Source organism: Meriones unguiculatus, chromosome 7 (genome assembly GCF_030254825.1).
Source record: "Meriones unguiculatus strain TT.TT164.6M chromosome 7, Bangor_MerUng_6.1, whole genome shotgun sequence".
Lineage (NCBI taxonomy): Eukaryota > Metazoa > Chordata > Mammalia > Rodentia > Muridae > Meriones > Meriones unguiculatus.
The window spans coordinates 24,050,255-24,117,069 of record NC_083355.1 but is presented as its reverse complement, the minus strand read 5'-3'; the positions used below and the strand labels follow the sequence as shown (position 1 = coordinate 24,117,069).

General features: G+C 53.9%; 5 protein-coding genes across 11 annotated transcripts; 4 read left to right on the top strand and 1 right to left on the bottom strand.

Annotated features, from left to right (window-relative positions):
* The first annotated feature begins 11,485 nt into the window (after positions 1-11,485).
* Sp6 (Sp6 transcription factor) lies at positions 11,486-27,312 on the top strand. 2 transcript variants are annotated; one of them, XM_060386861.1, is made up of 2 exons: positions 11,486-11,909; positions 18,929-27,312. In XM_060386861.1, the coding sequence occupies exon 2, from the start codon at positions 18,986-18,988 to the stop codon at positions 20,114-20,116; it is 1,131 nt and encodes a 376-aa protein (XP_060242844.1). In that variant the 5' UTR covers positions 11,486-11,909; positions 18,929-18,985; the 3' UTR covers positions 20,117-27,312. The 2 variants fall into 2 exon arrangements, with proteins under 2 accessions (XP_060242844.1, XP_021497661.1); XM_021641986.2 differs by lacking the exon at positions 11,486-11,909 and adding an exon at positions 16,694-16,802.
* Positions 27,313-27,708: 396 nt separating this feature from the next.
* On the top strand, positions 27,709-31,689 carry Scrn2 (secernin 2). Of its 3 annotated transcripts, none has more exons than XM_021641984.2 (8): positions 27,709-27,864; positions 28,224-28,397; positions 28,700-28,881; positions 29,899-30,098; positions 30,499-30,714; positions 30,811-30,976; positions 31,064-31,244; positions 31,377-31,689. In XM_021641984.2, the coding sequence occupies exons 2-8, from the start codon at positions 28,224-28,226 to the stop codon at positions 31,533-31,535; spliced, it is 1,278 nt and encodes a 425-aa protein (XP_021497659.1). In that variant the 5' UTR covers positions 27,709-27,864; the 3' UTR covers positions 31,536-31,689. The 3 variants fall into 3 exon arrangements, with proteins under 3 accessions (XP_021497659.1, XP_021497660.1, XP_060242842.1); XM_021641985.2 differs by lacking the exon at positions 27,709-27,864 and adding an exon at positions 27,903-28,056; XM_060386859.1 differs by lacking the exon at positions 27,709-27,864 and having other exon boundaries at positions 28,258-28,397; positions 28,673-28,881.
* Positions 31,690-31,784: 95 nt separating this feature from the next.
* Positions 31,785-37,698, bottom strand: Lrrc46 (leucine rich repeat containing 46). Its single transcript, XM_021641987.2, has 8 exons — positions 37,327-37,698; positions 37,129-37,237; positions 35,610-35,718; positions 34,102-34,148; positions 33,743-33,852; positions 33,526-33,595; positions 33,104-33,249; positions 31,785-32,700 (listed from the first exon to the last, which is right to left on the bottom strand). Exons 1-8 carry the CDS (start codon positions 37,346-37,348, stop codon positions 32,303-32,305), a joined length of 1,011 nt encoding a protein of 336 aa, XP_021497662.2. The 5' UTR covers positions 37,349-37,698; the 3' UTR covers positions 31,785-32,302.
* Positions 37,699-37,727: 29 nt separating this feature from the next.
* On the top strand, positions 37,728-45,247 carry Mrpl10 (mitochondrial ribosomal protein L10). Of its 2 annotated transcripts, XM_021641988.2 has the most exons (5): positions 37,728-37,867; positions 40,876-41,045; positions 43,039-43,203; positions 43,423-43,567; positions 44,330-45,247. In XM_021641988.2, the coding sequence occupies exons 1-5, from the start codon at positions 37,819-37,821 to the stop codon at positions 44,584-44,586; spliced, it is 786 nt and encodes a 261-aa protein (XP_021497663.2). In that variant the 5' UTR covers positions 37,728-37,818; the 3' UTR covers positions 44,587-45,247. The 2 variants fall into 2 exon arrangements, with proteins under 2 accessions (XP_021497663.2, XP_060242843.1); XM_060386860.1 differs by lacking the exons at positions 37,728-37,867; positions 40,876-41,045 and adding an exon at positions 42,747-42,885.
* Positions 45,248-46,972: 1,725 nt separating this feature from the next.
* Positions 46,973-62,495, top strand: Osbpl7 (oxysterol binding protein like 7). Of its 3 annotated transcripts, none has more exons than XM_021641977.2 (23): positions 46,973-47,110; positions 48,360-48,518; positions 48,642-48,767; positions 48,912-48,965; positions 49,861-49,974; positions 50,317-50,412; positions 50,532-50,649; positions 51,254-51,357; positions 51,564-51,656; positions 51,739-51,871; positions 51,968-52,062; positions 52,286-52,381; positions 53,442-53,579; positions 54,029-54,122; positions 54,929-55,176; positions 55,340-55,477; positions 59,196-59,259; positions 59,413-59,491; positions 60,576-60,720; positions 60,800-60,944; positions 61,029-61,155; positions 61,273-61,395; positions 61,537-62,495. In XM_021641977.2, exons 2-23 carry the CDS (start codon positions 48,444-48,446, stop codon positions 61,643-61,645), a joined length of 2,514 nt encoding a protein of 837 aa, XP_021497652.2. In that variant the 5' UTR covers positions 46,973-47,110; positions 48,360-48,443; the 3' UTR covers positions 61,646-62,495. The 3 variants fall into 3 exon arrangements, 2 of the variants coding, with proteins under 2 accessions (XP_021497652.2, XP_021497653.2); XM_021641978.2 differs by lacking the exon at positions 46,973-47,110 and adding an exon at positions 47,726-47,837; XR_002476569.2 differs by lacking the exon at positions 61,537-62,495 and having other exon boundaries at positions 61,073-61,155.
* The last annotated feature ends 4,320 nt before the right edge of the window (positions 62,496-66,815 follow it).

The following is a 66,815-nucleotide window of genomic DNA, read 5'->3' as shown; positions in this document are numbered from 1 at the left end:
CTGCCCACAGAGGCAGGGAGTCCAGGGCCGAGATATTGGGGAATGAGGAGTCAGGGGCACACTCCCTTTGGGGTCTGCCCCTCTGCCTCCTGGGCAGTGCCCAGACAGCCCGGCTCTGGTGCCGTGTGTGGTTTCAGGATAAGCTGCCGATGCCACCCAGAGCGCCCTGCTGACAGACAAGGATCTCAACCGCTTTCAAAGACGCCCTTTCATCTGCCAGGGCTAATTACACCTGCAGAGCGGAGGAGAGGGCACTGGAGCCAGCCCCCTCCCTCTTCCCCCCAGCCCAGCTCCCAAGCCCCCTGCCTCAGGAACTGTCCCCCTCCCTCCTCTCTGCCTGATCCAAAACACTGGCGGCACCTGACAATTAGCAGCTTCTTTAGTGACAAGTGGCCCTGAATTCTAGGAAGGGCTCAAGAGCTTGTTTGTGTGTGTGTGTGTGTGTTCGTGTATGTAAACACACGAGAAGGTTACTGAGATGATCTGGAAAGCAGAGGGCTGGGGGTGGGGTCTTCCTGAGTGTAGATAGTCAAATTCAAATGCATCCATGATAGGGGCAGCTATGCCTAGAGCTGTGGAGTTCACGACACCAACTGACCCGTGAGACCAGAGAGTATGTGATGGAGGCTCGGGAATGAGGGGCTCCTGTGTGTGCCTCTGGGGTGATAAGATTATGACTGTAAGCGCCACAGTGAGGGGAGTATGCCGTGCTCCCGTGTTTACTCAGGGTGTGTAAGGAACCAGTCACGTCCAGAACCTGTCTCTATTGGGATCTGGACGGGCCTCTCAAAGGGGGATGATCTGTGGAGTATGTGGCTGAGTGAAGGGCCATGCTAACGTGCCCGAGGGTCTACATGTGTGACAGCACAGGTTTCTCTGCTCCGTCATGCGTGTCTGTGCATGTGAGGTGCCGTTGGTGGGATACACTCGTGAGCTGGGGTCTTCAGGAGGGCATGTAGGGTTCCCAGTCAGGGAGTTCCTCCCCAGGGCCCCTCACTTCAAAGCCGAGGGAGAAAACACCAGCAGAAGCCACCGCCTTCCCAGACAGGGTAACTGGTAGGCAGCGGGGACCACCACCATCCTCCGCTCCCTTCCGGTTCAGGAGAACAGGGTTTCCGTAGGGATGGCAGGACCAGATGGCTGTACTGACAAGCGGCCATCTCTCCATCTGGATTGGAAGCACGATTCTGGATGTTCTGCATCCATTGTGTGTGAAGGCCTTCCTCCAGCCCATCAGTGCTCCTACTTCTCAGTCCCAGGCTGATCCTTGTCCATTGCCACGTGCTTAATTGACAGAAAGGGACTGAATGTCCTCAGTCTGGAGTGGGGGTTCCTCCAATAGCCCTTCCCTTCGCTCTCTCAATCTCTCCTCCCATGGCTCCAGCTAGCTCTAGGAAAGGCCATTGCCCCCGGCTCTGGGCACATCAGTTCTTTCTCAAATGTTTTCAGGTCCCGTTTGGGGGCTGGGGGCTGAGGGGTTGGGCAGTCCACTCTGGGCAGAGTGAGATAGGGTCTGACGGGGGCCAGCTGAGGTCACCGGCCACTGAAGTACGTCAGTGGTGGGTGGGTGTGTTCCAGGCGGCCACACACCTCCCTTTCATCCTTTGTTCCTGCCAACCCGGCCCATTCCCACCGCAGGTTCTGATTTCCAGCGTGGCGTGTCCGATGAGCAGGCATCTTCGCCCGGACAGATCCCTGTCCCGGCCCTGCCCTCTGCTCATCTCCTCCCAGCCACTTTCATTGGGGCAACTGCTTTCAGTTTTACTCTAGCCTTCCTCCCCCCCCCCCTCCAAGCCTCCAATGGCCACCCGAAGAACTATGATTAGACACAAGGAAGAACTTTTAGAGAAGTTGCCATGAGCTCCATTTTCCAAAGTGCTGGTTGGTGGGTTGGGAAGGAAAGGAGGCAAGGTTCTGGGGACTGAAAAGTGGACAGGGTGACTTCTGCTTCCCACCTGCCCCAGATGCCACCCCCCACCCCACAGCCTGTCCTTACAATACTGGCTGACCACTCAGGACCTATATTATAGCATGTCCCCAAGCATTTCTTACTTACGCTGGCTGGAAGTTGGGTTTCTCTAGAGCTGGCAAGGCAAGCTCCTATTTGACTCCCAGCTGTCTACCCCACATCTGGCAGGGACTTGCATCCTGTCTCCTGGTTGGTTACCAGCCTCTTCCAGGCACTCCTATAGCTCTTCGACTTGGGTCCATCTTCCTGCTCGTCTCCGAGAATTCCTGGCTTGAGTTTTCTCCTCCACGAATCTCCTGACCTGTTTGCAGTCGGGCCTGATGCTTTGGGAACTTTTGAGGACAGAGCCCACAGTTGGGTTGGCCTCTTCCCAGCCAGTCTGCCAATCTCTCTTGGAAGATGCCAGAGACCAGTCTTGCTTAGGAGAGCCAGATGTTCTCTAAGAATGGGCCTGTTTCTTCCCCGACCCACCCTCGTCAGGGGTCTCCCCAAGGACAGAAACGCTCTCATTTCCCTCCAATGCCCAGGATGCCCATAGAACCAGCACAGGGCTGGAGTCAGTGGGCTGAGACCCAAGGTACTCCACAGAGCTGGCTGGAGGTGAGGTGAGGTGAGAAATGTGTCTCCTGAGCCCTGCCCCTGGGCTCAGGTATAGAGTAGCCAAGAGATGGGAATATGGAAGTCTCCTGAGCCCTGCCCCTGGGCTCAGGTGTAGAGTAGCCAAGAGATGGGAACATGGGGAGGGAAGGAAAAAGGGGACAATGGGAGACTCCCCCAAAGAGCAGAGCCTAGCCAGCTGAGGCGGGGAGAGGTGACCCTCCTCCTTTGCAAGGGCAGATGGCTAGGAATGGAAGGAGCCTGGACCACTGGGCTTCACTTCTGAACCCCTGCTTGTCCAGCAGTAGGGTTTGGGTTTATTGACACACAAACCACACAGAATCTTAACCACCCCAACCGAAGTCCCCAGGCATCCTTCAGTCTCGGCCTGGAAGAGAACCCATTGGGCCCTAATCCTGCCATTAATGACTTTGCTGAGTGATATCTGGCGCGTCCCTCCTTTTTTTTTTTTTTTTTTTTTGTTCCTGTCCCCATGTCTCCACACCTCAAACAGGTGCCTGAGGTAGGAGGACAGATGAGATCCAATCCCCCTGGAATCCACCTGGTCAGGTCCAGAGGTGTCTTCTTGGACCTTTTCCTTGGTCCAAGGTCCAAAGGGAGAAGGAAATGGAGGAGGAGGAGGGGGACACTGTGACTTCAGTGAAGGCCACACCCTTTTCCTACCTCAGTGTAGGGGGTTCCCAGAATCCCCTCTCGGTACCCAGCCTGCTTCCCAGATTTCTCCACATCCGCCCGCACATCCTCAGCCCTGTGCAGTAGCAGGAGAAACTCTCCGAGGGAAAGAGGATCCCAGTGCTCCTGATGAGCAATAATTTGTTTTATGACAGAAAAGGAAATTGTCTTCAGTTTCACAAGAGCGAAACGAATTCGTTTGAAGTAGTTTGCCCCGAGGCAGGCAGGAGAAGGTTTCTCTCTGGAGCTTGCCTTCCTTCTCCTTCTCTCTCCCTCTCTCCCCTTCTAATTACTGCAGCATGTTGGCATGAATTGATGCCAGGCTGTCAGATGCCAACTGCCCTGGGATCTTGCCTCTTGGGTGTGGATGAGGGGATGGAGCCACTGGAACGAGGTGGGGTGGCTCTTGGTTCAGCCTCTGTCATACCTGAAGCCCTGCCTGGCACCATCAAGGAGGCAGAAGGAGGCAACGTGCCAGGGTCCAGGAGAGCAGCCTGCTCCAGGGCCTTGGGAACCCTGGTGCTTTAACACTTTGAAGATGGCTGCTGTAGCCTGAGCTTTCCTTTGTGGACTGCCCACACCAAGGTTGTGTGGGCAGTTTGGTTGGTCCTCTTTCCTCATTTTCTGAGGCAGAAGCCTCGATGAACTTAAGCCCGTGGGAGCCTCTGGGCGAGAGACTGGGTCATGGCCACTGACTGGTGTCAAGGAGGAGATTTGGGTGAAAGTCGGTAGAGCACCTGCTTGGCAGGCTTGAAGTCTTGGGTTAGATCCCAGCACTGCATAAAACTGAACCTGGTGATAAATGCTTACAGCCCCAGCAACTGGGAAATGGAGGATGGAAGATCAGGAGTTCAAGGCCAGCCTTAGCTATATATCAAATTCAAGGAAGCCTGGGCTACATGAGATCCTGTCTCAGTTTTTGTTTGTTAGTTTGTCTGTTTGATCTTTTTGTTTGTTTGTTTTTAATAAAAAGAGGAGCCAGGCTTGATGGCACAGGCACTCAGCATAATGATAACCTCCACATTCAGGAGGCAAAGACAGGTGGATCTCTGGGAGTTCTTTGGTTTACGTAATGAGTTCCAGGACAACCAGAGCTACATAAATAAACTGTATTGAAACAGGAGGAGAAGGAGGAAGGAAGGAAGGAAGGAAGGAAGAAAGGAAGGAAGGAAGGAAGGAAGGAAGGAAGGAAGGAAGGAAGGAAAATAACTGAAAGATGCATTTGAAGGTCTGGAGATGTAGCTCAGTGCTCAGTGGTCACACACTTGCCTCGTATATACAAGGCCCTGTACAATCCTTAGTACTGAAGAAAAAGTAGTGTGGAGATAGGCAGGATGGTGAGGACTCTCTCATGGCATATTTGTGAACTAATTAAGAAGTCCAGAGCTAGCTGGGCGTGATGTTGTATGCCTTTAATCCCAGCACTCAGTGGGCAGAGGCAGGCAGATCTCTGAGTTTGAGGCCAGCTTGATCTTCAGAGAGAGTTTCAGGACAGCCAGGGCCATACAGAGAAACCTTGTGTTAAATACACACACACACTCACTCACTGTAAATAGAGTCCAGAACTGTCTGGGTATAGTAGCACATGTCTTTAAATCTAGGACTCAGAGGCAGAGGCTGACAGATCTATGAGTTCAAGGTCAGCCTGTTCCTGGCCTACCTAAAGAGATTCAGGCCAGCCAGGGTTGAATTAAAAAAGAAAAAAAAAAAAAAAAAAAAGAAAAGAAAAGAAAAAAGAAACTCAAGGGCTGGAGAGATTACTTAGTGGTTAAGAACACTGGCTGCTCTTCCAAATGACCTGGGTTTCATTCCCAGCGACCACGTGGTGGCTTGCAACCCTCTGGACTCCATTCTAAGGAGTCCTCTCCTGGCCTTCTTGCTCATTGTGCACGCAAACATGTAGGTAAAATACTGGTACAAATGAAATTTAAAAAAAAAAAAAAAAAAAAAGAGGAGAAATCCAGGGCTGGGTACATAGCTCAGTGACAGAGTATTCATCTAGCAGGTACATTATATACCAAGGTTCAATCCTCAGAAACACACACACCATAGTGATGCATCTATCACCTCAGCACTCTAAAGGTCTAGGCGCTGAGTTCCAGGGCAGCCTTGGGGATACATAGATAGAACCTGTCTCAAAAATAAATCAATTAAAAAGTTTTTTTTTAAAAAAAAGGGTTCAATGGCTCAAACATTCCGGAGGACCCTCTTCTACCCATTCTTCCTTCTTTCCTTCCTTCCTTCCATCTGTCCATTCCTCATCCACTCAACAGTCTTAGAGAGTGCAGCCACTGCTCGGAGCCTGTGAGCAAATGCTGCCTGTGTACAACTTATCTCCTGGGGAGCATGGTTGCCGGCCACAGGGAAGGGGGCTGTGCCCAGCGCATGCCTGCAGCAGAGAAAGCACTTAATAAGATTTGTGGTATGGGTGACTAAATGCCTTTCTGAATCAGAAATGGTACCATAACCCTTGGGCTGATGGGAGGAAAATGAACCACTTGTTTAACCCCTTCCTGGCTTGTCCCCCATCCTCTCTCTCTCTCTCTCTCTCTGCCTTCAGTGGCTCTCCAGCCAGAGTCTGGCTAGAGGGAGTGAAGGGCAGGTGGATGTGGCAGAGCAGGCAGATACCAGGCTCCAAGACTGCCAACCTGGCACCACCGCTTGGCGAAGAGCACCCTCTGAAACAACAAACCCGTGTCTCTAATTCAGCACTTCCTGTCTGTCTTGATAGCATCACCTGCCTCGGAGCCCACAGGTCCGGAGGTTGAGCAGAACTCAGGCTCTGGGGATGGCGAGATAAGGGTGTTCTCTACAATAAGTTCCTAGCTTTGCAGAGGCAAAGGCTTGAGTTTCAGGGAACAAGATGAGGGTCCTGAGTTCCTTTGACACTTCCCCCAAAGAGAATTCCTAGATGGATTCCAGCTGTTCCAGGTCCTTAGATCCACAACAGTCCTTTTCCCCCGTGGCTCTCGGTTTTCTGGAGACTGAAGGATGGGGCTGACTAAGAGTAGGAACCATTAGGTTCTCTTAGTACGGCTGGGAAGTTCTTCAGAATGTCTGACTTCAGAATGTTTTACTAGCTTTTGAAGAATGGTTTGCCCTTTGGGGGGTACTTTATTACCTAGTTCTCCTCTGGCTCCAATTCCTGACTTGATTCTGTAGATTAAACTTCTATACCTTGAAGTTACTGGGGACCCATCAAAACAGCTCTACAACAGTTTGAATGTGTCCACCGTGCTAGACACTAAGATGGCTGCCCCGTGGGTGGTAGGACCCGGGCAGATTCCAGACAGGCCCCCACCCCGGCCAGAGGGGCAGCCTGTGCCACCCCCAGAGCTCCAGGTAATAACCTAGGGGCCACGCCAGGCTCGCCAGCACCTGAGCCACCGGCAGCAGATAATGACGGGGGAGCTGGGCAGGCAGAGCCAACCCCTCAATCAGGAAGCAAATTAAAAAGGGGAGGAATCTCCCAGACAGACCACAACAATGAGGCCGGCCCCTTTGCAGGGCACTGCCCGCTCTCCCCTCCCTGGCCCACTCTGCCTGCCAGCTCCTGATACCCAACTCCCCTTTAATTGATCTTGCATGAGATCCAGCTCAGGGGGCTCTTGAGTGGACTGTGGGTGCTCTGCCTTGCTAGCTAGGACCCAGGACCCAGGATGATGGCCTTTTACGAAGGCTTGTGTGCCAAACTGGCTTGGGACTGGGCACAACAATGGGTGTGACTGGAAGCCAAGGCCCTATGGGTGACAGTAACAAAAAGATTTATAGAGAGCCCACTAACCTCTGACTTGGCGGTCCCTTACGCTCTAGAAAGGGAGCCGTTCAACCCAAAGCAACTCACAGCTATTACTTGTCCGCCCGGTGTCAGTCCCCGAGACCCGATGGCTAGCAGAGAAGACTCCTGTCCCTGCGGGAGCTCATCTTCTGTCAGATCGGTCATCAGAAGGCTCTGGATTTTAGGCTGAGGAGACTAGGAAAGGCTTCATAGGAGCAGGGTGCAGGGGGTGTGGGGAGACAGGAGAACAGAGGACAGAACAACAGGAGTTGGGTTTCAAAGACCCTATACAGGCTCGGCCGACAGAGACCTAGAGGAAAATGGGGGAGAGCCCTTCATGCAAGGGACAGTGTAGCGTGTAGAAGCATATGGCCAATCAGCACAGGACGTGTGTCCCTTGTGGCTGGGTGCTGGATAGTCAGACGGAATATGGCTGGAAAAATAGCCTGGGGGCAAACTGGAGAATGGTGCTTAAAATCCTAGGCCAAAGAGTGAGTTTTCTCTTGTAGGTAATGGGGAGGTATTGGCTTTTTTTTTTTTTTTTTTTTTTTTTTTGAGCAGCAACATGGCATGATTAGGATGTACCCACCCTTAGGAGGAGGACTTTTAACTTATTTGGAGGGGTGTGTGTGTGGATGATTTTACTTCTTTGTGGCTGCCCAGCTAGCCCTTTAACCCAGATCCCATTCACTCAACTCTTGGCTGTACTAAGACTGACATGTTGAGTTTCAACCTACCTCGATTCTCAACCAACCCTGTCCATCCCTGACAGGCTGTGTCCTTTCACCTCCATCGTGTGATGCTAGGCCACGAAGGGTAGGTCAGGGAAGCTGTATGTCCACTCTCGAGGTAGATCTCTAGGTTTTAGAGCCCTTGCTGTGCCCTTGCCCCTGTACCAGGCTTCTCCTTTAAGCTCTGCCTTCTCTCACTGAGGGGCTTTTAGGAGCTTGGGTCGAAAGGAGCCTCTTGGCCAGAGCCTCTCCACTCCTTCACAAAGAAAGGCCTTGGGAGGAGGCCTGTGTGATATAAAGAGATAGTTCTTGCCCCCAAGCTGCTGAAACCATCAGGGAAGATAAGACAACAGCCCCGTGGAAACAGAGCATGAGGCAATTCAAGCCAGGGAAATTCCAGGAGCAGGCCACTGATGTTCGGATAAGAGCAGATTCCTCGAGAAGCAGACTTGGAGCCTGGAGGATGCTGGGCTTTCCCCAGGCAGGGATGGGTGGCAGGGGCAGACAGAGGCCGAGCCACAGAGCAAGGACCGGGGTGTGTTGGAGGGCATTGGTGGATCCAGCCAGTTGGAGACATGGGTTTTGTGGGAAGCAGAGGAAGCAAAGGCTGCAGAGGTTTTTAAGGCCCAACATTAGAGTGTGTGGTGTCACGGCTCAGGAGAGCACTGGCTGGGTCAGTTAGCAGGAAGGTAGTGGCATTTCAGGTTGATGAATCCGTTTTTGGTCTGCAGGACAGCATAGGTGGTCAGCATAGAGGTGGCAGAAACCCATAGAAGGGTTTGGGGTGATAGCGTAGTGGTTGAGTACTTGACTAGCTCTGGTGTTTTGTCCTCAGCTTGCAGACATACACACACACACACACACACACACACACACACACAGATCTCCATTATAGACCCCCAAAAAACCCCATCAAGTAACTAAAGTTCTTCTGGCGGCAGTTGGCAGGTCCCTAGAATTTTGCCAGGACAGTGCTCAGTTCCTCTTCTTTTATTCATTTAACAAATGATTAAGAGGGGCTGGAGAGATGGCTCAATGGTTAAGAGCATTGTCTGTTCTTCCAAAGGACCCGGGTTCAATTCCCAATGCCCACGTGGCAGCTCACAACTGTCTGCAACTCCGGTTCTAAGGGATCCGACACCCTTCACACTAATGCACATAAAATAAAATTAAAAAAAAATAAATCAAATTTAAAAACCAAATACTTAATAAACACAAAATATGCCTTTAATCCCAGCACTCAGGGAGGCGGAGGCAGATGGATCTCTGTGAGTTCGAGGCCAGCCTGGTCTACAAAGTGAGTCTGGGACAAAGAAATCCTGTCTCAAGGAAGAAAAAGAAAAAAAAAAAGAATTACCAGGCACTGTTAGCTTTCTTCCCCTCTAGCCATCAGAGACTGGGTGAGAGGACAAAGGCTTTCACCCGCACACACCTGAGGGATCTCAGCACATACTTCACTGTCCCCAGCTAATCCAGTAGCTCCCTCTTTGGGGCAGGCATGTGGAGGGACCTCAGAGACGCAGACATGCAGGCAGTAGGGAGGTCTGTGAGGCAGGAGATAGTCAATCAAAGAGCGGGGAGGGGGGAGGGGGCGGGGGGGGAGAAGAAGGAACAGCTGAATGCAGGGAGAACCTGGGACTGCAGGTCCTGGGGGCTGGGGAATAAGGAGAGAGGGGAGATGAGTTGGAGATAGGGCCTCTGGAGCTGATGATGAGGCAGAGGGAGGGCGGGGAGGAGAGAGGGAGGGACAAATTAGAGAGCTGGAGAAGGAAGCAGAGTCTTAGCAGGTGGGGTGGAGGGAGGGGGACAGGAGGCAAGCTCAGAGGAAATGGGCCCAGGCTCTGGAGACAAGAGTCTGGGTGTCTGAGCTGCCTAGGAGCCACCTGGAAGAAGCTGTAGGCAGCGGCAACATCAAACTTGAGATGGAGGCTTGGCTCCGGAGCGAGCTGGGGCTGGCTCTAGTGGGAGCTGAAAGGCGGCTCCAGGGGACCTAAATTTGCTATTAACCCTGCCCGGTCTTCAGCTTCCTCCAGCTCCTTCTCTGTTCTTCCACTAAGACCGGCTGGGCTGCCCCGTGGAGCCCGTCCTACCTCATCCCATTGGTGGTGGGAAAGCACATTGTTGGGAGATGAGACCAGAAATGGAAAGGGAGAGGTCTCCTGACCGCCAGAGTTCTGGCTGAGTTCACTGAGCCCCTCCCCACCAGGCAGCCAGCTTCACACCTCTGCTCCTGGTCCCTCTGGCCCTGGGGGAAGAGATGCCGGCCCTGCAGGTCCAGGTTCTGAGCTGGGTCCTCTTCCTCTCTCAGATTTCCCCCAGCCCCAGATTCTCCCATCTTCTGGACTGGACCTGCTACCTAAGCATATGGAACCGATTGAAAGAATTTGTATGCTCACCTTATAATTTATGCAAATCAACTCTGTAATTAACTATAATTTGGAGGCATCCTTTGGTATTTCAGACATTTATCCATGAGGAAATGCCCTGGTGATAATACTCCTGTATTAACATTATTTACTCCACCTGTGTGGTCTCCTGTGCGCCTCCCCCCCTCCTCACTGGGATTTTCTGGGCTGAAAGGTGGGGAGGGACAGGGAAGCCCCTCCTTGAATCTTGCCAGCTTGGGTCTAGCTGGGTCCCCTCTGTGCTGGCCCTGTCTTCTTAATTCTGCCAGGGACTGAAAGGGCAGCTTTGCCTCCCAAGTCCCCGAATTGCCTTATTCGCTCTTGCTTGATGGGTGGCTTTCTGCCACCTCAGTTTTCTCATCTCTGAAATGGGGAGAGGAAGGACCTGCCTTTACTAGATAATTACTGAAAAGCTAATGAAAAGACTGGGAATCCCCAGTCTGGAGATTGCTGGGAGGAGATGGGGGAGGACTTAGGGCTACTGGTTCCTTCCCTGGCTCACCTGTGGGAGAGAGGTAGCAAGCAAGCCCTGAGATTCTGGGTCCCCTGTGGGGGTGGGGCACGCAGGAAAGCACCCACCCTCAGGGTTGAGGGCCCCTGTGGCTGGGAACGGGGACCTTTCCTATGGTATGGGCCCCAGGCTGTTCTCCTATGTGGGTCAGAATGCCCAGCTTCAGAGAGCTTCAGGGAATCATCTCCTTTCTTCTTCCAGGTCCTGTGCCTCTCTGCTCCAGGACATACTCCAGTCAGCCAGTGGGGCACCCTAAATTAGGCTTCTGTAAACAGTGGAGGGCACCTGAATTCACCTCCAGGCCCTTGCTTTTTCCAGGCTCCAGTCCTTCCGCTTTCCTGTGGAGCAGGGCGGCCCAATGTCTGTAAAAGCCCCGAGGCAGGCTTCACCATGCCAAGCCACCCAGTCCATGCCCACTGAGGGTGAGAGGTCCCAGGCTCAGAAGGTTTTTACCTTGGCTCCTCCTCCAGGTTCCAAGTTGGGATTTGAGCAAAATACATGTAAAGCACTGTTGGGGTGGGGGTGGGGAGAAGACTGTTCAGAGCTTTTAGGGAAAGCCTGGCTTGGAGTTGTGTAAATGTGTGTGCGAATGCTTGAGAGTATGTGAGTGTGTGTGTGTCTGTGTGTGAGTATATGAATGTGTGGGAGAGTATGTGTGAGTGTATGTCTGTGGATTTCTGTGTGTGTGACTGTGTGTGTTGTTTTGGGTCTTAAACAGTGGAACTTCTTTTCTTTCCCACCAAGTCCAACTCAATGGAAGAAAAACCTCAAAAACCCAGGGAGGCGGGGGTTGGGGGGAAGGCTGGAATCCAGGGAGCTCCAGCACCGACCGACCCGTGCTCTCCTCCCCTAGCCATGTGCTCATTTCCTCCATCCCACAAGAACCACTTGGTCCCTCTCCCACTGCCCACCCTGGACCCTGGAGATGGGAGTCCTGTGCAGTACACTCTGTCCCCTCCCCCAACTGCCTCTTCCCGCTGAAATCCTCCTTTCCTGGCAGCCCCGGGAGGCTCAGATCTCATCCACTACCACTCCCCCATGAGAATCAGGCCACTACTTCCTGGATTATCCTAAAAGCTTCTGAGGCCGTGAGGACTTGGCAACATCCTGCCTATCCCCCCACCTCCCTCTTGGGCTCTGACTGTCGCCTCCTGTATAAAGCCTGGCTCTCCCGTCACCACTCTTGCCCCTCACTGCTGCTGCCAGTTCTGAGCTCCATGGACCGGTAAGAGAGGCTGTCCCCTGCCTAGCACAGGGACCTTCGCAAAGAAGACCAGGGCTCTGCTCTCTAGAGAGCATAGAGAAGAGGCTGGAAAGGTGGATGCTTTTTCAGTTGAAGAAGTGGGACAGAAGGGAGACCTGTGGGGGAGGGAGGACCAGAGAGGATCCCTGGGAATGGGCTGGGCTGAGATCTGGGCAAGATGCGGGGCAGGGATTCAAGGATGGGAACCTCGAGGGAAATACAAATAGACATACAGGGCACGCTCGCGCGTGAGAGCACGCACACGCACACGCACACACACACACACACACACACACACACACACACGAGGTCATGAGGAACACCTGCAGAGGTTATAAGGGAAGATCGTCGCACACACCTACATCTGGCACGTTTGATACACGGGAAGGAGAGACAATTCACACATACACACTGAAGGAGAGACAATTCACACACACACTCACACACACACACTCACACACACACACACACAATGCTGTTCTAAGAGGAGCTCACCCTTTAGACTGAAAACAGGTAATAGATGCTAGTGATATTTGGATTTACCAAAGAATCAGCACTCAGCACAGTGCCTGGCCCTGGTTGACGCTCCATATCTGTTAAATAAATGAAGGATGAATAAATACTATCTGACCCCATATCTGGACTCTGCCCTGTCTTCCAGTAATCTGAGGGAGTTGACAGAGACAGAAGGAAAGTGCTGGTGTCTGGGGTGAGGGATGGGGGGGTGTCACCAGCTTGAAGTTTGGGGAGGGAGGCACACTGTGGCAAAAATTGGGGAGTGAGGAATAGGAAACAGTGAGCAATTAGGAACCCAGAAACTAGGAGTTATGTGGGGGGGGGAAGGGTTACCCTTCTCTGCCTCTAACTTGCCTCGTAACTTTGAGCTACTTGACTGGCTGGTAAGGGGTTCAGTTTTCCTATCAGCGCTTGGGTTTGATCATTTTTATTGCTGGAACAATTTGCTGCTGTTGTTTGAGACAGGGTTTCATGAAGCCCAGACTCACCTCAAACTTAACTATATAGCCGAGGATGACCCGAACCTCTGCCTTGACCTCCCCAGGGCTGGGATTCAGGTGCTCATCACTACACCTGCTCTTATTAGGTGCTGGGGATTGAACCCAGGGCTTCAGACATGCTAAGTAAGTAAGTACCCTAGCAACTGAGCTAAATTTCCAGTCCCTCATATTATAATCCCTATTGGCAACTTGGGGTCTGGGAAGGAATCTGTGTGCAGTGGGATCTGTTCCAACAATTCAAGGTAGGTCAGTTTGTCCTGTCAGACACAAGAGACCTGTAGCTTCGATCTAGGGGCTGTTGTGAATGTTGTCCCTTTCACCTTCCAGACCCAGGGGAGTAACTTCCAGGGCCATCCTTTCTGTCATAGGGAAGCCAGAAGGACTAATGTGAGCTTTGGAACCTGACCTATCTGGACTCAGTTTCCTCTTCTATCTCTGTAATCTCGGGCAGGTCATTTAGCTTCTTTGATCCCTGGCTTCCTCATCTGTACCATGGGAACGATAATAGTAATTACTTTGCTGCATGCTCATGAGAATTAGAGGTACCTGTGGGAAGTAAGTCCTGAGGTACACATAGTAGGTGCTAAATAAATAAATAAATGCTGCTTCTGGTGAACATAGCAGCCAAGGAGGCTGCTACAGGCACATGAATCACTTATAAGAAAAGAGGTTTGAGATGAGGGCTGGCAGATATAGGAGACAGGGACTGGGGGAAAATCTGCCTAAGATTTTGAGAGGATGAGAGAAAGTAACAGAGGTGGACTGTGTCCCTGCTCAGTTTGTGTGATGGGACAGTTCAACTTTGAGTCAGGACAAGGACAGGGGCTAGGGTAACCTTAGCAGTCAGGTCGGTATTAGCTCACAACTACAACTACCGTTTGGTAGGAGAACATCTGGCAAGGTGGGGGATGGAATGAGTTGGAAGCGGAGGGATGAAGTCCAGGATCTCTGAGACAGAGAGAGGTGAAATAGCTAAGGGGTCTCCTTAGCCATTGACTCTCCTACAAGACTCTCCTACAAGAATGACTCTCCTACAAGAATCTCAAGCAGCTGCAAGGCTCTCACTGCTCCAGGATAGGGAAGCGTTAAGGGGAGTCTGAGATGGGGGGTTTCTGACATTCTTGATGGACAGCGCTGGAGGGGGGAATAAGGTAGCCCAACGCTGCAAACCTTCAATCCCTCGTGTTGGGGTGACCCTCAACCATAACATTTATCTCGTCGCCGCTTTATAACTGTAATTTTGCTAGTGTTGTGAATGTGCGATGTAAATCTCTGATAGGCAGGCTATCTGACATGCGACCCCCAAAGGAGTCCCACACGCCACCAGTTGGGAACCGCTGCAGTAAACGCAATGACAACACACAACTGCGAAGGGAGGCTGGGATCAGGGGTCTAATCAGTCTTACTTCCAGGGGCCCAGTGAGCCAGGTCAGGTTCTGCTCCCCACATGATGAACCCCTAACTCGGCTCTGGAGGTAGCTGTGAACGGAGAACGCAAATCCCACCAGTCAGGATTTGGTGTTGATAAAAGGTGTGAATTTTGATACAAAGAGCCAAGGTTTTTGTTTGTTTGTTTGTTTTTTCTTTTTTAAGAATCTGTTTATGTAATCCTAAGGGCAGGGAAAAGGGAAATTCTATCTGATCACCAATCCCTCCTTAATATGTCTTCCATTTCCAAATGCCCATCCTTCCGCTCCCCAGGTTGGCTGAAGAACCCGAGGTTTAGAATAATCTAGCAGATGCAATGCTGGGTTCAGAATTGAGGTTCTTGATTTTTCAGTCCAAAGAACTCTGTGAAGGTGCCCTAATCTGTACCTGTCTCTGGGAACAAATTCATTTAAAAATGATGAAGGGTTCATTCTGCTTCTAGCAGGGACCTCACGGAATTCGCTCCTTTAGGTGCAGTTTGTTTAAGCCCCAGGAAGCCCTCAGAGCTTGTACCCAGGTGAAGGACTCCAGCTTTGGGAATCACAAAGCTGTGAAGTCACTAAAGCGCTGAGCGCTGGGGACACGAGCGTACCCGGGGAAGCTCTACACAGACGCTGATGTTCAGAGGCGGGATGGACTCCGTTAAGATGTTTCAAAGTCACCCGTCAGTGTGCCTCACCCCCGGACAGAGGGCTGGCGGACTGTTCGGAGTGAGAGGAGGACTGAAAGCCGGGCATGGTGGCTCACGCCTGTGATCCTAGAAGATCTGGGAGGTTGAGGCAGGGGTATGGCTGCATATTCGGAGACCCAGCTTCAAAAAGCAAAGGAAGGCAGGAAGGAAAGAAGGAAGGAAGGAAGGAAGGAAGAGAAAGAAAGGGAGTCCGTAGTGGCAAGATTAAATCAGCCTAAATTGCAGAACTCTCGGAAGTTGACTGTGATGTGTGCATAGGGAAAGCCAAGAGCTATAACGAAAACAACAACAACAACGAAAATCGCTCTGAAATTCCGTGTTCAAAAGGGTCAAGTCACCCCGGGAGGTCAACGGGCGAGCTTGGAGCTTGGGGGACGGCGGCGGGGAAAGACGCTTGAGCTCCTTGAAGTCAGGTCATCAGGGTAGAGAGTTAGGGGGGGCTCTGGCGCCCACCTGAGGCGTGGGGGAGGGGGAGGCCTCAGGATCTCCACCAGTTCGGGTACTGAGAATTTTGTTCAGGCGAGTGGCGCTCCGGATTCCCCGAGGACGTGCCGGCACGCAGCCTTGCGTCCGCGCGTTTATTTCCTCCAAGACCTTTCCCTTCAACTTAGACACTCAGCTGAGGCTCGGAAAGAGCCCTTGGCCAAAAGCCTCCCTCGAGCCGTGGCAGAAATGTTCCTTCCCAGGGCCATTCAGGTGCCTCCGATCCCAGTGTGCGGCGGCGAGGGTGTCCGGGCGCAGGCTGAGCAACCCCGGCCCGGAGGGAGGGAGGAAGGCGGCGGGCCCAGGAGGTGGACTTAGGTGGCGCCCGGCTTGCCGTCTAGGGGGAGGTGGGGACAGAGGGGATCTGGGAGACTCCGGAAGACATCCAGGGGGATGGTGATCGCTCAGAAAGGCCAGTGGCCGGAGAGAGGGCTACGATACAAGAAAAGCAGGAGGGGAAGGTTCGACGCGCGGCGCTGATGGCGGAGGGAGAGCAGCGGTGGAGCCAAGATAGACTTCGCATCGCCTAGGCCTGGGGATGGGTGGGCCGGACGGACACTTCGTCTTCAGTCCCCTTTTTCCTCCTTTCCCACCCAGTTCTAGCACTGCAGGGCTAATAGAGGTGGGTCTCCAAAGCACTGCTAGCCACGCGCGCCCTGAGAAGGCTCGGGAGCCCCCGGGGCCCCTGCGCCCTTCGCCCCGCCCACGGTCTGGGTCCGGGCTGGATTGCCACCGGCCCGGACGGGTCTCCAACCTTGGGGGGGGGGAAGACTCCCCATCCAGGCCCCCCAACTCCGGAGTAGCGGGGACGTGGGAAGAGCGAGGGAGAGGGAGGCAGACGGCCTGGTGAGCGAGCTCCCTCTCGCCCGCCCCCTCCTCCACCCTCCCCGCGCGGGGCTGGGCCTCGCCTCCCGCCGGGCCAGCAAGGGTTAAAGGCGGCCGCAGGTGAGGTGGGCGGGGCCGCGAGCGCCAGGGGAAAAAGGAGCGCAGGGGAGAGGATGAAGGCAGAGAGCGCGGTGAGTCACGGGCAGAGCTGGCCTCGCTCTAGCTCGCTCGCTCGCTTCCTCGCTCAGCGGCGCCCGCCAGCCGGCTCTCACCGCCTCGCCACCGTCTCGGGGAGCCGGGTCCGCTCGCGGCCCCAGCTCGTCCCCCGGCTTCCGCCCCACGCCGCCGAGAGCCGGCCAGCCCGCAGGGTCCATGAGCGCCGCTCTGTAGCGCGCCAGCCCGCGGTGCCCGGAGCCCGAGCGCGGCCGCCAGGTAGGAGCCCGGGGCGGCGCGGCCGGGGGCGCACGCCGCGGAGATCGGGGCAAGGGGGTGGAGGGGAGGCGCTCGGAACAGGCTACAGGCCCCTAGCTGGCCACTCGGGGGGAGGGTGGTCCTAGAGCAGCCGAGGAGCTCCGAGCCCCGACGGAGGGAAAAACAGGGAGGACGGGAGGGACTGGAGGGACCGAGGGAGTTTGAGAACTGGGGAAACTGGAGCAACTGGGACAACCGGAGGATTGGAACTTTGGAAACCTTGTTTGAACGGAAGTTCCCCACCGCCTGGCCACCGACGGTCCGGGAGAGGCAGCTGATCCAGTGGGACTTGCGGGCGACCCAACCGTCCTTTTCAAGTCGGGGCGCCTGTGTGTTCGCTCTGCTTTCTTTTCGTGCAACCTTGGTAGCAGGCCATTGCTCTCTAGGCCCGAGTTTGGGCTTTTTGTCCAGAGAGGCCCCTGTGGAGCCTGGGTCATCGTAGCTTTCCCATCCCCACCCCCCACCCCCGACCCTGGGGCAGTTCTCAGGCGCCAAAAGCTATTAGGGTCCCAGGCCTCACTGCTCCCGCCCAACCCCTTCTGGGCTGCCCCGCCCCGGCCTGAGGCTCCGTTCCTGCTGCTTCACCCTGTTCCCTTTCTTGTGGTAAAGCAGCCAGAGCCTGAGTAGGCACCCGGGTCCACCTCTTTCCTGACTCTCCCAGACTATCCCTGCTACTTCCCTGGCACCAGAGTCGGAAGGTGGCAGGGTCAGCTGAGCCCTGCTTGGAGAAGGCCCTAAATCATTGGCCTCCTCTACTCCCCAAAACAGGCAAGATTCCAAGGCTCTAGGGAGAGATGGAGAGGAGACTGGGACCTTCAGGTCACAGATCGATGGTGGAGAAAGGGGTGGAAGTTTTAAGGTTTCTTTCGTTTATTTATTTACTTACTTATTTACTCTGAAACAGGGTCTCATTGCGGAGCCCACTGGCTTGAACTCAGAAACTTTCTGTCCCAGCCTCCCGAGTGCTGGCCTTGGGATCCCTGCCACTCTTTCTTTTTATTTCCCTCTCCCTCCCTCCTTCCCTCTCTGCCTTCCTTCTTTTGCTACGCGCAGCCTAGGCTGGCCTGGAACTCTGCATTCTTCCGCTTCCACTTCCTGAGTGCTGAGATCGAAGGCTTGCTTGCATCACCACACCCAGGCCAGATCTTTGGGTTTCTGCTGGACCTTAGGTTTCTGGTGTTTTAAGAAAGAGAACTGATTTCACACAGCTCTCTTTTTGGTTGATTGAATGACTGAATTATTTTCAGTCACTGATCCAAATTCGGCGTTCTTTAACTAAGAGCAGGCTCGGGACAGAAGCTTGCTTAGCACTTGGCTGGGGTCTTCTAAAGGCTTCTCCGCGTTTCTCAGCGCTTGCTCATGAATTCTGGGATAAGGGATGCTGGTTTAAGCCCTGGTGCTGCCTCCCTTAAGGAAGCAGCAGTTGTATTTTTGTGAGTTTCTGTCAAGCCCTTCTGTGCAGATCCCTTTCTCTGGTAATCATACCCTCCCCGCTTCACAGAGGGGAAAGGGGGGGGGAGGTGAGTGAGGAAGCGGGTTTGCTGAGCAGAGTCCACCAAGCTAGGCCGGGGGCAGAGGACTTCATATGGAGATTAAATTCTTGCCCACATCGTTACAGTGATTGATTTTGGCAAAAAAGCTCAGCGCCTGCTCTGGGCTTTCTGAAAGGTAAATCATCTCAAACAGCTAGAAGCAGACATAGCCTAACCCTACCCCATCTGTGACCTGAGTTAGACTGAGTTTACATCATCCACTTAGGTCGCCATCAGGTCTACAGGGGGGAGATGCCCGAGCAGCTGTGTAGAGATGGTTCTGGCAGCATTGGGACCTGCCCAGCTCCGGGATGATCCCAGTCCTAAGGGCGGGGTCACTTAGAGGAAAGGCCATCCTGTGCCCAGAACTGGACTTTCACATTCTCGATCTTTCCTAGCATTCCCAAGCTCTAACTGATTTGTAGTCTCCACCCCAAGGCACGCCCCTCTTTTCCTCCTTGGGCCTGGGAAGGAGCAGTTTGCTGGAGAGAGATCTGGGTTAGAAGCGAGGGCAAGCGGGCCACCCTCCTCACGTCTCGTCTTTGCCTCCTCCAGGTCCCACCTGAGGTGCCCCTGACCGTCCCTACCCTCACCCCACCCCGGATCCCGGCAATGCTAACCGCTGTCTGTGGCTCTCTGGGCAGCCAGCACACCGAAGCGCCTCACGCGTCACCGCCGCGCCTCGACCTGCAGCCTCTCCAGACATACCAGGGTCACACGAGCCCGGAAGCCGGGGACTACCCCTCCCCGCTGCAGCCGGGAGAGCTGCAGAGCCTCCCGCTGGGCCCGGAGGTAGACTTCTCACCGGGCTATGAGTTGCCGGGGGCCTCCTCGCGGGTAACCTGCGAGGACCTGGAAAGTGACAGTCCCTTGGCCCCGGGACCGTTTTCCAAGCTCCTGCAGCCGGACATGTCACACCACTACGAATCGTGGTTCCGGCCGACTCACCCAGGCACCGAGGATGGCTCGTGGTGGGACCTTCACCCCGGCACCAGCTGGATGGACCTCCCCCATACTCAGGGAGCGCTGACCTCACCTGGCCACCCGGGGGCGCTTCAGCCTGGTTTGGGCGGATACGTCGGAGACCACCAGCTCTGCGCTCCGCCGCCCCACCCGCACCCGCACCACCTCCTCCCGGCCGCTGGTGGGCAGCACCTCCTGGGCCCACCCGACGGGGCCAAGGCCCTGGAAGCGGCGGCCCCGGAGTCCCAGGGGCTGGATGCCAGCCTGGATGCGGCGGCCCGACCCAAAGGCTCCCGGCGCTCAGTGCCCCGCAGCTCAGGGCAGACCGTGTGTCGCTGCCCCAACTGCCTGGAGGCGGAGCGACTCGGGGCTCCGTGCGGGCCCGATGGGGGCAAGAAGAAGCATTTGCACAACTGCCACATCCCGGGCTGCGGGAAGGCGTACGCCAAGACGTCGCACCTGAAGGCGCACCTGCGGTGGCACAGCGGCGACCGGCCCTTCGTGTGCAACTGGCTCTTCTGCGGCAAGCGCTTCACGCGCTCCGACGAGCTGCAGCGCCACCTTCAGACCCACACGGGGACCAAGAAGTTCCCCTGTGCGGTGTGCAGCCGCGTCTTCATGCGCAGCGACCACCTGGCCAAGCACATGAAGACCCACGAAGGCGCCAAAGAGGAGGCGGCGGCGGCGGCCCAGGGCGAGGCCAAGGCCGGGGGCGTGGTGGAGCCGGCCGGGGGCAAAGGCAAACGGGAGGCTGAAGGCAGCTCGGCATCCTCCAACTGAGCCCCGTGGGTGGCGCATCCCTGCAGTTCTTTATTGGGGAGGGGCGGCCTGAGTAAGAGGCGGGAGGTCGTTATTTATTGATGGTGAGGGCTCAGGGCGAGGAACGCTAGGGGTTTGGTTTTGGTTTTGGTTTTTTTTTTTTTTTTTTTTTTAGTCTCTGGGGCTGAGTGGGAGGCTGTTTGACTATTTAGGCTGCCAGGAGCTGAACGCGCCCCTCTTCCCTTTCTCACTGTTTCACCCTCCCCTGAGTCGCTGAATAGTTGGGATGGAGCACCCCTGCCGTGTGGAGGGGTTCGGCTGGTGGAGGTGGCACGTCCCAGGAGCTGAAGAAAAGCTCGGGGCGGCTCGGGGCGTTGGGGGTAGCTGCCTGGACACGTCTTCAGCTCCTGGGAACCCGGACATAAAAGCGCCTCGGAGCCGCCCTTCGGCCTAAGTCCCTTTCATCCCCCTTCTAGTGCTTCTCCCTCTAAAATTTCCGGAGAGAGAGCAGAGGTGAGGTGGGGGAGCCTGGGGTGGTTCCCCGTAAGGGCTGTTTATCTAGCTTGGAGGGTTGTTGCTATAGAAAGAACTCCCTTCAATGAATTACTTATAAAGCCTTCCCGATCCAGCCTGTAGAGCCGGGAAGGGCACAGCTCCTTAGCCAAGAGCTGTGAGGGTGGGAAGGGAGGTCAGAGCTAGCCGGCGAAGAGGGACCCAGTAGGGCAAAATGAAACAAAATGAAAGAAGTTTGGCAGGAGGGGACGGCAGAACTAACCGATCCTTCCCTTTATAACTAAGTCAGTCCTTAACTCTTAGACCTTTTGAAAGAAATCAAATTCAAGAGTCTGCCTTCCCCTTCCATTACCCTAGGTAGTTTTCTGAAGTCAACCGCCAGCTCTAGGGTTGACATAGATTTCCCCCCAACCCACCCCCCAAGTCCCTATCCTTTGCTTTTTCTTTGGGGGTGGTAGGGAGAGGGATCCTTCGGCTCTTTTGGGTTATCCTAGCAGAGGCACTACAGTGGAAGACCCTGCCCCTGCCTGGACTCCCCTACCCCCCTCTTTTTTTTAGCTTGACCCTCATGTTCCCTTCAGAGCTGTAGAGTTCTCCCTCTTCCATCCCCAGGGAAGCATCTTCCATGAGAAGAGTCCTTCTCCACTGGAAGGGATTCTAGGAAGCTGCCTCTGTGTCCCTTTCTTTAGATGCTAGAGATACATTTGGGTTTTGATCTTTGGGTGGGGAGGGTTAGACCTCTGCCTGGCAGACCGCAGGACCCTGGGGTTGGGGGCACTCTCAGGTTTGAGGAAGAGGCCTTGGGTCTCACCGACCTCTCTCTTGCTCTCTTCTCTCCACCCGGAACCCTCTGCAGGGAATAGCTGTGTGTTGATTTTTAAGTTATAAGCAAAGGGTATTTTATTTAATAATTAGGGCATGAGTGTGTATGTGTGTGTTTGTCTGTCCCTGTACGTATCTATGTGTTTCTCTACTGAGCCTGGGGTCTCCTGAGACCCCATCTTGTTCAGCCTGTCCGAGGTCTGGGGCCTAGACCCACAGCGTCTTTTCCTTCGTTGGCAACGCTGGAGTCCCGTCCAAGGATTGGGAGCTGTATGGGAAGTAGGGGCTGGGATCTGGGTAGGAATATGTGTTTGTGTAGGAAGGCCTCCTCCTGAAAAGGGGCAAGGTGACTCCCTGTGGGACCTAGGGGCCTGAGGTAGTTTAAGAATAAGGTTCTTTCTGTATTCTCCATCTTTCCCCGCCTCCTGTTAACCTAGCCAGAGGTCCCCTTTCTTACAAGCAGGGCCTAGGGCAAGAGCAAAGTTGACCATGCCTGCAGGTTGCCTGGCTAGGTGTAGAGGGGAGAAAGGAGGGCACCGTGGGTGAGCGTGGGATGCGTTCTCCACCCATCGAAACCAGCCACCCTCTCCCTGTGCTACCAAGACAACCTCTTCCAGTGACCATTCTTAGGGGAACTCCTAAACGGGTGTCTGTGGGGGCGCGCGTGGCTGGTTCCCCCTTCCAGAGGCCCCTAATCCTGAGGCCTGCAGGTGGGGCTACGGATAGGTTTTTGTCTGTCCTGCTCTTTATCAGTCTAGGTTTCTCAGCTGCCCGCCCTTCCAGGCAGCTCCCCTAGAGGAAAATGTAGGAATTTTTATTTTTCTTTAACTGCTGTGAACCCACTTGGGGGGCGGGGGAGGAGGCAGAAACAGCCTGTGTTTTTTTTTTTTTTTTAATGCAACAATAAAGTCATCAACCAACCACACTCTGGCTTTATTCCTCTTCCAGCTCAATCTCGTATTTTGACTCTGTTTCTCCGCAGTGAGGACTGGGTAGGGGGGATCCTCGGGCAAGCGTCACCTCTATCCAGTTGGCTGGGTCAGAGCTTGGACCTGATCCTATCCTTGAGGGGATGAGGAAAGAAAGGCCGCCTCTGGGCCCGATAGTCTCCGGTATCCATCCACAGAGAAGAGAAGTTTCAAGATGTTCCCTTCTTCCACATATAAGGTCTTGCCTCCCCTAAGATCCCCTCCCTTCCAAGTGTTGGCTCCCTCTCCCCACCCCCATGGGAGCATGCATGTCAGCAGGTCCCTCTGGCTGTGAGTGAAGTGGGGGTGACTGACAGCGATTTCTTCACCCAAGGTGATCCCTATCAGAGACGAGGCGATGAAAGGCAGCCAAGATATCTGATGGGCGTCTGCCCAGCTGGAAAGTATGAGGGAAAGGTTGCTGCTACTACTCAAGGCTAGAAACCTGCCAGGGTTACGCAAACACCCAGTGCCCAGACGCACCCTCACGAGACTATCTTTGGAGAGACTAGAAATGCCTGTCCACAGTTGGTACCTAAGTCATGTCAACTGGGTGAAAAAGCCTCGTGACCCCAGAGGCCCGGTGCTTTGGGAGGTGATGGGGGACCGGGTTTGGTTTTGTTTTTCTGTCTCTGTAGGACAAGGTTGGTCATTGTGCTTTCTCCTTCCCAAAGTACCTTTTACTTTTTATCCCCCCCCCCAATGTATTGTTTTTCCCTCATGGGATTCTCATCTCCTACAAACCTTAACCCGACTTTCCAGCAACGTCTGAGATCGGCTCTCAGATCGACCCGCTCTAACTAAGAGATTTGGGGGGGCCTCAGAGTTTAAGGGAACCTTGGGAAAAGTCATCAGGATGATTTAAGGGCTGTAGAGGAAATCAGATTGGTGTGTGTGTGAGAGAGAGAGAGAGACGGGGAGAGGACGTGCACATCTGTTTCCATCTGTTGCTGGATTTAGTGTCTCAGAGCCTTGTTCACCTATGACCTCCTGCCTGAGGCTCTCCTGCGGGGCACCTCTTTGGTCTTCCTGGTTCTGGGGAAATTAGACCCCCAGAAACCTAGTGAGTCCCTCCTTTTCCCCCTATCTGCCCCCAGGGACAGGAGGGCAGCTGTAGGGCCGGCTGGGCTTGTCTGGGCAGGACCAGGGCCCTCCCTCCTCCCCTTGCAACTCCTCCAGCTGACCTGCATTCTTAGCAGGGACCTTTGGTGGGGCTCTGATGCTTGCCTGATCCTCTGCAATGCTGCCTGGCTGGCCTGGGCCCCCCCCCCAAGGAACCCAGGGTCACCTCTGACCCCTCAGAAATGGCACCCCAGCAGGCTCATATTGTACTGGGGAGTCTGGGAGGGAGGGGAATCGTCATGTTTGGATTGACCCTCTGGACGACCTCTCTGAGTCTTCTCCTAACCGGAGAAGTGAAGTAGAATGCCTCTAGGTTGGGTGAAAGAAGTCAAAAGTGGAAATGTGACGGACGGCAGCGCGGCGTCGCTTGGAGGCGGTGCTGCCGAGGCGCTCTGGCTTCTCCGGCTCTTCCGTCTGCCTCCTTCACCTTCGGCCTGTCCCGCCCCCCAGCGGACATCTGGGGAAGTGCAGAAGAGGAACCTGCTTTCCCCGCAGGGCGCCTTGACAGCCTGTGGGTAGGTACAGCCTCCACTGAGGTTTGAGGTGTAATGGCATCCAGTGGCAAGTTGGCCCCCTTCCTCCAAGACGCATGGAAGCGGCTCTTAGGTCCGCATTAATGCTGTACTGCCTTATGGATGAGCTTACTAGCGATGTAGGTTCAAAAATAATCTTAGAAACAAACTCCACCAAATAACTGTTAGAACTAATTAAATAATAAAAGGCACAGAACACGGTCAACAATAAGAAATATTTCTTTCAAAAATGCTGATGTATACGAATATACACATGCCAATACATGTATGTATGTATGTACACACATGTGTGTCGTGCCCTTAGAGACTAGAAGAGGGTGTCAAACATCCTGAAACTGGAGCTACAGATACTGTAGTATTTTGAAGATTAGGAAGAATGTCAGCTTCATCCTGATTTGAATTCCAAAGATGCATTCCCAGTGAGGTCGAATGAGTAGCCACAAGCCAGGAACCATAAGGATAATTTAAGTTACTTAACTGTATTGTTTGTTTTATTTTTCTAAAGATTTATTTTTATTTAGTAATTAGGAGTATGTGCACTTGACTGTTGGTGCTCACTGAGGCCAGAAGAGGGCGTTGGACCCGCTGGAGTTACAGGCAATGTAAACTACCTGTTCCAGGAGCTGTGGGCCCAACTCTGGTCCTCTCTGCAAGAGCAGCAAGTGCTCTTAACCAATGAGCTGTCCCTCCAGATCTTGAAAAATATTTCCAGCCAGGCAGCAGTGACACACGCCTTTAGTCTCAGCACTTGGGAGGCAGAAGCAGGTGGATTTCTGAGTTTCAGGCCAGCCTGGTCTACAGAGTGAGTTCAGGACAGCCAGGGCTACACAGAGAAACCCTGTCTTGATAAACAGAGAGAGAGAAAGAGAGAAAGATTACTAATACTAACCTCAAAATATTCAAAATGGGGAATCAGAAAGCAATGCCTTTTACAATAGCCTCCCCCCCCCAAAAAAAAAAAGTACTAAGAAAGCAAAGAGCAGGGAAATCTGAACACTGAAAAACAAATTTATTTTGACTCAAAGATTCCTGCCCAGGCTGACATTAAACTCCCTATGTAACTGAGGATACCCACAAACTTCTGAGCCTTCTGCCTCCTGGAATTCCAGGTGCCCTCCACCATGCCCAGTCTATGCAATGCCTCGCTTTGAATTCAGGGCTCATACATGCCAGGCTAGCCCTCTGTCAACTGAGTTACAACCCCAGCCCACATACAGAAAATTTTATTTAAAAAAAATCACAGAATGTGTGCACACACATGCCTCTGTATGTATGTACTGCAAGAATTAAGATGGCTAAGTATAGGGCTGGAGAGATGGCTCAGAGGTTAAGAGCACTGCTTGCTCTCCCAGAGGTCCTGAGTTCAATTCCCAGCACCCACATGGTGGCTCACAACCATCTATAATAAAATCTGGTGCCCTCTTCTCCCATTCAGGTGTACGTGCAGGCAAAACATTGTATACACAATAAAATAAATAAATATTTAAAAAAAGATGGCTAAGTATTACAGACTCCATGTGATCCCTAGAAGTAATTCCTAGAGGTCATGGGCACATACCTGTAGGAGATGCATTTTCTTCAGTGTCGGCTGAAGAGATGATTCATAGAGAACAAATGGACTGAAAAACCCGAAAGCATTTAAAGTCTGAATTCAGCTCCACACTGTATGTCCCTCTTAGCCCACGTTTCTCCTTTGCTGTCTCATTTTCATTGTAAGCAGAAGGCAGAAGTGTTACATTTTTTGTGTTTTGTTTTTTTTTTTTTTTTTGCAACTGAAATTTCTAAATCTCCTTTCCAGTTTATCTTTCTATACTCTTAAGCACTTAAGGGGCAGACCAGAACTTGAGTTTTTGGAGACAGACTGATTTTGCTTACGTCTCCTTGTGACGTGGGGGGAGGGGCACATGGAGGCCGGGGAGATGGCTCAGTCAGTTAAGGGTTCGGACAATAAGGTGCCTGAGTTCTAGGTCCAGCACCTCATGAATTTACAACCCCAGCCCTGGCAGGCGGAGACAGGAGGCCCCCTGGGTTGGCGGGCCAGGCAGTGTAACAAAAACAGCAAGATACAGGCTTAACAAGAGGCCGTGCTCAAAAAAATAAGGTGGAGGAAAACTCCCAGCGTTGACCTCTAGTCCGCACAAGCATGCACATACGTGCTCCTGATCCTAAGATACGACATCTAAGGTTGAAAATTAAGGAGCCAGAGAGACCGTTCAGCAGTTAGAGGGGACACGGATCTTGCAGAGCACCCGAGTTTGCTCTCTAGCGTCATGTCAGGTGGCTCACAACCACCCGTAATTCCAGCTTCAAGGGATGGAACACCCTTTTCTGGCTTCCACAGGCACATGCACTCTCATACATGGACCCACACCCCCCCAACACACACATAATTACAAAATTAAGGAATTTATTTTATGTGTATAGATGTTTTGCCCCTATGTGCATCTGTGTACCACATATGTGCCTGGTGTCCACGGAGGCCAGAAGAGAGCATCGGATCCCCTGAAACTGGAATTACAGACGGCCGTGAGCCACTGTACGGGTGCTGGGAATCGAACCCAAGTTCTCTTCAAGACCAGCCAGTGCTCTCAGACACTGAGCTATCTCTCTTGTACCTAAGAGGTCTTTGTTTGTTTGTTTGGTTGGTTGGTTGTTTTGAGACAGGGTTTTTTTTTCTCTCTCTCTCTTTTCTTTTTAAGACTTATTTATCTATTATGTATACAGTATCCTGCCTGCATGTGTGTTTGCAGGCCAGATCTCATTATAGATGGTTATGAGCCACCATGTGGTGGCTGAGAATTGAACTCAGGACCTTTAGGAAGAACAGTCAGTGCTCTTAACCTCCAAGCCATCTCTCCAGCCCCGGTTTCTCTTTTGTAGTGCTGGCTGTCCTGGGACTTGCTCTGTAGACCAGGATGGCCTTGAACTTACAGACAACCTCCATCTCTGCCAGGCTATTTCACTAATTTTTAAAAGATTTATTTTTATGCCAGGCAGTGATGGTGCACGCCTTTAATTCCAGTACCCAGAAGACAGAGGCAGGCAGAACCCTGAGTTCGAGGCCAGCCTGGTCTACAGAGCTAGCCAGGGCTACAGAGAAACCCTACCTCGGGAAAAAGAAAGAAAGAGAGAGAGAGAGAGAGAGAGAGAGAGAGAGAAGAAAGAAAAGAGGAAGAAAGAGAGAAAGAAAGAAAGAAAGAAAGAAAGAAAGAAAGGAAAGAGGAAGAAAGAGAGAAAGAAAGAAAGGAAGGAAGAAAGGAAGGAAGGAAGGGAGAGAGAGAGAGAGAGAGAGAGAGAGAGAGAGAGAGAGAGAGAGAGAGAGAGAGAAAGAAAGGATTCAGTAGTTTAAGGAATTCGTAGGCCTCCAGTCTCGGGTCTGCGTAGTTTTACTGGGATTGAGTCTTTGAAATTCAAATCAGGATACAGGTAACTAAAGTTCTTCGCCAATCTCCGGAAGCCCCAGCAGTGTTGGCTATTTCGGGAATACTTTCTTTTCACTCCGGCTTCTTTTCTCTTCAGCTCCGCCTCCTAACAGTGCTTCCAAATCTGATAAGCCTGAAAGGGAAGCCCTGGCCGCTCAGGCGGGATTCGAAAGGTCAGTGCGCTCCAAGAAGCGGTGCTGGCTAGAGCGCGCCCTCGTGGAAGACGGTGGCATTGCAGGCGTTCTGTTCCGGCCCCGCCCCCGGGGGCAAAGGCCTTCCAGGTCACCTGGGAACCTGGGTCCAGAGGAACAGATCTGACCTGAAGAGCAGGACGTGGCTCCTGGCACCGGGTCTGAGGGTCTTGGAGGCAGAGAGGGCGAAAGGTAGAGGTAAGGAGGACTTGGAAAGGGTTGAACGGAAGAGACGCACGAATGTGGTCATGCGCAGATGCGCAGGAGCTTGCGCCTCTTCGTGGGGGCGTTAGTGCCTAGAAACTACCCCAACAGCCGGGGAGGGCTCTAAAGCGGACGCTCCTGACTTGCAGAGGCTGCGTTGGCTGCTGAGTCTGAGCCACGCGCGCGGTCAGTGCCCACCGCGCCTTGAGCGCGTGCACAGCTCTGCTGTCAGGCATCTTCTCTGTCTTCTCGGAGTGCCCATGTGGCGGGAGGGGGCGTGCTAGGCCCCGCTGGCGGCCAGGGTGGCGGAGAGGTGGCTCCGGAGGGACGCGATCACCCCCACTTCTTCGCAGATGGCCTCGTCGAGCCCTGACGCCCCCTGTTCCTGCGACTGCTTTGTCGCCGTGCCCCCGGCCTCCGCCGTCCCAGCCGTGATCTTTGCGAAGAACTCGGACCGTCCCCGGGATGAGGTGCAGGAGGTGGTGTTTATACCGGCTGGCACCCACACCCCTGGGAGCCGGCTCCAGGTGGGCCAGGGCTTAGGAAGAGCTGGGGGGTTTGTTGCCGGACCTTCGTGTGCTTGCTCCTGGGATGGGGGCAGGCGCGGGGAAGGAGTCTGGACCTCGAGTCCACCAGCCTGGACCTCGAGTCCACCAGCCTCTGCCGAGTTCACTCGTGTGTGACGGACGTGAGAGCCGAGACCTTTCTCAAGTCCGTTCTGTAAAGTGGCTGACGAAGTGCGGGGCCAGTGCAGGTCCTGGATTTTATTTTATTTTATTTATTTATTTATTTGTCTCCCCAGTGAGTCCTTCTCTCTCTTCACCTCCAGTGTACCTACATCGAGGTGGAACAAGTGCGGAAGACACACGCTGTGATTCTGAGCCGCCCTTCTTGGCTGTGGGGGGCTGAGATGGGCGCCAACGAGCATGGCGTCTGTATTGGCAACGAAGCTGTGTGGACCAAGGAGCCTGTTGGGGAGGGGGAAGCCCTGCTGGGTATGGATCTACTCAGGTACAGGCCCCTTCTTACGCCCTCCCTCCCCTCCCCTCTAACACACACACACACACACACACACACACTCACAGGAGTCTGCCGTCCCCCTCTCCCCTCTAACACACACACACACACAATCACACGGGTCCATTGGGCTCGCCTCTGTCGGCCTTGAGGCCTGCGGCCTGAGGAGGCTGCAGTGGCCCTTTTTGTCTTATCAGTCTGATAAAAAGCCTCCCTTGACCCTGAGTGGTTTAATTTTTTTTTTCAATATCTTTTTTTGTTTTTTTGTTTTTTTTGTTTTTTTTTTTTTTTTTGAGACAGGGTGTCTTTTTGTAGCCCTGGTTTTCCTGGAACTTGATCTATAAACCAGGCTGGCCTTGAACTCAGAAATCTGCCTGCGTATATGCCACCATGCCAGGCTCAGTACTATTTTTGTTAAATGAAACATCCCATAGACTTCTGGTTTATAAAAAAAAAAAACAAAAAAAAACTTGCAAGTGTGGGGCAGAGGAGAGGTTCAGTCAGGCACTTCTTACTTGGAGACAGTGTTCCAGACCTTTCTGTGGAACTCTGAGTTCAACCACTGGCATACATTTTGTTGTTGTTGTTGTTTAATGTTTGTTTGTTTTGCTTTATTTTGCTTCAAGACAGGGTCTCACTGTGTAGCCCTGACTGGCCTAGAATTTGTTATGTAGAGCAGGCTGGCCTTGAACTTACAGAGATCCACCTCCCAAGTGCTGAGGTTAAAGGTGTTTACCACTAACCTGGATGGTTTTTTCATTTTGCTTTGATTTTGTTTTGTTTTTTTGTCTTTTCCGTTTGTTCTGAGATAAGGAATCGTGTAGTGTGTAGCTGAGCCTGGAGATGAACTTCTGATTCTCCTGCCTCCAAGTCTTCATTGGGATCACGGCTCTGTGCCCCAGGCCTGGCCTACGTGACTCTCTAATACCGTCGTTGCTGCTGGGGTGGCTGTGTGAGACGTGGGCTTTTCCTCAGGCCTCTCTGGATCACTTCTGCCCTCTGACCTGTCAGGCTGGCTTTGGAACGGAGCGGTACTGCCCAGGAGGCTGTGCATGTGATTGCAGGCTTGCTGGAACGCTATGGGCAGGGGGGCAGCTGCCGGGAAGATCCTGTGCCATTCTGCTACCATAACACCTTCCTGCTGGCTGACCGGACAGAGGCGTGGGTGCTGGAGACGGCTGGGAGGCTGTGGGCTGCCCAGCGGATCCAGGGTAGGAGTCTGGCATAGAGCCTGCCTCTGAGCGGGAACATAGACCTCTGGAGATACTGACCTCCCCCCTCTTGAGGCTACCGCTTTTCTTCTCCCTCACTGCCTTGGGCAGTGGGAGAGGGTTAGTGGGTCAGGGAGGGTCTTGCTTTTGGGGCACCGTGGGAGACTAGAAATGAGCCCACTCAGGAACTCTTTTTCTCCTACCTCTGGTTAAATGCTCCCATGCTTCATCCTGCCCCTTCCTCTGGGAAGCCTTCCTGGATCTCCCTGTGTGGTTAGGAAGTCATAGGCCCCTTGAGGGCAGGTTGTGCTCTTTAAAATCATCATCTGAGTTCCTCACCCGGGGCCTGGCACATGGTGGGTGCTCTGTAATAGATAAACAAGTCCCTCTTCCTTCACAGGGGGTGCCCGGAACATTTCCAACCAGCTGAGCATTGGCATAGACATCTCAGCGGAACACCCAGAGCTCCGCAGCCATGCCAAGGCCCAGGGTTGGTGGACTGGGCAGGGCGCCTTTGATTTTGCGGAGGTCTTCTCCCTGACCCAGCAGCCCGTGCGCATGGAAGCTGCCAAGGCCCGTTTCCGGGCCGGCTGTGAGCTGCTGCAGCAGCGACAAGGTCTGTGAGTGGTGGGCGAGAGGGCCACAGCTTCCCAGCTCGGGTCTGTCTCTCCCACGCCCGTTCGCTGAGCCCTCGCCACTCCCTCCTCGGCAGGTAGCATCACGGCAGAGGTGATGATGGGTGTCCTCAGGGACAAGGAGAGCGGCATCTGCATGGACTCTGGAGGCTTCCGCACCACAGCCAGTATGGTGTCGGTCCTGCCCCAGGATCCCACAAAGCCCTGTGTCCACTTCCTCACCGCCACCCCAGACCCCTCCAGGTGAGGGATGACGACGTACGCGGTCAGGGGACGGGATGGGACGGGTCCCCTCCTGCTACTTCAGTGCTTCAACCTGTGTCTCATTAGGTCAGTGTTCAAGCCTTTCATCTTTGGAGTCGGGGTGTCCCAGGCCCCCCAGGTGCTGTCCCCCACTTTTGGAGCCCAGGACCCCGTTCGGATCCTGCCCAGATTCCAGAGCCAGGTGGACCGTCGACACTTGCTCTACCGTGGGCACCAGGCAGCCCTGCGGCTGATGGAGGATGAGCAGGTGACCCTGGGTGCTCTGCTGAGGGCAGGGAGGAGGCTGGAGAGCTGTGGGCAGGTGGGGTCTTCAGCCACTCTCCGGTGTCTCCTGCCTTGCCTTGGTCTCCACATTCGTCACCTCTGCCTTTCCCGACAGGAGCAGGGACAACAGCTCCGGCGCAAGCAGCAGGACCTGGAGCGGGAAGGCCTGGAGGCTCTCGGAAGACTGCTTACTGGAAAGCAGGCCCCACCTCTGCAGGGGCTGGGCAGCCTCTTCCAGGCCTTTGTGGAGAAGGAGTGCGAGGTCTATGCGTAAGCATGCAGTACCTCTTGGCCCACGGATGCTTGATCTGGGACAGACTGCTGTGAGCTGGGGAAGGCAGAGGATCACCGCCATCCCTTCACGCCCTTATCCAGGCTCAGAGTGGCTGGTACAGCCTTTGGCTTAATAAATGTGTTTTATTTCCTTACTTGGGAACCTGGATCTCAGGTCTGTTGGGGCGAGCTGAGCCAGTGCAAAGGACAGTTCCCAGCAGGCTGGTTGCTAGACCTGTGATGCCAAGCTATAAATCCTAATGGTGTGTGTGATGGGACCTAATTCGTGTGGTGGTGGTGGGGTTTCATGAAGACCCAAGATCATGCTTTACTAGGTAGCTGGCTGCTATCTGGAGACACTAAGGATTTCCAAGGTTTTAGTCCTTAGCTTGGACTGCGTGGTGATGTGTCTTTAACCAAATTACTCAGGGGGCAGAGGCAGGTGGATATCTGAGAGTCCTAAGCCATCCAGGATTACACAGTGAGGCACTGTCTTTAAAGACCACAAAGCTCTCTCAACATGAGACAGCTACCTCTGTGAGGCAGTCCCACTTCTGGCTCACTTGAGGTACTGAGAGATGCCAGCCCTTTGGGTTATTCCTGAAAGGTTAAGCTGCTTTGGGGAACTGTGGTTTGGGTTTCTGGTTCTGATTGCTTTCCCCACGTGACATGAAAAGCATTCCAAACCCAGAGGCACTTTATTGGGAGCGGGGCTCCTGCCACAGGTGCGGGGCCTGAGAAGAAGGGCGAGTGCACAGAGGCTCTGCATTACTTTGTGCTTCTTTTGGTTGTGGTTTTTGTCTTGCTGAGGCCTACAGCCGAAGAGCTCTTGGGGGCTGTGGCTGCTGGAGCCTCCTTCCTTGTGTGGGCAGAGCTTTTCTGGCTCCTGGGAACCTGTTTCTTGGTAGAGGAGGCAGCCGGGCTTGGGGCGGCAGCCGGGCTTGGGGAGGCAGCCGGGCTTGGGGAGGCAGCCTTAGGGGGTGACTCCTCCTCAGGCTGTGCAGTGACAGTAGAGCTGCAGTCCCCGGCCATGGGTGCCGTGGGCAGCAGGGGCAGGTCTGTGAGGACAGGCTGTGTCTCCATCCTTGACAAGTGCTCTGCCAGGACTGCCCGCTGCCTGCGTTCCTGATGCTGGTGCATTTCCTGGTCCAAGTCCTTGAAGAACCCTGGGGGAGGAGAGGTAGAGCCTTGGGCTCGGCAGGATGTTCCTGGTGAACCTCCGGGCTTTCTTAGTTAGAAGGAGTATGGGGCTGGCAACAGATGAGTCCCCTGCGTCTCCTATTTAGATCCCGCCCTGGTTCCGGACAGAGCTGGATCACCGATTCTATCGTGGAGAGCTGGTGGGACTGTGAGCCATGCTGGGGGAGGTGACACACTTTCCACCCCCTTGAGTGGCACTCTGGAAACATGAAGGGCCTGGGGCGGAGGAGACCACAGAGCTGAAGAGAAGATGTCTCTACAGAGCCAGCTGCCTAGGATGGTGTCAGTGTTGTCCTCCCCGGCCCCCGGCCCCCGGCCCCCTAGGGCAGTGTGAGCCTGGGGAGGCTGCCAGCTTCGGAAAATAGTCACCTCGGTCTGCACAGAAGGGGCCATTCAGCTCCGGAAATTCCTCCTCCTCATCTGAGGATTTATCCTCCTCGTCTGAGGTCCAACGCTCCATGATAGGCTGCTTGTCCAGGTCCAGGAGCAGTGGCAGGGCTTCTATCACCATCTTCCTGTGAGGCAGAAGGAACAGAGGCTAGCCATGAGGGCATCCCTGCTGTGGAACCTGGGAGGGCATGTGTGCTGGAGTGCCCACACCTGGATGGGTGTGGCTAGAAGATGGGCCTGGGGTCAGCCCCAGAGAGCAAAAGGCTGGCTACTGTGAGGTGCTGAACACTCAGGCACAGGGCGCGGGGGGCGGGGGGCACAGTAGATACGTCAGGGTTGCAGGATGAGCATGGCTTCCTGCTCATCTAGCACCTCTACTCCCACCTGCAGTCCCTCCTCACCTGTAGCCGTCCTTGTTGGTACAGGGGTTTCCACACAGGTTGAGAATGAGAAGGCTCTGGGGGAGCTCATCTGTACAGCAGAAAGGATGAGAACCTCAATGCCTGCTCTGCACCCCCGAAGAGAGATGGGGGGTGACTATGACCAAAACCTCAGAGCCAGGAGGAGGGACGACCCCACATGGGACACATCCTATGAGTCAGGGCAAGGCATTCCTACCTAGCTTTAGCGTTTCTATCAGGTTCTCAGAAAGGTCCAGAAACTGGAGGTACTGGAGGTCAAGGAGGTTTTCCACCTGCTTGATTTGGTTTCCTGCCAGAGACAGAAAGCTGCAGGGCAAGAGGGAAGGGACAGAGACAAGACTGAGCTACAGCCTAGGCACACGGAGGTACCTGGGCTGCCCCGTGTAGGCAGCTGGCTGACGAGTGGGGACACAAAACCGTGTGGGGTGAGGAAAGCAGGGGTAGGCTTCACAGCCGATAAGGAGTCAGGCTTGGAGAGCTTCAAGCCAGTGTTAGGGGTGTAGCCAGTTTCTCGACACCCACTCCTTAGTCCCTTGCTACCTGGGTGCCACATACCGCAGGGAGGCGATGCATGCCAGGTTCTCAATTCGCTGGATCTTATTCTGTGGGAAGAAACCAAGGTGGGGAAATCAAGTCAAGGTCATCTGGGAGGGGGTCCTTCTTAAGAGGTGAAGCCCTAAGACCATGGCTACTGTCAGCTGCAGCCACTGCACTTTATGTGTGACTCTTCAACCTGACTGAGTGGCTGGATGTCATTTCCTTGGGGAAAGATGATTTGTTTCCTCTGGTCAAAGGTTAATGTGTAAACTTGGGGCTGGTTCAACGAGCAGAACCAAAGAAGGACTGGAGAAGGGACCAAGGGACCACTAGGGAAATGGAAAAGGCCTCATTGGGGTCCTGTAAACCCAGAAGGAACAATAATTGTATATTTGTTGATTCACAAGGTTCGTCTAGGAGAAGTGTAAGGTCCCTGGCTGTGTTCATCCTAGGAAAGGCTGAAGATCACCCAACCAGCACTGCATAGCCTCTGAAAGACCTGAAGGATGCAGGATGTAGGAAAATCTTTTCATCAAGACAGCGACTGGACACTTGTTTAAACATTTTAATGACATTTTTGGGTGCACGTGTGTGGCTGTGGGCACACATACGTGGCGGTCTCAGAAAACAAAACCGATAGAATCGGTTCTCTTATTATGTGGGTCCTGGGATTGAACTCGGATCACCAGGCTTGGCGGCAAACACTTTGAACCTACGGAGAGCCACCTTGCCGGCCATTAATTTATTTGTTCATTTGCTCATTCATTCATCCACTGAGGCACAGTCATTCTATGTAGCCTTGGCTGGCCTGGAAATCGTAGAGCAGGCTGGCCTCCAACTTATAAGGATCTGCTTGCTTTTGTTTCCCAACTGATGGGACCAAAGGCATACGCCACTACACTTAGATCTGGATTTACTTTTAAGGCAGGGTTTTGTGTAGGGCAGACTGAAACTTCCTGTGTAGCCCAGGGTAGCCTCAATCTTGTGATCCTTCTGCTTCAGCCTTGTGAGTTCCTCAAGCACTGGGATAACAGGCATAGGCCACTACCCCCACTGGAAACAGGCTTCAGCCTGAGAGGACCTTCTACAGCCTGGAAGGTCTGGACTCTAGACCGAGAAAAGTGTCTGAACAATGGCGATTCTAGAGGATGGTCAAGAGCTCTGGTGAGGTGGGGAAGGAAATCAAGTTTTTTTGTTTTCTTTTTTTGTTTCTTTTTTCCCCCCCGAGACAGAGTTTCTCTGTGTAGCACTGGCTGTCCTGGAACTCACTCTGCTGGCTTCAAACTCACAGAGATCCCGCCTGCCTCTGACTTCCCAAGTGCTGGGATCAAAGGTGTGCGCCACCACCGCCCAGCCAGAAATTAGTGTTTCAATTCAGGAGATTTCCCAATTCATTTGGGAATGTTCTCCTTGCCTAAATGCCAAAAATGGAAAAAAAGAGAAAGAAAAAAAGAACCATTTGGCTGTTTGGATTAGACAAGGTTCACAGCAAGGAGAGGACGGGAAGCATGAGGGCAGGACTTTACCGACTGCAGATAGAGGCTGTGAATATTGCGGAGGCTCTCCAAGTTCCCGATGGATGTAATTCCTTCCCGATCCAGGCGGACCGTCTCCAGTTCGTCAAGAGTCTGAAACCTGGAGGAGAGCGAGCAGCTTGGTAGTTCACACCTGTGGCCTCTTAGGAAGATGGTGAGTGGGAGGAAGAGGAGACCAGTCTCCAAGAAAGGAGGAGGGCTTGTGTGGCTCTGAGGAGATGTCAAGAACAGCCAGTTCCTGGTGGTGGTGTCTAGCTCTCGGACACATGGTTCTCTGTTGGTGGTGCTGAGAAAGAACAGAGCTGACAAGGGGACTCTGGTAGCTGGTAGGTGACTGCTCATGCTTCCTGGAAATTCAGAACAAGAGAAGACTTCCGTGGATGGTGGAGGCAGGGTAGGGTGAGGATAGATGCAGAAATAATCTCATATCTTCCGGAAGGATCTTCCTTTTGAGTGACCGTGGAGGGGAAATCATTTGTTCCATCCATATGCTCATGATTTCCAAACTTTAACGGGTATCCTCCGGACAAATGACATAGGTTTTTGGCCTTCCTCATTAGGGAAACCAGGAAAGTAGCTATGGCAAGTGGATGCCAGAGGCAGGCACAAGAAATCAAAGTGGGAACACGGGCTATGTACCAACTCCAGAGTGGGGGAATCAGGAGGAGCTTCCTGGAGGAGGTGACCAATGGGTAGGCAATGAGAGAGGAATAGGGACAAGTTCAAGCAGAAAAGAAAAAAATAGTGCATGCATGTGCTAAGTCAGCCTTCTTGAACTTGAATGTGCCTGTGAACCCTTTGGGTGCTGGAAGATGTAGATCTGAATTCAGTAGGTTTGAGATGGATCTCTCTCTCTCTCTCTCTCTCTCTCTCTCTCAAAGGCAGGGCTTCATATAGCCCAGGGTGGCCTCAGGCTCACTATGTAGCTGTGGAGAATGGTCTGAACTTCTGATCTTCCTGCCTCTGCCTCTTGAGTGCTGGGGTCCCACTACGGCCAGTTTTATGTGGTGCTTAGCACTCTACAAGCTAGCTCCCCAGTGGAAATTCATTTCTAGCAAGCTCCCAGGTGACGTGAAGCTGCTCTCACTTCTGAGTAACGCCAGGCAAGACTATGGCGTGAGAAATTGCCCACTGTGTAGAGTGTGGCTGGAAACAAGGCCGGTTCGTGCACTTTGCATTTTATTCTGGCTGTAATGGAGTAACTAGATTTATCATTTATAACCATCAGTTGGGCAACAACAGTGTGGGGAGGCCGGGCTGAGAACCGGGCGGAGAAATTTTGGGTTTGCTAAGAGGTGGTGACAGTATTCTCTCGGGCAGCTGAGGACATACGGGAAGAAAAGGAAAACATCTTTAAGAAGGGAAAACCAATTGTACAGTATGACTGATTGGTGTGTGGAGTAACTAAAGAGACAAACGTGAGTTACAAAATCAGGGTAGCTCAGCGAACCGAACATCGGCGTTTCCGTTTTCTGCTAACATCCCATCCCTTTCCTTCCCATCCACTCACATCTTGTCTGACAGGTCCTCATCCTCAGGGAAGGTCAAGTTCCGCTTGGTGATAAGGTCTTCAGTAATGCAGACTCCCTTTTCCTCTGGAGTTTTGGAAGCATTCTCAGCTGTGAAAGGATGAGCCCCTTCTGTTACCCGACTTCATTGCTGGAGACCTGACCTGACTGTTGTCCAGCTGTTTTATCCACCAACTCACCTTCCTCCTCATCTCCTGGCATGACCTAGAACAAACAGCGGCCGCCTGAGGCTGGTGGACGAAGAGGAGCAGAGAAGCTTAGACGGCCGGTTGGGATGGATGACTGAACCTAGGTTGGAGGGAAGACCGAGAGGGCAGGGACGGGGGTTGGTTAGTTCAGAGCCAATTTTTCTGGGGTGCGGTGGAAGATACGGGTAAATCGGAGCGAAGGATCTGGAGTCACAAGTGCGTGGCGCGGCTTTACTGGCCTTAAACTGAAAGGACTGGAAAGAGGAGAAGAACGATTCCTCGACCTCTCGCGCCGTTGCTAGGAGACAGGACGCCAGGTCCGGGAGGCGTGAGGGCGGGTGACCCAGCCCCAGCTCTACGCATGCGGAGAGAGGCCCTATCCGGCAGCTCGCCCACTGCTTCCGGCCCCGGGTTCTCCCTGCTGCCCCACAATCCTTAGCTTTTTCCGTCTCTGCGCGGTACTCCTGGGAACTTCCGGTAGCGATGGCTGCGGCGGTGGCTGGGGTTTGGCGAGGTGTCCTGCCCCGAGCGGGTAAGGAGCGGCCCGGGGCCTCACTGCGCACAGGCCGGCGCTCTCCAGTCCTGGCCTCCCTCCCTTCCCTGTGACCTCTGACCTCTGGCCGCTCTTGGTGACCTTGGCACTAGCTGGGTCTCTGATTTGACCGGGTCCAGTTCCCCGCGACATCCCCTCCGCCCCCTACCCCTCAACACACACTCTGGCAATCGCAGCAACGACGTCACCGATAACAGTGCTCATTCCTACAGCCTAGGACCCCGCTCTGGCGTTTCCTAACCCTTCGCTCAGCCCTTGCCTCTGACCCCGGAGAATCCTTGCCCGAGTTTTTGTGCATTCCTTAAGTTCTCTGTCACTCACAGCCTCCTCGCGGCTTCTCTCAACTACCCTCTCTTCTTAAAGCAGGCTTCTCGGTGAGATCTCGTGCTCGCAGTCTGTTTATCCACACACCCGCCAAGTGGGTTCTGTCTAGTGCTCGTCTTTTCTGTTCAATTTCACGGAGGGCAGCGCAGTTAGTTAGGTGGCATGGTGCGTGGCGTTAGTGGGCACGCGTGAAGTTGACACCGTCCTGTAGGCCCGGGATTGTGGTTATTGCTTTACACTCATTGCCGCATTTAAATCTTAAAGCCAAAGCACAGAGAGGCACACCGAGGCTTAAAATCCAATTCCATCTCATGCCAAAGGCACCCTTAACAGGTGGTGTGGCCATTAACCGTAAAACCTCCATCCTCCGTATTCTCTGGAGTCTTCTAGCTGATCCTTTTCCTGAGAAACTGCAGTGTCGGTTTTTATGTTGAGGATGAAAGAGTCATTTGACTCAGAGCTTTGGAGTATTTCCTTGATATCTGAGAGAGCCTTTCACCAAGAATGAATACTTGGGCAGACAAAGGTCAGAGGACAGCGTGTGTGACTCTCTTCTCTGCCATAGTGGGTTCTGGGAGGTGGAGCACCGGTTGTCAGGTCTGGTGGTGAGTGCATTTACCGTGAGTCATCTCTCAGGCCCTTACTTTTGCTTTATTGAGTTAGGGTCTCACACTGCTGAGGTTGGCCTTGAACTGTTGATCCTCCTGTCTCTTCTTCCCAGGAACCTGGATCACCGTCCTATCTGGTGGCATAATGCATTTTTCCTCCTTTCTTGCTTCAAGCCAAGGGGAGAAGGCCCCAGAGCTATGGGATGAAGCCAGGCATTCTCAGAAGGGTTTATGAAGACACAACCTGCAGGGCCCCGCCTCAGAGTTTCTGATTTCGTAGGTCTAGGGCAGGCAGGTATCTCTAACAAGCTCCCAGACGAAGCTGATGTTGGTGGCTCGATGGGGCTGTTTGTACTTCCAGAACTGCCACTTAGGCCAAGGATTGACATTTTGCAGGAGAGCTGGGCGCGGTGTTCTTTTTTTTTTCTCTCTCTGTCTTTCTTTCTTTCTCTCTTTCTTTCTGTCTCTCTCTCTCTCTCCTTTTCTCCTTTTCTCCTTTTTCCTTTCTTGCCTTCGGGGGATGGAACCTAGGGCTTGATGCTTAATAGATGAGTTCTGTACCTCTTAGTTGCACCTCCAGCCCCTGGCGACTGTTTTATGAGTAAAGTCTTACTGCGGCACAGTCTCCCGCGTTACCTATGGTTTACACCGACTGGTTTCTGTTGGTTTGGTTGGTTTTTGTACATCTTGTTCGTCTTGAGACGGAGTCTCACTGTGTGTGTATCCCCAGGCAGCCTGAAACTCACAGAGATCCACCTGCCTCTGCCTCCAACTACGCTGAGCTTGGCTCTTCCTTTTAAAGAGCACCGTCTCATGCTGCAGCCCTGCCTGGCGTGGAGCTCACTGTGTGGACTAGTCTGGCCTTGAACTTGGGGCAGTCCTCCTGTCCGTCTTCTGAGTGCCAGGTTACACGCGTGTCCCCCCATGTCTAGATGATGAGTTAATGGGCTCTGATAGCCTGTACGCCTGTGTACCGCATTTCTGCCCGGTGCCTGCGGATGTCAGGAGAGGGCTCTAGATCCTCCGAAACTGGAGTTCCAGGTGGTTGTGAGTCATCACTCGGGTGCTAGGAAGTGAACCCAGGTTTTCTGTAAGAGCGAAAGGGGCTCTTAACCACGAAGCTATCCTTCCCGCCCCAACCACACCTAGGTTTCTTTATGGCTGCTTTTAGCAGAATTGAGTGACAGACTGTGTGAACCCCCGTTTTAAAATATTTATGATGTGGCCATTTAAAGAAGGGTTTTCTCAACACTCTCCATTTGCCTTATTTGTTTTTTATTTAGTTGGGCTTTTTGTTTGTTTGTTTGTTTTGGTTTTGGTTTTGTTGTTTTTTTTAGGTGGTCTCAGTAGCCCAGACTGGTACTTAGGTCTACTCTGCCTCAGCCTCCTGAGTGCTTGAATTACAAGCGTGGACACTATTCCTGGCTCTCCGTTTGCTTTGTACTTTTAAAAGACTTTATTTTAGCACGCCTGTAATCCCAGGCAGGAGCACTGTGAGTTCGAGGCCAGCCTGGTCTGCAAAGCAAGGGAGCCAAGGCTTCACAGAAACCCTGTCTCTAAAAACAAAACAAGACAAACAAACAAACAAACCTTCAAAATTTTATCACGTAAAAAGAAAAAAACAACTTTGAAGTTCTAGCACTGTACACAAGGCAGACTTGGAGAGAGCAGTCCACTTGGTAGGGTGCTTGCCCGGCATGCATGAAGCCCTGTATTTAATCCCCAACACGCCTCAACCAGGCATGTTGACCAGCACCTGTAATCCTAAACAGCACTCAGGTGGTGTGTGGCTCAGGCCGTCCGCCATCGGCTTCACAGTGAAGGCAGGCTGGCCTGTGTGCGAGAGACCCTACCCAAGGCCAAAACCAACCGTAGAACACAGTAACAAAAACCTGGAGAAACGGGGTTCTCAGGCCCGAGCCACTGGTGGGGACGCCACTGAAAGGAGAGAGCTTTTTAGCTCTGGGAACCACACCTTTCTCTTTCTGCCCCTCGGAGACAAGCTAGGTCCCCCGAGAGCCTGTACATTACCGCGTTGTCGCCTCCCCCTTCCAGCTTGGCTGCCCACCCTCCAGGCCGTGCGCCATGGCTCCAAGGCCGTGACCCGCCACCGCCGCGTCATGCACTTTGAGCGGCTGAAGCTAATGGCCTTGACCAAGTACATCGCGCCCAAACCTGCCGTCAGCCCCAGATGCCTGCCGCCCCCTCCCAAACCCCCAGAGGAGGTAAGGAGACTCAGCGCACGTTGCCTGGCGGTGCACTCCAAGCCGTGCCGTTTGTTACACACCGCATCATGAGTTCACCTTCCCGCCTTGCGCCCTTGGGTTCAGATAGTTGGGAGTGTTCGTCAGTGTACGTGTGTGTGTGCGCGCACCTGCCAGTGCTCCTGTGGAGGGTAGAGGGCAACTTCCGGGAGCCAGTTCTGGCTCCCCACCTTGTGAAGCCTCTTGTCTCTGCCCGCAAGCCTCGGTCCCTTCCGTCTCCGCCTCCATCCCGCTGCAGGAGCACCGTGGCTGCAGGTGGGTGGGACCACGGTGGGCTTTTTTGTGTGAGTTCTGGGTATTGAATGCAGGTCGTCAGAGCACAGCAGGCACTTTTACTCTCTGAGCCTCTCACCCAGACCAGACCAGACCCTCTGTAATAAACTATGCATTGTGCTCTGCCTTTTCTTTATTTTTTTTACTTGCCTCAAAAAAAAAAAAAAAAAAAAAAAGCATATGAAAACTTGCCTGTCGGTGGGATTTCACATCTGCCTTTTTTTTTTTTTTTTTTTTTTTTGAGACAGGCACTCTGAGCACCAAGCTCTTCTCAAACTTCTGAATTCAAGTGATCTCACCTTAGCCTCCTGGATGCTGAGATTACAGGTGTAAGCTGCCACACCCTGCTCCTTCCTGTTTTAGAGGAGCTGAAACTTCCGTGTTTCCCCTAAGGGACGGTAGAGGTGTTTTTTTTCTTTCGAGAAGAACAGGAAGAAGCTAGGTGTGGTGTCACAAGCCCATAATGTTGGCACCTAGGGGGTGGAAGCCGAAGTATCGTTCTGGGTCATCCTAGGCTGTGTAGGGAGTTCAAGGCCATTTTGCTGAAGCCATAGGATTGCTATGAGTTCAAGACTATCCCGGTCTACACAGTGAATTCCAGATCATCCAGGATTGTAAGGAGACACTGTCTTTTTGAGGGTGTCAGATCCTCTAGAATTGGACTTAGAGACAGCTGTGAGCTGCCAAGTGGATGCTGGAAATGAACCCGGGTCCTCTGGAAGAGCAGTCAGTGCTCTTAACCGCTGAGCCACCTCTCCAGCCCCAGGAGACACTATGAGGGGCGGGAGAAATGTCTCAGCAGTTACTTGTTCTTCCAGAGGAACCAAGCTGGATCCTAAGCACCCACGGGGCAACTCAGTATTACTGTCTGTAATGCCAGTGCCATGGTATCCAGTGCCCTCTTCTGGCCTCGAAGGGCACTGCATACCTAGTGTGCACACAAAATACGCATACACGTAATAAATTAAAAAAAGAAAAAAATGAATCCTGGGCTGGCAAGGTAAAGTCCCTTTCTGCCAAGTCTGGCTCCTAGGGACTGAACTCACTTCATGCAGGCTTGACAGCAAGCGCCTTTGCCCACTGAGCCATCTTGTATTTTAAGTGGGTAAAAATAATTCACGATTAGCACAGTGTAAAGCTGACAGTTGAGGCCGTTGTGTGTGCGCTGCTGGGAACTGAACCAGGTTTGTTGCACATGCTAGACAGGTGTTCCACTACTAAGCTCCATCCCAAGTCTTTATTTTCCCTTTCATTTTGAGACCACCATTTCTCCAAGGTTCAGAGTTTAGCCTTGAACTCACTCTGTAGCTCAGGCAGGCCTTGAACTTTTGACTCTCCCGCCTCGGCCTCCCGAGTAGCTGGACTTAATTGTACAGGCTTGCATTACCGCAGCCTGTGATGAAGTTGTTGACTGTGGTGACACAGGCAGCCTGCCACGGTGTCTGGGGAAGGGCACGGCTCTCAGCTCTGCAGACTGTGCTCTGAAACCCGCAGCTTTCCAGTGGACGTGGAACGGTCATGGTGAGAGGTATTCCACATCCAAGAATCAGGTCCCGTTCCCCTACCCATTCCCCAGCCTGTTACACATGCTGGCATCGCTGACCACCCCGTGTGCCTGTGGGGGGGGAGGGAGGGTACCAGGCCACCTTCATATCTCCTCAGCCATCCCTTCCTGCCGCAGGACTCAGGCCTCGTCCGGCTCCTGCGTCGAGAATTAGTAGCAGTTTTTCAGAACAATCGGATGATAGCTGTCTGCCAGAACGTGGCCATGAGTGCAGAGGACAAGCTTCTCCTGCGGCACCAGCTGCGGAAGCACAACATCTTGATAAAAGTCTTCCCCAACCAGGTAGGGTTGCCCTGGCTCAGGCCTGTCTTCCTCTCATGCCTGCTGAATGGGCCTGGGATCTGCTTCTCCCAAATGGTGCTTCCAGCTTCTGTCCAGTCTGGTGTCTAAACCACGCCTCGGCCGAGGGGACCCTTGGGTTGGACTCTGAGCTTGGTACAGCCTGTGCCCAAGGCTTTCCCTCCTCTTGCCCCCATTAGTCATTCTTTCCTGTGGTCTCAGGTCCTGAAGCCTTTTCTAGAAGATTCCAAATATCAAAGCCTGCTTCCCCTTTTTGTTGGACACAATCTGCTGCTGGTCAGTAAAGAGCCCAAGGTCAAGGAGATGGTGCGCATCTTAAAGAGTGTTCCTTTCATGCCACTGCTAGGTGAGTGGGCCACCCTGCCAGTTAGAGCTGAGGTGAAGTAGGTGGGTGGTGGATGAGGCCTGAGTCAGTTCATTTGTTAGGGACAGACTTGTCACTCAACACCTGTACGGAGGTGGTATGTGCACGCCTCCACCCCCTCCCAGATGGATGGATGGATGGATGGATGGATGGATGGATGGATGGATACATAGATACATAGATAGAAGTAAGAAAAAAGTATCTCAAATAAATAGGGCTGAGGTGCAGTGCTGTGACCAGTGTGTGTTGGGGTTCATTCTGTAGAGGAGATGGCCTGTGTGCGTCCCCAGAAAATTTCCAAGGAACATATATTTAATAGCAGCCCCCCCAATACACACTGCAGGATTTTCACACACAGCGTGCCATGCCCCATCCTCCTGGTTGGTGAGTGTGTAGCCGAGCAGTGCTGTGCAAGCAGCATCTCCATCCATCTCATCCCTGTACAGCTGTCATTTAGATGGCGGCTGCATTCTGCATGCCAAGAGGTGAAGTCTTCAAAGTCATTCAGGAGCCACTGACGTTAGGGAGTTCGAGCCTAGGTGCATGCTTTATGCCTGTTTTCAAGGACAGAGAGGAGAGGAGATTGGTTCCCAACAGTGGGCGTGGGCTGAGGCACAAGTGTGCCGCTGATTTTCGGAGCCACTGGGAGGGGCGAAGGGCACTGGAGAGCAGATTGTTGGTTTCGGGTGATGCTTCTCCAGAAGGGCGTCTGCAGATGGCCCAGATGACCCCGTGTTCTTCCAGGTGGCTGCATCGATGACACCATCCTCAGCAGGCAGGGGTTCGTCAACTATGCCAAGCTGCCCAGCCTGGACCTGCTGCAGAGGGAGCTGGTAGGAGGACTCACTCACATCATGGCCCAGACCCGCTACCTGCTTCAGCACCAGCCGGTCCAGCTGACTTCCCTGCTGGATCAGTATGTCAAACAGCAGCACGAGGGAGATTCTGCCACAGCAGCCAGTGGGGAACCACTTCCTCCTGATCCTGCTCCAGATTCCTAGCCGGCCTGTTTTACCCAGCTCTGCCCCATAAATACGCTCTGTCCCTGTTGTCTGTGTTGTTGTCTGGCAGAGATCTAAAAGAATTTGGAGTCTGGGAGTGGCCTGTGGACTTGGCTCTCATTCACAGTGACCTCCTTGGGGACAGGCTTCTTAAAGATCCAGAGAAATTCCATTTCAGAGTGAGGCTGTCCATTGTCTTCTGTTTCACTGATCCCTCTGTCTTCAGTTGTTCCAACTAGGGATTGGACAGGGACAGCCTCCTTCGGTTCTCCAGGCACAGGGCAGGCTCCTTGCCCACTGCCCCTTGCTCTGTGTTTTCCCAGCCCTCCCTCTCGGTTCCTCCTCAGGTCTTGATGGACCAGTTAAGAAAACTTGTGAATGGCACCTGCTGAGTCTTCTGCCAAGTTCTGTACCAAACACAGATGCCAGCTCCTTTTGTTCCTTCCCATTCAGGAAAGGGCAGAGAAGTTTGAAGTCCTGGATAAGGTCTTGAACTTGTTACCCTGAGACCTCAAGTTCCCATAGCAGAACTTCTTCATAAAGTCCCCCCCCGTGAGCCCCTTCATGGGCTCAGATGTAGGTGTTCCACCCTTGGGGTGTGCTGGGTTGTAGAAGGAATGGGAAAATTGCTTCATAATAAAAATAAAATACATTTTATGGACTCTTGTTTTTTTTTTAAAGATTTATTTTATGTGTAAAAGCTGTGTACATTTATATCTATGTACCGTGTGTGTGTGCCTGGTACCCACGGAGGTCAGAAGAGAGCATTGGATCTCCTGGAACAAATTGCTGGTGGTGGCAAGCCGCCATGTGGGTGGGAAATTGAACCTGAGTCCTCTGAGAGGAGTAAGTGCTCACAGCCCAGTCTCCAGCCTAGATTCTTGATCTTACAAAGTCATTCTGTGGGTCATTTTCATGTCCTCTCTAGATTTTCCTCACTTTCCTTCCTTAAAAACTGGCTTTCCTAGGCACCTCTTTTGACAGAAACTACATCTTACATGCTTTTCCTTATGAAGACTGTGCCTGGTAGCAGGAAGGATCTGGGGGAACTAGAGTTCTCGTTTAACATGGGCCTGGGGTCTGCGGCAGGAGGCCTTCCCCGAGTCCTGGGGAGCAGCACTTCTAAAGGAAGGACATACCGAGCTCAGCCTGTGGCCTGCGGTTGTCTTTGGAGCACATCCTGGGTGGGGCGGGGTTGGATGAGGAGTGGCCCCTCAGCATTCCTCCTCAGGCTTGGAGCAGTGCCACAGCATCTTTAGTCCTGGACAGACACTGGTGTTGAAGATCTGCAGCAGCTGTCCTCTGGCCTGGACCAGGACCAACCTCCCACAGTGCCCAGCTCTGCAGATGCCCAGGGATCCTCAATCATTTAAAAGGCCCTTGAGGCTCTGGATGTCAGAGCCGCTCTGCCTGGTGCCAGTTGGTGGCTCTGTCTCCAGAGACCTGCCTAGTGCCGCCCACAGCAAAACCCCTCCCCCCACCTTAGATCCATGCTGAGATTCTGAAGGGAGCCCAGACAGCAGGTATCCCTGAGGTGTAAACCTTTGAAGGCTGACAAGGTGGAGCAGACAAGTGGTCCACATCACTTTTGAGGCCACAGAAGAGCCTGCCATCACATCCACATCCTCCTGCTGGGGCCACCATTATCTCAGGCACAGAACCTGTTAGCTGTGTGCATCCGTTTGGATGAACTGTGTAGGGCTTTGTCAAGAGCCAATTCTCAAGTACTCCAGCACCTGAACATAGTACCCCATCAGTGGGTAAACAGTTTGAGGGTCAGGGGAGGGACCCCGAGTTGGTTTTCCTTTACAGCAGCTGGCCAGTCACTGCCCCATAGAGTTCCCACCCTAGAGGCTGCACTTCCTGATACCCACAGGCTGACCTGGTAGGGCACTGCTCTCCATGAAGAGCCTCTGTGGGGCTTCAGCTGTCCTGCTTGCCTTGAGTGCCCTGCTGACTGTGCTCCTGGCACACTGTCATGTCCCCGAGTGTGTGGGGGTGGGGCGGGAGGGTGTCTCTGTCCCTTCCCAGTCAACCTGATATCTTTGCTGCTCCAAAATGTGCCATCTATTTCAGGTGTAAAATGAGAGGCAAGGGTGAATGAGGAAATGGCCTTGAGTGCTCGCTGGGGTCAAGGCTTTGCTGGTTGGAGCAAATCCTTTACGTTTTAATGGCTCGAAGCCAGCAAGTTTTCCAGCCCCCTGATGCGTGTGCAGCCATACCCAGTGCGGGACTCTGCCCCTCATTTCCCAGTCATTTGGTACCACTCCGTCCTTAGTCCTCCCGGGAGCAGGGGGGCAGAGCTGAGCGGCAGCCCGGAGCTTGGCGGGAGGAGGTGGCGGGGGAGGGGCAGGTGGGGAGATCCGGCTGGAGGGGAGGCTCCGACGTCTCCTTCCTTCCTGGTTCCTGCAGCAGCGGCTGCCACTGCTCAGCTCTGCGAAGAGGTGGCCGGTGACTCGGACAGGGTGACTCAGAGGCAGATCAGTGGACGGACCAAGAAGCACTGGCGTCCATGGACCCTGGGGTAAGGGGACCTTGGTGGCACCGCCTGACATTCCTGGGAGGGCTTCCTCTCCCCTGGAGCTGTTAGGTCTCTGCACCTCCGGTGAGGAGACTTGAGAATGGAGGTGGCTAGGGGGACACTCACCTGGCTCATCTCGACCCCTCCTTCCTTCTGACAGACACCTCCCACCTCTGCCGGGGCGGGGGTGGGGGCAGCATCGGATAGACAGAGTCCTAGGGGCCAGGACAAGGGCATAGAAATAACCCAGCACCGAAAGAGTTTGGAAACTTTGAATGGCTGAACGCAGGAGTCTCCCCCCTTGGGTCGGCATCTTGTAGCCTGGGCCCTTCTGCTATGACCTCCTGGCCGCACTTATCCTGCCAATTCCCCGTCTGTCCCTTCTGGGCCTCAGCTCCTCAGGTGCTTGCTGGCTGCAGAAAGCTCTGAGCTGCTTCCCCAGACACAGGGCAACATCACCCCTCCCGCCCCCTCCCCCTTCTCATACACACATCCAGCCTCATGCATTATTGATCTCCTGGCGGAGCCGGGATGGCCAGAGCCGGTGCCAAGGGCGCTCTGTGGGCAGGCACTGCCTCGGGACCGGGGCAGAACTCAACACCTCTTCTCCCACCCAGTGTCTCAGCCAGCCAGCGTGCTGCTCCTGCTGGATGGGAGGTGCTGCCCGGGAGCACAGAGGATCAACATAGCAGCAAGGGGCTGGTGGCGCTCTGCAGGGAAGAAAGCCCAAGTGGGTGATCCTCGGGGGCATGTCTAGTGAGAGGAGGCTCAGTTTCTCCAGGCAGAAAACGGGAGTACGAGAACCGGCAGCCAGTTAGTAGAAGGGTCCAATTAAGTAGAAGTTTCAAGGGCGGTCTGCAGGGCAGTTGTGGCAGAGGAGTGGCTGAGGTGAAGGCAAAGAGATCCTGGAGAGAGAGGCAGCCAAGGAGCTCTTGCCCACCTACTCTCTGAGTCCTTCCATCTCCCCTTGGATCCCCTTCTTTCTTCACTCCCCAGCCTCACAAACCCAGAGCATTTCCCTGCATTCCTGGGGTGCATGCCCAAAGTGGGGCCCCGGCCGGATGCTAGCTGGCGGTGGCCACCGTGTGGATTGAGTTCTGTGCTGCTGCCCAGGCCCGGGGGGGGTCAGGGCATACTGGGCATGTGTGGATAGCTTGCGAGTGGAGGATGTATTTCTCGGTGCAGGAGGGACGAGAGGTTGGGAAACCTGGCAGCAGGGTGCTACACACGGGTCTCTCTCTTTTGCTTCAAGGGTTCCCCCGGGACAAGGTGACACTCTTCCCTTTCCACCCGCCCTGCTCTACTCTCCTCGTCAGGGAGTACCTTCTCCTTCCTCATGGACTTCCAAGAAAAGGACACTCCCTCCCTGGCTGAGAGTACTCAGTCGTCAAAGCCCAGCAGTGCCCAGCAGGTCTGAGTGGAAGCGCAATGGTGGATGGGCCTAGCTCGGGTCCCTGGTGGTGTGTGTGTGGGGGGGGGGGGGTTGAGGTGTTGGGCTCACCGGCTGCTGCCCTCCGTCTACCCTGAACTTCAGGCCTCTGAGCTGTGGGAGGTGGTGGAGGAGCCTCGGGGCAGGCTGGGAGCAGAGAACATCCTGCCCGAGAGACAGGAAGGACACCTGCTCAAGAAGAGGAAGTGGCCTCTTAAGGGCTGGCACAAGGTAGGGAGGGAGGGAGGGGCTCCGTGCGGGAGGCCGCTGGGCAGCCCTGGTATTCATGGGTGGTGAAGGAGAAGAAAAATGTGTGTGTTTGCTCTCTTCCCCACCCCTGGCTCTTGGCTGCCTGGTCCTGTCCCTCCGGTACAGAGGTACTTTGTGCTCGAGGATGGCGTCCTCCACTACGCCACGACACGACAAGATGTGAGTCAGGTGCTGGGCTCGGGGTGTGTGTGTGGGGGGGGGGAGCCTGCCCCAGAGTGTCCTAAGCAGGCGTGGGGAGTCCTGAGTCAAGCCAGAGCAGGGTTCGAATCTCACTCGGTTCCACCTTTCAGCAACCTCTGTCAAGTTACAGTTGGCTTTCTGCATCCTTAGGCTCAACATCTGCAGATTCATCGATTTACACACGCACACACACACACACACACACACACACACACTTTCAAAAGACATCTGCAATTCCTGTCACGAGTCCCTAAACGCTAGAGCCACCATTCCCACGGCGTTTGCAGGGCGGCGTTAGGTGTTAGAAGTCGCCCGCAAATGCCCACAGGACGCAGAGATGGTATACAGGTTGCGGGTAGAGACGGCACGGTTTACTAGTAGAGGCATGTCTGCGTTTTGGCTTCCTTTGTAGCTGCGGAACCCAAAAATACCATGAGACAACTGCTTCCCTGGGCCTCACCCTCCTTTCTGCTGACGTGGGGGGAGGGGCGCAATCAGCCACCTGTAGGGTTATCTGGGTGATGCCCATTGCAGACTAGGTGCCCAAGAGATGGGAGCTTTATCAGCCTTGTCCTTGTTTTCCTCTTGTGTTGGGGACAAGACACAAAGCTAGATTCTTCCGGGGGGGGGGTCTTCCCTCCTCCACCATGTACACTCCAAGGGGTGGTAGTATTTTTTTTCCCTTGCCTTCTCAGGCCCGGGTGAAATTGAATATAGCATAGTGTTCTGTGTGTAAGGTATGATGAGCAAACCCCTTTATATACGACTTGAGGTGCTTGGTCCTTGAGTCTAGTGTGGCCTCAAGGAGATGGTGACTCTGCCCTCCTGGGAACCTCAATCCACTCCCCTGTCCCCCACCAACCCTCCACTCCAGATCATCAAGGGGAAACTCCATGGCTCCATTGATGTCCGGCTGTCAGTCATGTCCATCAACAAAAAGGCCCAGCGCATTGACCTTGACACGGAAGACAACATCTACCACCTAAAGGTGACATCCCTGGGAACAAAGGGTGTCCTGGGTACCAGCCTGGTACAGGTGCCAGGGCACAAGCATAGGAGTGGGGGGGGAGCTCTTCTCTGAGTGTGACAAGAAGAAAGTTTCCATTGTGTGAAACCGCCAGGAGTGGGCCCACGGTCACGGTGTTATCCGAACACATACAGAGCGAGGAGCTCGGATGGTTGGGATGTCATACTCTGTCCATCTTTAATAGGGTTTTGTGCAAACGGGGTGCTCTGGGGAAATTCCCTGCTTGCATGGAGATCAGAGACCTGACACTCTGCTCCTGGAAAGCGACCCCTTCCTTTTGATCTCTCTCCATCATTTCTGCAGATCAAATCTCAGGACCTGTTCCACAGCTGGGTGACCCAGTTGCGAGCCCATCGTTTGGCCCAGCGCCTGGACATGCCCACTGCGACTCATCGGAAGGTAAGATGGGCCGTGGAGCGAGAGCAGGTGATGTGAAGATTTCAGGATGGAGGCTGTGGGGAACTGAGATTCAGAGAGCTGGGTACCATCTTTTCTCATTCCTGGCTTTACCTCCACAGGTTCCCGGTACCCAGATGCTAACAGCTGGTAGTGCAGCAGCCTTACCTGGGGTTGGACCTCGAGAGAAAGTGTCGTCCTGGCTGAGGGACAGTGATGGGCTAGACCGCTGTTCTCACGGTGAGGGTCCCTCTCCCAGGGCCTCTGTGGGTAGAGCCCACATTCTCAGATCTGGGCAGTATCAACAAGAAGAAAAAATGTTACCTCCACCCCCTTCCTCTGAGGGGCCCCCTCTGCCGGGGGGGGGGCACCGTCTGCCTCCAAGATAATCAATCTTCTTGGTGCCCTGAGGAGCCCCAAGTTACAGAAGATAGTAAGCTTGTGCCCTAGGCATGTAGCTGGCACAGGGACTCCTGCCTGATACCAATGTGGTAGAATTCCTGAATAGCAACAGGGAAAGGCTGTGCCCTAGAATTGTGTTCCTGCAGTAGGAGACCAAGATAGTGACCCAGACAAGGCAGTGTGTATACATAAGAAGAGACAAGAAGGGCCCCCAGCCTGTGCACAGGCAGAAGAGGTGAGGGGTGGGAATAGGCTACTGGCCTCCCGGGAAATCAGAAGCGGTTATGCCAGAGGGCCGGAAGTGCTTTGCGCCCCCGAGACAGACACGGGGAACAGTGTCTGGATGCCAGCGATATCTCTGGATGGAAAGAAACTGAGGGGGCCAGACCGGGAACCTTGGTACCTCTAGGAGAGCAGTGAGCCCTCCTTCCCTCCCTCCCAGCGCTCTCCGAATGCCAGGGTAAGCTCCAGGAGCTACACAAACTCCTTCAGAGCCTGGAATCTCTCCACCGAATCCCCTCCGCCCCAGTGATCCCCACACACCAGGTAAGGGTCAGGGGAGGAGGCAGGGAGTGTTAATCCCCATCATTCGACGACCCATACCTGTCCATCAGCTTCCCCCCCAATCCCCGGCTGTTTCTCTGCTCCTTTTGCCCGGGTTTACTACCAGCATGCAGCACACCTGGGTGAGCCGTGCTCGCCTCCATGGCTTCCCCTCACCCTGGGAGTGAAATTATTCCTCGCCTTGCCAGGCCTCGGTGACGACCGAGAGACCCAAGAAGGGGAAACGGACCAGCCGCATGTGGTGCACGCAGGGCTTTGCCAAGGATGACACCATTGGACGGGTGAGCCGGAGTGCAAGCCCCAAGCTGCAGGGATTCAGTGCCCCGGAGGAAGCTGCCCTTCACCCTCTGTCTTCACTGACAGGTTGGTCGTCTCCACGGCTCCGTTCCCAACCTGTCTCGTTACCTGGAATCTCGGGACTCCTCCGGCCCCCGTGGACTGCCGCCTCCAGACTACGCCCACCTGCAGCGCAGTTTCTGGGCCCTGGCCCAGAAGGGTGAGTCCAGGCTAGGTGGTGGCCAGGAGTGGGGGGCGGGGGGTCAAGATCTTGGGAGAGGAAGAGGGGGACTGACCGGCCCGCCCACCTCGGCAGTGCACAACTCCCTCAGCAGCGTCCTGGCTGCCCTCACCACAGAACGGGACCGGCTGAGAGACCTGCATCAGGGCTCGGAGCTGTCAAGGATGGTGGTGAGCTCAGGGACAGGAGCGGATCAGGGGAGGGCCTGAGCCTGGGAACCGCAGGTCCAATTGGCAAATCTCTGCCAGGGCTCAGGGGCTGACAGAGGCTGTCCCTGGGTGAGGGTAGGAAAGAGGGAGGGAGGGAGAGAGGGAAGGAGGGAGGATGGGAAGAAGAGAGGGAGGGAGGGAGGATCTCCCCTTCCCATACCCAGTTCCTCACCTTCTGCCTCAGGTCTCTGAGGCCCCGGATGGTCAGAGACGTCTCCACTCACTCTCCATCTCTTCAGACACCACAGCAGACTCCTTCAGCTCTCTCAACCCAGAGGAGGTGAGGATCTAGGGCAGACGATGGGTGTGTTTTCCCTGTGCTTTCTCTCCCAAGTGTGAGGGCCAGGGGCTGGAGACAGGGTTGATTATTTTTGGCCTAGAAATTGGTGGAGGGATAAGAAGGGATCCGGCTTTCCTTTTTCTCACATAACATAGCTCTCTCAACTGGTCCTGCAGACAGCTGCTGCCTCATGCCTTGTTTTGTTTGCAGTACTGAGGCTTGGACCCAGGGCCTCGCCCAGGCTAGGCAAGCAGTCAACCTCTGAGCCACATGTCCAGGCTCCTGAGAACTCTTGGTTTGACTTCAGAGCCCATGAGGCTTTGGTTCTTAGCCTCTCCTGGGCCTGTCTAGCCTTTGACATAGCAATTTAGACTCAAGAATTTCATAATCCACACCTTTAATCCCAGCACTTGGGAGGTAGAGGCAGGAGGATCTCTGTGAGTTTGAGGCCAGCCTGGTCTACAGAGTGAGTTCCTGGATAGCCAGGTCTACACAAAGAAATCTTGTATGGAAAAAAACAAACAAACAAATAAAATGTATAATCAAGTTAATAATAAAATATTGCAAACTATTTTCTTCTAATGTTTTAAGTAAATTTATGGGTTTTGCATTGGGCTGCATTTATATCTATTCTTGGCTGCATTCAGCTGTGTACAGCGCATGGGCCACACATTGGACATACCTGCATCATTAAACTAGATCTAAATGATAGGCCCATGGTCCCACAGTTGTAGCCAGGCTGCATTAGAGTTCACCAGCTTTGTATTTTGAGCCTCAGTCTTCTAATCTGCAAAGTGGGGACACAGCTGTCCACAGGGTCAGGGTCCAGACTGACTGGGCAGCACAGGAAAAGGGTTGGAGCCAGGCTCTGCTGGTACCCAACACCTCTCCCAAGTTTGAGTTGTTTCCCTCTCCCTCAAGCTCTCTCCTCTCCCCTGCTGCTTCTGCTTGGCAGGAATCCAGTGTGGTACTGGGGGTGGGGGTGGGGAATGGGCAGCTCCCTCTCCAGGAACTGTCACTCCAGTGGCCTCTGAGGCCCACATCCATCTGGCTCCCACAGCAAGAAGCTCTGTACATGAAAGGCCGAGAGCTGGCCCCCCAGCTGTCCCAGAGCAGCGTGCTGTCCCTCGCGGACTCCCACACCGAGTTCTTCGATGCCTGTGAGGTGCTCCTTTCCGCAAGCTCTTCCGAGAACGAGGTGAGGGAGGAGGAGGCTGGCTGCCAGAGGGGAGGGGCTTGGCCAAGATGCGGTGGGATCCTGAGATTGTCCTTTCTCGCCACCTCAGCGGCTGTCTCTGGGAGCGTACCCAGATCTGTTGAACTGGTGTGACTCCAGAAACCTCTTCTCCCAGCTTTATACCGTGGCCTCTGAAGCCATCTTCCCGTGACCCCATTCCAGTTCTCATGCTCCTTTGACCCCCATCTCCCCAGATTCTGGACCTCAGCACCCGTCAGCTTCTCCTTCCTCTAGGTCTTGCCACGTTCCCAAGACTCTTTTCTACAAGTCAGGGACCAGTCGTGACAGGATATCTTGGGGCTAAAAGTCTTCCTTGCCCCGCCTTCCCTCTTTTCACCGAAGAGCTAGCTGATGACCGTTCTTGCCCAGTCCTGGCCATTGTCACTCAGCTGTTGACTCTCACTGACCAGGGTTCTGAGGAAGAGGAGTCATGTACCAGTGAGATCACTACCAGCCTGTCCGAGGAGGTGCTGGACCTCAGGGGAGCTGACTGCTATCAAAAAGGTACGGACCGGATGAGTGGGCATGTGTGGAGAAGCTGTTTGCTCGCGGCCTAGGTCACGTAGAGGCAGTCCTGTGTGTCCGGTGGGCTGCTGGCGTTGGGCACTGATTCCAGAATTGACCCTGGAACCTTGAGCTGGAGAATATTTTAGGGACAGTCCTGGGAGCTGGGCCAAGCTTGGGAGTGGCGCTGGCCTTCATTCCAGTAGGCTTAGGAGTGCTTCACAGGGGATGGCCGAGAGAGAGGCATGGTTCTACTTGGCCGTTTTATCAGAGTAAATTCGGGCCCGTCTCTTTTATCAAAAGTGGCTGAGGACAGGGGCTGTGGCTCGGTTTGTAAAGTGCTGCTCCTATGCACAAAGCCCTGGGTTCAATTCCCACCACCGAGAGTGGTGACGCAGGCCTATAATCCCAGCACTGGAGAGGTGGAGGCAGGAGGATCGGAACAAGGTCATTCGCAGCCACTGTAGCGAGTTCGAACTCAAGCAGACTCTGTCCCTCCAAAAGGGTGGACAGGACAGCGGATGATCCGGACCCCAGCGTCTGTTTTGTTCATCAGGGGACAGGGGCGAGCCGGAGCCTCTGGGCACTTGTGTATGGCAGTGGAACTGTCCTGTCTGTCTCATTCTTAGCCCTGCTACCCATGTCAATCCCCGGGGAGCTCATAAGCAGCCCGAGGCTCAGTCACCTCCCATAGCGGGCAACGCTGGGATGCCTCAGGAGGTCAGGAGGCAGCCCTGTGCAGTGGGCCTGGCGTGTCTGGATCCCCGGTGCTCCAGAGGGAGGCTGACGCGTCTGCCTCGGCCCAGGGGCGTGTGTTCCAGGGCTGGTGGCAGCGCCCCCTCGCCGCCGCTGCCTGCCAGCCGCCAGCGGACCCGGGACGGACGTGAGCCTGTGGAACATCCTCCGTAACAACATCGGCAAAGACCTGTCCAAGGTGTCCATGCCCGTGCAGCTCAACGAGCCGCTCAACACGCTGCAGAGGCTCTGCGAGGAGCTGGAGTACAGCAGCCTCCTGGACCAGGCCAGCCGGACGACTGACCCCTGCGAGCGCATGGTACCCGCCCCGGGGCCGCCCCGTCTTCCCGAATCCTGGCTGGGCGGATCCCTGATAGCCGAACCCCCTCCCCTCCCCCCAGACCTGGCTTGGCGCCAGGCTGCTGTCCCCTGCCTGGGCCTTCGTCACACCCCCCGTGGCGTTCCCCTCGGCCCTCCCGCAGGTGTACATCGCGGCCTTCGCCGTCTCTGCCTACTCCTCCACGTACCACCGCGCAGGGTGCAAGCCCTTCAACCCGGTGCTGGGAGAGACGTACGAGTGCGAGAGGCCCGACCGGGGTTTCCGCTTTATCAGCGAGCAGGTGCGGGCCCCGAGACGGGAGGGCTGTTTCCAGCGCTGGGCTTTGGGGGAGCAGAAGGTGGGGCCGGTGGGGCCGGTGCGTGGAGGAGAACAGGACGCGGTAGCCCTGTGCCAGGCACGTGGTGATAGGGGAGAGCTCTGCTCTGCTTGGGGGATGCTGAAAGCCACGCCCCGATCCGTGCTGGGGGGGGGCAGCCGTGCTGGGGGGCGGGGCAGCCCTGCCAGCTAGGTCTTGAAGGGTGGATTGGAGGAAGTCTGGGTTAAGGAGCTGAAGGACTGGTTTCTTTCTTAGCTGTGTAGGATAGGGTGGAGCCGAGGGCGGGGCAGGCCAAACCCTGCTTTGTAGGTGAAGGTGAAGTGCCTTCCGGGGTTTTATCTGCTTCAGCTGGTGGCACGCTGAATCCAAGAGGTGTGTGTACACCATGGCTGACCGAAGCCACTAGGACGGGAGAGGAGCATGGGAAGTGACCCTGTGCGTGGAGACCTCCGCCCGTGGTGGGGTGGATGGCTCCTCCGCTCCAAGGGGCTGCCAGCCTCCTGTGGGCAGCAGGCTGGAATAAGCGTAGGGGAGCCTCTTGCGGTATTGGGAAATGAGATTGGTGAGCTGGGGGCGGCGAGAAAGCTGGGGTGGTCCTGTGGTACATGGGCCCAGGTGCCGGCTGGCAGGAGAGAAGGCGGAAGGGAAGAAAGGAGTTGTTCCTTGTCGCCCAGTGGGTGGGACTTCCTTAGAAAGCTATCCTGTCGGTTTTGAGGCCTGAGACGTGGGGCTGGAAAGAGGTGACCAATCAACAGATTCTCAGCTTGGAAGGTGGGAAAATCAGGACCTCCTGTGGGGGGTGTCACCAGGAGGGGAGGTGGCCCGTGGGATCTGGGCATGGGGTGTATTTCGTGAGTGAAGGACAGAAAGGACAGGGTAGAGATGAACTTACGGCAGATGTGCCCAGCTGCGGCCCCACTGGCTGGGTACATCCCTGGACAACCCTGAATGCAGCCCAGCACATCTGCAGGAGCCAGCATTATATATCTTGCCACATCAAAAAAGTTGGACAAAGCTGGGTGTGATGGCACATGCCTTTAATCCCAGTACTAGGGAGGGAGGTAAAGGCCAGAGCATCTCTGTGAGTTTGAGGCCACATAGTGAGTTCTAGGAAGTCAGGACTATAAAGAGAGACCCTAAAAAAAACAAACAAACAACCCCATCCCCCCAAAAAGGCTAGACACCCCTGACAAGGTTGTGTTTTGTTTAACTTTATTCTAGTTTCGACCAGTTTCCTTTCCCTCCACTCCTCTCTCTCCTTCCCTAACCTCTCCTTTCCCCCAGAAGAGTGAAAGGTAAAAACTAATAGTAAAAACTAGAAAAAGGGCCAGTGTGATGGTTCGGCAGGTAAGGGGTGCTTGCCACTAAGCCAGATGACCTGAGTTCAATCCCCATGGCCGATGTTCAAAACTAGAAAAAGGTGCGGACTGTTTTCAAGAAATTTTATCATACGGCAGAGAGGAGAAAGGGGGGTGTCCCTAGAGGAAATGTAAAAGGCTGAGACAGTTTGTTCCTTTGCTTAATTTTTTTTGGTGTTTTGATTTTTTGTGGGGGGGAGGGGGGACAGTGTCTTATTATGTAACCCTGGCTGGCCTTGAACTTGCCTCTGCCTCCTGAGAACAGGGATTAAAGGTGTGTGCCACCAAGAGGGTGAATTTTTTACACAGCATCTGGTGGAAGCCTCCCATTCTGACCTCCAGAGAGGACTTCTGCCACTACCGCCCTGCCAGAAATGATGGCCACAGATGCCAGCACAGATGTGCCTGTCTAAATGCAGACATGGGCTGTGGGCTCTTGTTGCTGGCTGCCGTCACTCAGGATAAAGCTTTAGTCGTCTGGTTGGCCGTGCCAATAGTTTGTCCCTTTTATCAATGAATATCCCTTTGTGTAGATGCAGGGCAATGTGCTTATTTTCTTTCTGATTGACATTTGAATTGTTTCCTGTTTGGGATATGATGAATAAAAGTGCTATGAACGTTTATGTGGGGAAATAAAGGGGAGGCTTGCTGCTTAGGATGGGAGAAACAGGAAATCCTTTTGTTCGTCGAGTTGGCCACACAGAGGGAAGGGTTGAAGGGGACAGGTGGGGGAGGGCTGTGGAGCAGAGGAGAAAGAGCTGCTGCGTGGGGTAGAGGAGCCAGCCTGGGAGGCGAGGGGTGGAGCAGAGAGCGGGAATAGGGCCAGAGTGGAGGGAGTTGTCTTTTCCTACTCTCTGCTCTCTCTCTGACTATAGGGGCAAAGGGCTAGCTCGGTTTAGGATCTTAGAGGATTGCTGAGTGATCAGAAGACCTACATGTAGAGCTAGCTATATGGTACTGGACATTACCTCTTTGGGTTGTGTGTCCAGGTACAAAGCCCAGGTTACACAGAGTGGCTGTGCTGCCTTTTTTTTTCTTTTTCATTATTATTATTATTATTATTATTATTATTATTATTATTGAGACAAGGTGTCTCTGTGTAGCCTTGGCTATCCCAGACTTGCTTTGTAGACCAGGCTGTCCTCGAACTCACAGAGATCCACCTGCCTCTGCTTCCCTGAGTGCTGGGATTACAGGCATGTACCACCACACCTGGCTCCATTTTTTTTTTCCCTTAAGATTTATTTCTTTTTAGCCAGGCATGGTGGTGCACGAAACTAGGTCCTCTGAAAGGGCAGCCAGTGCTCTTAAGATTTAGTTATTATTTTTGTTTATGGCCTGTGTGTCGAATCTCTTGGAGCTAGAGTGGCAGGCAGTTGTGAGCTATCTGATGTGGGCTCTGGAAACGGAACTCAGCTCCTCGGTAAGAGCAGCCAGTGACTTCAGCTGTGGAAATCTCTTCAGTCCCTCTTTCCAGAAAAGAAAAAAATGCCCTATTTATTTATGTGCCCCATTTTTTTTTAAAGATTTATTTATTTATTATGTAGACAGTGTTCTGACTGCATGTACACCTGCAGGCCAGCAGGGGGCACCAGATCCCATGATAGATGGTTGTGAGCCACCATGTGGCTGCTGGGAACTGAACTCAGGACCTCTGGAAGAACAGCCGGTGCTCTTACCCTCTGAGCCATCTCTCCAGCCCCCTATGTGCCCCATTTATGTATGTATGTATGTATGTATGTATGTATGTGAACACATGTGCCTCTGCACATGTATGGAAGTCCTAGGACAGCTTGTGAAGTCTTGACCGCAGCCGGAAACAGGGCACAGGGCAACACAGAAGCTAGGCTTTGGGGATGTCCGAGTTGAAGGTCGCAGATGTGGAGCCATTCCAAGTGAGAATAAGGCCAAAAGTTTCCGAGAGTGTGGAGCAGAGCCAATGGGGAATATTCAGCTGTCTGGGAAGGAGGCAGATGGGAGGAAAGAGGGTCCTCGGGGAGGGCCAGGTTTCAGGGCATAGGTTGGAGGCCCTGTTTGGTATGTTGCAGGGAATGTCTGGCCAAAGCAGGGTTGGTTAAGGGCGCTATGGGCTTGGCCAGTGTAGCCAGCAGGGCAGATGAGCAAGGAGAACACAGGGCCCCTGTAGGGAAAAGAGAGTATCTGGACTTGGACATCGATTGGAGATAACAGGATTTAAAGACTTAGCATCAACTGATTCTAGTGAAACTAATTAGGAGACGGAGAACTGGGGAGGGGGTGTGTTAGGAGGAGATCCCCCCCCAGGCTCCTCAGGGGCAGTGTTAAGGACTTCTTTGTTCATCAAGGTCTCCCATCATCCCCCGATCTCCGCATGTCATGCAGAATCTGAGAACTTCATCTTCTGGCAAGGTGAGGAGGGGTGTGGGGCTCTGTGGGCATGAAGGTGGGGGGGGCATGGAGAGGCAGGGGGGTGGGCAGGAAGGGGTAGGAAGGGCAGAAGCATTCCGGATCACCTTGGCCTTCTCTCTGCTGCTCCCTCCCCCTCCCCCAACTGAACCCCAGACATGAAGTGGAAAAACAAGTTCTGGGGCAAATCCCTGGAGATCGTGCCTGTGGGGACAGTCCACGTCAGCCTGCCCAGGTGAGTCCTGTAAACCCCAGTGGCCTGCCCGGGGGCCAGTGCTGTGCGGAGGACGGAAGGGTCTGGTCTAGCCCTGAGCCCTTGCAGGTGACAGCAGGCGGGCGGCCTTTATACATTTTACACCTGTGTTTGCAGCAGTTGGTGTAAAGGTCAGATGTCTTGGGGTGGGGGGTGGGGCTCAACGAGGTCATCCGACGACAAAGTGTCTTTAACAACTTTTTGATCATGACTCACACTAGGAAATGCACCTGCGATGTCAAACCAGCATGTGTGTGAGACATACCGCGCGCACACACACACTCTCTCTCTCTCTCTCTCTCTCTCTCTCTTTCTCTCACAGAGATCTAAATGGATGTTGAGACTAATAGACCACAAACCACGTTTAAAAACCCTCATCTTAGCCAGCTGTGGTGTCCAATGCCTTTAGTCCCAGAATTTGAGAGGCCGAGGCAGAGGCAGGCAGATCTCTGTGAGTTCTAGGACAGCCTGGTCTAAAGAGTGAGTTCCAAGACAGCCAGGGATACACAGAGAAACCCTGTCTCAAACAAAAAGAAAGAAAGAAAGAAAGAAAGAAAGAAAGAAAGAAAGAAAGAAAGAAAGAAAGGAAGGAAGGAAGGAAGGAAGGAAGGAAGGAAGGAAGAAACCCTTATTGAAGTCCATCTTACAGATGAGCAGCTAAAGCTAAAAAATTAGGTCATTTTCCTAAGGGTGGCAGTGAGCCTTGTGTGTGTGTGTGTGTGTGTTAAGATTTACTTTGTGTAGGTGAGTGCTCTATCTGCATGTACACCTGCATGACAGAAGAGAGCATCAGATCACATAGATGGTTGTGAGCCACCATGTGGCTGCTGGGAATACAAATAGTGCCCTTAACCTCTGAGCCTTCTCTCCAGCCCCTTTTGTGTTCTCAGGAACTTTATAACGGGGTCCAGACCCGTCCAGTGAAGTTCTGTGATGGCGGCTCTGCTTTATGAGTAAGAGCCGGTACCCGGGATCTCCTTGATTCAGGCCGTGTGACTTGATGCGTGAAGATGGCTTTATTCGCAGACCGGCTGACGGCTGCCTCCACGGGCCCTTTCTCTCTCAGGTTTGGGGATCACTTCGAGTGGAACAAGGTGACGTCCTGTATTCACAACATCCTGAGTGGCCAGCGCTGGATCGAGCACTACGGAGAAGTGCTGATCCGGAACACCCAGGACAGCTCCTGCCACTGCAAAATCACTTTCTGCAAGGTAGGCGCCACCCTGACCCCGCCTCACCCGGGGGAAGTGGGCGGAGCCCCTCACTCAGGCCCCGCCTCCCCCACCCTAGGCCAAGTACTGGAGCTCCAACGTCCACGAGGTGCAGGGGGCGGTGCTTAGCAGGAGTGGCCGCGTCCTCCACCGCCTCTTCGGGAAGTGGCACGAGGGCCTATACCGAGGCCCCCCACCGGGTGGCCAGTGCATTTGGAAACCCAGTAAGTGGGGCGTCCACGGAGGGCTGGGCAGAGTGAGGACGGCTGTGACCCAGTCCACCTGCCCCAGCCCCTTGCCTCCCCCAGATTCAATGCCCCCAAACCATGAGCGAAACTTCGGCTTCACTCAGTTTGCCCTGGAGCTGAATGAGCTGACGGCGGAGCTGAAACGGACGCTGCCTTCCACTGACACGCGGCTGCGGCCTGACCAGAGGTCTGTGCCTGGCTGGCCCGGCCCAGGAACTCCTTTCAATGGGGGAAGGGACAGGGATCTAAGCTTCTGGGGACCCCTGAGAGCAGCCAGTGTACTGACTGAGGCCTGGGTCGTCAGGTACCTGGAGGAGGGGAACATACAGGCCGCCGAGGCCCAGAAGAGAAGGATAGAGCAGCTCCAGCGGGACCGGAGAAGGGTGATGGAGGAGAATAACATAGTCCATCAGGCGCGCTTCTTCAGGTACTTCCGCCCTGCCCGTCTCTGCAGCCCAGATTGTAGCAGGATTGCTCCCTTAGGTTTGCAGCGGGGTGATTGTGGGAGGCGGCGCCCGTTCCTAGGCTGCGTCCTCTACCCACACCCACTGGTGCTTTTCTGCTCCAGGCGACAGACCGACAGCAGCGGCAAGGAGTGGTGGGTGACCAACCACACCTACTGGAGGCTGCGTGCCGAGCCGGGCTATGGGAACCTGGATGGGGCTGTGCTCTGGTAGCCATGGCCTCAAGGCAGGAGGTTCCGGGTCCTCACTCCTGCCCCCACTCCTACCTTGGACACATTGGGTGAGGTCAGGCTCCCTCTCACTGCCCCTGAGGACAAAGGGGCAGCCCAGGCTCCAGCCCTTTCCCCTCTGCCGGCCAGAGGAGCTTGTATCTCAACACGCTCCCGTTCCACCACCGGAAATGGAATCCGTGCTTCCCCGGTCTTGTTACCCCAGCGGCTGGCATGTCAGACCCTTCTCAATCAGTCACCCTCCTCATCTGGGAGTGTTCGAGGGAGATGCCAGGTTCCCCAGATCTGCCCCCCGTTTCAGTGCCTTCCTTGGACACAGAAGGCCCCTTGATGCTCCCCAGACTTTCTGTGCCCAGGGCGCTGGCCGTGCTGCAAGGTCGGAGTGAGTGAAGGAGAGGAGATGCCCCTTTTCCCCATCTGTCTTCCCTTCGGCATCTTCCCATCTGCCCTGACCCACCCCTCGTCCCGCATCCCCTTCTCCCAAGCCTCCCCTGCAGCTTCCAGCACCTCCATCCCTGGTCCCCCAATGGTCCCTTCACGCTCAGCTTAGCAGCCGTCTCGAGAGGTGGGGAGTAGTCTGTGATGCCTCAGACTCACCCAGGAGGGAGGGAGCCAGTGTGAGTGGAAGTTTGTGTGGGAGTGTGTTCGCGCCTGTGTGTGTGTGTGTGTGTGTGTGTGTCCGTCCTGCTTGCGGGCGAGCAGGATTCCTAATGTAGCCAGGACACCCCCACTGCTGGTGTCTGTCACTTTTGCTGCTCATTTTCTCAGTTTGCCTGAGTCAGGTGAATTGCTATGACATTCCAAGCTCCAATAAAAGACTGTCCTGGACTTTGGCCTGTGACCGCTCATTGGAAAACACAGGTCCTCAAGCTCTGGGGAAAGGCCCGTGGCCACTGCGGTGTGTCCACTCATACCAAAAGGTTGGCGTTCAAAGGGGTAGGATGTAGCTCAGGGGTAGAGCGCTTGCCTTTCGGGCAGAAGTATCAGGACAGCAAGACAGCTCTGGGGGTAAAAACACGTTGCCATGCAAATCTGATGACCTGAGTGACCCCTGGAACCCGAGGAAAGAGAACCCTGACTCCGTAAAGTTGTCCTCTGCCATACACACACACACACACACACACATGCACACAATGTTCATAGTTCCTGGAATATTTAGACACTGGGACTTGGCAGATTCAACTGGTTCCTTGCGAGAACAAGGAAAGTTGGGCACAGGGAAGAGGGAAGAGCCCTGTGGGAAATGGGCTGTCCGTTTCCAAGAGTGCCCTGTGGGTGGTGGGCAACCTGCTGGGAGGCCTCCAGGGCCCGGAGTATCCAGCATGCTGGGAGGCGGCAGAAGCAGAGGGTGGCCCTGAGCCCCACCCCAGAAGGAGCGACATACGGGCAGATATACCGGTGTGTATATATGAGACCACTGCCTCAGCTGTGGGTTTTCATTGGTCTTGTTTGTGTGTGAGCATGTTCGTGTGTCTGGGAGTGTGTATATGGGCCTGGGTGTGCACGTGTGTATGTTTTCATGTGGAGGTCAGAGGTTAGCCTCAGGTGTTCTTCCTCTGACACCTCTCTTTTTGTTTGAGAGAGGGTCTCATTGGCCTCTAAGGGTACAGGCGAGCTGAGGTGAGGTCCAAGACACCTCCCCTGTGTCCGTCTCTCATCTTGTCCCCAGGGGATTTCAGCTTGAATCTTCATAGGGGCTCTGGGAATCCAAATTTGGGTCCTTGACGCTTTCAGGGGCAAAGCAAGCACTTGCTGAGCTGTCTCTGCCTGCCTGCTTGCCTGCCTGCCTGTCTCTCTATCTGTGTATGTGTGTTTGAGTAAGTGTGTGTGTGTGTGTGTGTATGTGTGTGTGTCTAGTTTGTTTGTTTTTTGAGACAGAGTGTTCACAGTATTTCCCAGGCTCTCTGAAACTGTGTGTAGTCCGGGTTGGCCTTGAACGTTCCGTAACTAGCAATCCTTTTGTCTCAGCCTCTTGTTCACTGACACTACCTGAGCCACCACACTCAGCTTCCGGGTGATAGCTCAGATGTAACCCCCTTCCTGCTTAAAATGCCCCATCACCTCCCAGTGCCCAGTAGCAGCCATTTGACAGAAGCAGAGGCTCTCGGTTCACGGCTTATCTTTAGACACTTCTTTGGTGTCTCAAAGGAGAATGCTGGGAAGCAGCTTGGGCTCCCATTTCGATTTTTCTCTCCTCCACTGTAACAACAGCCCCCAAGTCCCCACTCTGCGTTGGGAAGCATCCCAAGAGGAAGTCACTGGAGACCCCGGACTGTGGCGACATCTGAGCACATGCTTTTTCTCCTCTTCCCTATCCCCAGTCTCGAGGAGGAACCTGTACCTGCAGGGGCTTTTGTTGGTGGTAGAGGCTCATGTTTTGCTCTGTTTTAAGAGATAGTCTCCTGTTGCCACGGCTGGCCTGAAACTTACTATGTAGCCCAGGCTAGTCTTGAACTCAGAATAGCCTCCCTACCTCAACCTCCCAAGCACTGGGGCCACACATGTGAGCTGTTGTGCCTGGTGGCATTATGGAGGCGGGAGTTATTTGCTTTGTTCTCTTCTGTTGTCAAATTAGACAGTCTCGATAATATGGCCTTGGCCTTGAACTCCTGATCCTCCTGCCTCACATCTCTAGCTTATTTATGGAGACTATCAACATGAACACACTTGAGCTTACGCCACATGCCAGAAATAACTTCCGCCCATCCCCCAAGCCCGCCGAAGCCCACAGACACCAGGGCCTTTTTAGAACAGTGAGCACGCCCTCCCCCAGCCCTTCCCCTCAGAGCTGCAGGACACCAGTGAGACCAGCCCGCGTTCACCCTCCTCCACAAGGCCGAAGAGCTGGAGTCTGAAATAGACCCAACTCCAGTGTTAAAGGGACCAGGCCTTCCGTGGCTTGTGCCATCTCAACTCTCAGCCCTTTGCAGGTGCCACCTGGACAGGGGTAGGCGGGGACACAGCAAGAAGATGAGACTATGGTGATCCTTACTGGTTCCGAAAGGCTCTTCTCTTTCTTTCTCAGTCGCCTTTGGAGACAGTGTGGCTGTTCACCTCGAGCTGGATTGCAGCTGGGAATCCTCTGGCCTCAGCCTGCCAAATGCTGACATGCACCGCCACCGTGGGGGCTCCCGCCCCCTTTATTGAGACAGGATTTTGTTAGAGAGCCTAGGTCGGCCTTGTGCTCCAGGCAGTCCTACTGTCTCAGCCTCCCGGATGCTAGGATAAACAGGTGGATAGGGCTACACTGCCCCCAGCCAGCTGGCATCTGGCGGGCTGTCGCCAGCGGGGTGACCAGGCCAGCCTGAGGAGGGTTGGCGGTCTGGCTCTGGATGAGGATCTGTAGACTTAATGATCTAAAATCTTGACTCAGCTTGAAGCCAAGCTGCCGCGCTAAACCAGGCCCCTTCTAGGACAGACAAAGGAGAGGAAAAGATAGGGACTGGACAGCAGGAGGAGCACCTAAGGCAACCCTAGAGGGAGGAAGATCAGGATGGTGGTGGGGTCCCAGCCCTCTCGCCCCAGCTGCCTGGGACCTTCCAACCCCACACAGCTCTACCTGGAGATCCACTTGTCATTTTAAACTCAGTTATCGAAAAGATGATGGAGACACCTAAATTGCATTTAGAAAAAAAAAAAAAAGACACAGAATATCCTAAGTGAAAGGGATTTCCAGGCAATTCCAGACAGGAGGCACCAAGCCTTCCTGGATACTTAACGTGAAAGATGTGTCAAAATGAAGCATCTGTCTCTGGGAAGGAAAGTTGGTGGGCTGAGCAATGGGAAGGGTATAGGTGGGATAATGAAATGGAAGGGTTGGAACGCTGCTGGAAGGAGAGCAGAGAGGATGGAACACACACACACACACACACACACACACACACACACACACGATGGGTGATGCAGTTCTCCAAGAGTCCTCAAGAGGGCGCCTGGCACTCTAGAAATGAGCAATTCTGGCACACGCCGAGATTTAAAGTATCCCAAGCATGCGGCCATGGCTGGGACCGAGGCCAGCACTGTCAAATGAGAGCAACAGAAACTACGTACAGCCCACGTTCCTATGAGTATGGTAGGCCGCCTCTGCCCCTCATAACTCACAGCACTCAAGAGTTAGGAAACCTCGTGTTCTGGTAGAAGCTGCTCTGTTAGGCCTCTCGTGGCCAGGTAACAGGGCTCTGGGACAGCTGGGCCTCCCCTCCACCCCTGGGGCCCTCAGAGGCCTTAGGGGCCTTTTCCTAAGTTATGTGAACAACTGTCCTGAGCCCCACAACCCATCACATAGTGGGGTTGGGACTCTAAATTTAACCTTGCACCTTAATTTTGGACTTCTGTTTGGTAAGGCAGATAAAGCAGGCCCTACAAGCTAACCAGACTTGAAGCCTCAGCAACCTCAACAGGCTGTGCTTGGCCCCTCACCCCAGTATACCAATGAAAGGAATGAAAAATGGGAGAGGAAGGTAGAGGGAAGGATGGAGGGAGAGAGAGACAGAGAGGGAGAGAAGGAGAAATTGATTGGTTGGTTGATTGATTTAATCAGTGCACACACTGAGAAAAGGAGCAAAGTGGCCCAATGACCCTCCCCCCAAGTTCACCTTCACTCTCTGACATGAACCATTAGGTTTAAGCAGAAATCTGGGGAGCAAGCAAGAGGCGCGTACAGCGAAGCCTTTCTGACCAAGGCGGCCTCATTGATCACAGATCCTCAGGATCTGAGCTGCACCACAGGCTGGTACAGGTTCAGGAATAGCCCATCACTGACCACTCGGACGCCAGACTGAACAGAAGTTTATTGAATGCTAAAAGGGAAGTGACCGGCCAGGGTCAGAATCTGGACTGGGGAGTCAGACTATGAAGTGGATCTGTTCCTAAGGCAGTTTTTTTTTTAAATAAAAAACAAAACAAAAGAAAAAACAAAACAAAACAAACAAACAAACAAAAAACAGTAACCAGGTAACAACTAGGTAACAAAACAGTAACCAGGTGTAGGAAACAAACCAAAACAAGGTAACAGCCAAGTAACAAAAAAAAAAAAAAAACAAAAGTATCCAGGGGTAGGAAGCCACATTACATCATTTTGGCTAGCTAGACAAAGGGTCTCCAACTGACCTTTAATTTGATTGGTTCTGCAGTTGGGGGACTTTCCAGAGTGT

Coding starts and splice junctions, on each gene's coding strand:
- Sp6 (XM_060386861.1), top strand. CDS start 18,986: ATGCTAACCGCTGTCTGTGGCTCTCTGGGCAGCCAGCACACCGAAGCG.
- Scrn2 (XM_021641984.2), top strand. CDS start 28,224: ATGGCCTCGTCGAGCCCTGACGCCCCCTGTTCCTGCGACTGCTTTGTC. Junction 30,715..30,810: donor GCTGCTGCAGCAGCGACAAG/GTCTGTGAGTGG, acceptor CCTCCTCGGCAG/GTAGCATCACGGCAGAGGTG. Junction 31,245..31,376: donor GGCTGATGGAGGATGAGCAG/GTGACCCTGGGT, acceptor CTTTCCCGACAG/GAGCAGGGACAACAGCTCCG.
- Lrrc46 (XM_021641987.2), bottom strand. CDS start 37,348: ATGCCAGGAGATGAGGAGGAAG. Junction 37,238..37,326: donor GCCAGGAGATGAGGAGGAAG/GTGAGTTGGTGG, acceptor ATCCTTTCACAG/CTGAGAATGCTTCCAAAACT. Junction 32,701..33,103: donor CCCCTTCTGTGCAGACCGAG/GTGACTATTTTC, acceptor CTCCTCCCCCAG/GGTTCTTCAAGGACTTGGAC.
- Mrpl10 (XM_021641988.2), top strand. CDS start 37,819: ATGGCTGCGGCGGTGGCTGGGGTTTGGCGAGGTGTCCTGCCCCGAGCG. Junction 37,868..40,875: donor AGGTGTCCTGCCCCGAGCGG/GTAAGGAGCGGC, acceptor TCCCCCTTCCAG/CTTGGCTGCCCACCCTCCAG. Junction 43,204..43,422: donor TAAAAGTCTTCCCCAACCAG/GTAGGGTTGCCC, acceptor CTGTGGTCTCAG/GTCCTGAAGCCTTTTCTAGA.
- Osbpl7 (XM_021641977.2), top strand. CDS start 48,444: ATGGACTTCCAAGAAAAGGACACTCCCTCCCTGGCTGAGAGTACTCAG. Junction 48,768..48,911: donor CTCTTAAGGGCTGGCACAAG/GTAGGGAGGGAG, acceptor CCTCCGGTACAG/AGGTACTTTGTGCTCGAGGA. Junction 51,872..51,967: donor CTGGGCCCTGGCCCAGAAGG/GTGAGTCCAGGC, acceptor CCACCTCGGCAG/TGCACAACTCCCTCAGCAGC.